This window comes from Lactuca serriola, chromosome 8 (genome assembly GCF_051521515.1).
Source record: "Lactuca serriola cultivar US96UC23 chromosome 8, Lser_US96UC23_V15, whole genome shotgun sequence".
NCBI lineage: Eukaryota > Viridiplantae > Streptophyta > Magnoliopsida > Asterales > Asteraceae > Lactuca > Lactuca serriola.
Window position 1 is genome coordinate 75,965,738 of NC_136415.1, and position 72,089 is coordinate 76,037,826.

A 72,089-nucleotide genomic window follows, 5' to 3' on the forward strand; every position below is an offset into this window, starting at 1 on the left:
AAAAATGATGATGTATATTGGTATGTACCTGTATTACTTCTGGAATATAACCTTTTCAGTGGGTCAATTCCAAGGTCATTATGCAGAAGAACAGATTTGGCAGTGCTTGATCTTTCAAGAAACATGTTAAGTGGGAAAATTCCCAACTGTATGGGGAATCTGCAGGGTTTGGCAATCATGAGTATAAGCTCAAATCAGCTCTCTGGTGTCATTCCTAGCTCAATTGCTCTTATCGCATCATTATTTTGGTTAAATTTGAACAAAAATAACTTTACTGGTGAAGTTCCTCCAGAATTAGGGAATCTACAAGGTTTGGAAGTCTTAGATTTGGGTGACAATAAATTATATGGAAATATACCCAATTGGATAGGGAAAAAACTTACATCTTTGGTAGTTTTGAGTTTACACAAAAACAACTTCACTGGTAGAATTCCTCCATCTCTTTGCAAAAGTTCAAATCTTCAAATTTTGGATCTTGCATACAACAACTTAACCGGAACCATCCCTCCGTGTGTAGGAAACTTAAATGGCATGGTTGTGAGTCACTCGATATATGAGCATTATCCAGAGTTCGATTCTGATAAGAATGTGATTCAGGTCATGAAAGGTGTTGATCTTGAATATACAACAACTTGGGATATGGTTTATAACATGGACCTTTCAAGCAATAAACTTGTGGGAGAAATACCGGTCGAGCTAACTGCACTTTCTATGTTGGTGGGTCTGAATCTGTCTAATAATCATCTGAGAGGGGGTATTCCAGACAGCATTGGAAAGATGATGAAGTTGGAAACTCTTGATTTCTCAAAAAACGAGTTGAGCGGGAGCATCCCTCCAAGCATGGCAGCTTTGACTTTTTTGAGCCATTTGAATTTGTCACACAACAACTTTTCGGGACAAATTCCAACAGGAAATCAACTGCAGACGCTTATTGATGATCCATCAATATATGCTGGGAACAAACATCTATGTGGACCTCCATTGCCAAACACTTGCTCAAATCATCAAGATTCAACAACAACAACAAGCAAGAAGAAACACAAAGCAGCTGATGAGAAGATGGAGGTATGGTTGTTTTATGTGGATATAATGAGTGGTTTTGGAACATGGTTTTGGGGTGTTATTGGAGTTCTGATGTTCAAGAAGCAGTGGAGACACAAACTTTTCATTTTTGCTGAGGAAACCATGGATAAGATATACGTTGCAGTTGTGGTAAGAGTTGCCAAGTTCAAGAGAGGAAGAGAATAGCTGCATAGATCATGTGGAATGCAAGTAGTTCTTGAATGCATGTTATCAGTGATAGTTTTGCTTTTGAGATATGCTTATTCTAATGTATTACTATTTGGATTTTGTATTTGTATGGCCTTTGTGATATCAGTGTTGTTTAGAGGTGCTAATTTACAAAAGTTCTTTTGGATTTGGTATTTATACATGATCAAGTTGTAGATTTAGATTACTATGTATTTGAGTTGTAGATTTTTTTTTCTTTTTAATTCTCGACCTTCTGCTGCTGCTCTCACTCCAAACATGCTGTTGTATCCCCCGGTTTTCATCTACATTGGTCCAAGTAAGTAAGAAACATGTAATTGACTCGTTATTTATTTCTTCATTTGTAAAATTTCTAGTTTTTTCATGTATAGAAAGAGGATGTTTGGGTGAAAGGTGGAGTTTTTTTTTTGTTGGATTTGGTATTTAGAGAGGACTATGGTCTAGTATGAATCTGCAATGGCAGTGATCTTGGTTGATTGTTTGATTATATTCTCATGAGTCTGCAAGTTATGAGATTAGATTAGGGTTAATCTCATATTTTTGTGTTTGTTTGTATGGTGTTCAGTCTAATTAAACAATCACTCTGATTGACATGAAGTTGTATTGTTGGTATTTGTTACAGAAAACTGTTGGTTTTGGATAGGATAGGATAGCTATGTTTTTCTCATCATCATTTATGTTATGTAATCCTCAACAAGGCATATCATCATTGACAATAGATGTAAAGAGGGTCATAAAGTCACTTCTGATACTATATTATTTCTAAGTTTATGATATTTTGTCAGTTTTTTTCATTTTGGATTTTTCTTGACCCATCCCCCTTTCTACTTATGTGTTTTAAGTTTTTCATATATTGTATCATGCGTAACCTTGTTCTTTACTTTATACATTTTGTTTCTTAATTTAGATCATTTTGAGTTCATCATCGCATGGCTCTTCATGATTGCTCCTCTCCTCCATTAAACCATGTTAATTACTGGTGAGTTTTGTTGTGTACTTTGAATTGCTTCAAGTGGATAAAATGTTTTGCTTGAACCATATAATTTGAAAACACATTGTCTAATATATAACACAGCCTGATTAAATAATAAACACAAACAAATAAATAAAATGAATGTTGCATTCAGTTAAAGGAGCCCAACGTTTAAGGTTTAATACAGTGTGAAAATATAATGATAGAACAAATATGTGAACTTTGGGGGCTACTTTATCGACTTCAAATTCATAGGTGAGGTCTACTGTGAAAGTAATTAGACTTCTTATGAATAGATTTGACTAGTTATCCTCAAAAAAGCATTTTTGTTCCAAAACAATAAAAGAATTTGTTGCAATTTTGGTGGTTATTTTGATGTTTTATAGCAATTTTGGTCATGTTCCAAGTAATGTTACCATCTTACCCTTCATCTAAAAATATTGTAAGTTTATATATATATATATATATATATATATATATATATATATATATATATATATATATATATATATATATATATATATTAAAATGCCCTTGAACATTCTTTTTATTAAATTTGTTTGCAGTTTTGGTTATATTTTTAATGGAACAATAAATTATTAAATTTGTCTATTGTATCAGGTGAAAATTACCAATTATGTTTGGAATCTGCATGAGATTAAGCTCAAATCAGCTCTCTAGTAGCGTTCCATGTTCAATTGCTCGTAATTCATTATTATATTGCTTAAATTATGAACAACAATAGCTTTATCGGTAAACTTCCTCGGGAATTAGGGAATCTACAAGTTTAGGAAGTCATAGATTTGGGTGACAATAAACTCGGTGGAAATATTCCCAAATGTATCTGGAAAAAACTTACATATTTGGTAGTTTTGAGGTTCCACAAAAACAACTTCACTGGTAGAATTCCTTGATCTCTTTGCAAAGATGGGATCTTGATTTCAATGTACAACGTCCAAAAGCTTACCTTGAACATGGGTGGGTAATAAATTCAATTTTGGATAATATTCTGTTCTTCCCTTTCTGAAGTAAATTCGTGATTTTTCTTCACGAAAATCATTTGATTTTGGAATAACTAACAAATTAGCAAATGGGTGCTGTTTTACAAGAAGCAATCGGTCATTACAAGGCCCTTATGACCCAATTAACATCATGAAGAACTAGGTAAGTATTGTATACTAATTCTTGTAAAAATAGCATGGTTGTTGTTTTGTGAATCCAACCATGAAGTTTGAAATTTTCCATTTTTCAATCAATAATTGGTACTATATTCATCTTTATGAAGGTGCTTCAACGCCGATGATTACATCTACTTCAAGGTCCTTGTGAGTTTTTATGTTCTTTCGATCTTTTACTCAGATTATACATAACCGGCATACTGGTGTTTATGGGTAATGGATTTTTAGGTTGATGTTAATATATATCATGTGTAAACCATAATATGCTCAATAATTTGCAATTATTGATGAAATAATCAAGAATCGACCCAAAATCATGCATTGATTGGTGATATTCTACAGCATGTTTAGCTATGGTCGTTAATTTTATAATTGACCCAAAATCATGCATTGATTGGCTTGATTCTTTGTTTTGCAGCTTCTCGATCTGTGTGTGAATGCTAACTCAGGTGATGCCTTCATTTGATCAACTTAGTGTGTTTAGCCTTAAAGAGAAATATTATATACTCCCTCTGTTTTAATGAAATTGTTTTAGGTTATGTATCTTTCATCTTATGACTTATATTTCATGTCACATTTGTTTTAAGGTTGCTAGAAGTTACATTTCTGGTATAAAGGGTGTCCCTGGTTGTACTTGCATACTTTGTTAGTCAGTATTAGATACATACCATATATAGGTTATGTTGTAATTTAGTTGCTACCTACAGTCAAAGTCAAACCATTCTTGTTCCATTCATATATGTTTTTTTACAATTAACTTTCATCACGTGCATTGTAGCAATTATTCTAATAAACGTTTATGGGTTGTGTTCTTTAATGCTTGCAGATCTCGAAGTGGTGGTTCGATGGACTCACAAAGTGGGAAACGAAAGGAAGAACAAACGAAGAGACCAATAAGGGTAACAAAGTGGGCGTGATAAACTCATTAGGACATTGCTTTATTTATATAAGAGAGACCAGTAACGATGTGTCCAATCTTGGGGACCAAGGGTTGACTGTGGACCAGAGTCAATTGCCACATAAGCTGTGACTAGGCAGCCACCTCATCGGTAAAAATACTACTTTGTTATGGAAACGTTTTATTACAGGTCAAGGGACCATTTCAACCGGTCAATTTATATGTCGTTCCCTTAATGTACAAAAAAGATTAATTGGGTGACCTTTTACAACAAACTTGACAAGTTCGTTAGGATAACATGACATTTTCCCTTTTCCTATTAACAAATCCACATGTTCGTGTATCTCATTTCCGACTTAGATATATCGAAATCATAATATCGGTATTTAAATTTATAATTTCGTGTATCATTTCAAGAGATTGTAAGTATTAGATTACACTTTGGATAAGTTTCAACGTGCTCCCAACCTGTTTGTTTCTTTGTCACTTTAGCCCAACCAATTTATCACTTTTATTTTAAAAAGTTTGTCATCTTATTATTATTATTATTATTATTATTATTTTTTGCATATGAAGGGAACCAAGTTGTGTTTTACCGCTAATTTATGTAACAAAGCCATTATAACCGGTTAGTTTGTTATTTGCCTTTTTTATTTGGCTAGAAAGTGTTGACATGTAGCTTGGTCATTCTAATTTCTTCCCATCTGTCAAACTTTCATCTACATATCAATCATATGGCGGTTGGTTTAGTGATAAACTGATAACAATTAAAAAGTCTTCCCATATGTGGAGATAAAGGCAAGAGAAAGGCGCGCACACACACACATACACATTGCTCAGTTTCATCCCCTGCCTCCCCATTACCAAAACTCTAGTGCATACAGAGAAGATCAATGGAGAAGTACTTAGGAAACGCGTACAGAGGAGACGCATGTGTTCATACACATCTCCTTCCTTTTCAATTTCAGTTATTTCTAACATTTTCCTCAATTTCTCGATGCCTTCCTTCGATTGTGTGTTTTGTCCGTTTAGTTTCTCATCGAACATAATCACTCTATTTCTATTTTAGGTATAAACAAATTGAGATTTTCTATTAGGGATTCTGATCATCAAATTTTACCGAATTTTTTTCGTTTCATGTTTTAGAGTCCCATGGAAATTTAACTTGAAGTTCGATATATAAAAAGAATCGCTTGATATAAATTATGTGTTCTTTCTGCTTGTCAATTTTCAAGATGAATTTGGGAATGGTTTCTGGTCGGTGGTCAGCCAGCTTCAGGAAAATTGATTATCATGTTCAGAACCGTCTGAGCTCCTCCCATGTGTGTTACTGGAAGGAGGTTAATGTTGTCCAAACACGGTGGCGATTGAGTTGAGTTACACACAACAGTGATAAACGACCCCTACAAAGAATCTGGTAACTCCACCCTATACTAGGCTTTTGTAATCGTAGAGGCGGTGGTTAGATCAGAGGGCGACATCGATGGGGGTTGTCGAAGATGATAACAAGGAGACATTGTTTTTTGAGAAGATTGATCACAAGCAAAGCAATTTCGAGTAGTTGATGATCTACAACGAGTATTTTGGTCTCATAGTGTGTGAGAACGGTTGTTGGCAGTGCAGCGGACATATCTGGTCATCAGAAGAGCAAAATAAAGTTCTTACATCGTCGGAACATTTGGTGTCAGCGTTGCTACCTGCAGTGGCAGCCAGGATACAAAGAATCATTGTGGTTCTCGTGTAAAGAACAATATGCAGAGGAGTAAGATGTTGGTGATTTTAGTTTGACCATGTCATTTTATGTAACTTGAATTATCATGTGAGCTAATGTAATGAAACTCGTTAGTTTTGGTAACCCAAAATCCTCATTAAAATCCGGATTACCCTAACTTCCTTCCAAAGGAATCCATAGCGGACCAACCCTAATGAAACCCTAATATCGTTTATTATATAAATGACTATTCTTTTCAGAAAAATGGGACGATCTTAAGCTCTCGTTTTCATCATACTTTCAAAAATCCTCTAGAATATTGGCTTACGATTTCTGCGCCTAGAATCGTAAGTGTCCACTATGATTATCCTAGGATAAATTTCTTGTAACCCAGACATAGGGTAGAAATATCAGTTCAGAAAGTGATATTACGATCCAAGTTGGTATCCAGATCTCCACCATAAACCCTAAATTTCCCAACATTCAAACTGATATTTACTATTCTTGGAGATGGGTGACTCAATCCGTGAGATAACCACTAAGTTTGCAAAGCTGGAGAAGTTCGAAGGCGTCGACTTCAGGAGCTGGAAGAAGAAGATGCACTTCATGTTGACAACTCTGAAAGCAGCATAGGTGCTGGTACTCCAAGACCAGCGGAGCCAGAGGAAGGTGTTGTTGAGACTATTGAAGAGATAAGAAGGAGATAGAAGTGGGACAACGATGACTACATCTGCAAAGGTCACATTCTTAACGGTATGTCTGAGGCTTTATTTGATATCCATAGTGAAGCCTTGTGTGCCACGGAGTTGTGGGGCACCCTTGAGTTGAAGTATATCACCGAGGATGCTTCTAGCAAGAAGTTTTTGGTCAGTAACTTTAACAATTATAAGATGGACGACTCAAGGTCTGTTACTGAACAATTCAATGAACTCCTTGGCATATACAATTACTTTAAACTGAACCATATGAATATGGATGAGTCCATTGTTGTGTCAACCATCATTGACAAACTGCATCCATCCTGGAAAGACTTCAAACACAAATTGAAACTGATGGGTTTATACAAACAATCCTATGTGTGCATGCAACCCTAGAATTGGATCTATGTTTTCACTATTAGTTATACAACTTTATGAACACAAAAATAAACCTGGCATGCTACTATTATTTTCAAAATCCATATAAAAGAATAGAATACATACCTTTTGTTGTTATATAGTAATAACAATTAGTTCCTCACTACTAGAAAAAAGGCCTTTTACGACGCTCATTGCGCGTCGTAAAACGCTCAGACGACGCGCAAATGCGTGTCAAGGAAGGCCATGTCATAAAGAGAGACGACGCGCATTTATGACGCGCAATGCGTATCATTAAAGCCACTATCAAGAAAGGTCATGTCATAAAGGAAGATGACACACATTTTTGCGTATCGTAAATTAAAATGTTTAAAAAAATATTTTTATATATTTATTAATTTTTAAATTAAATTTGCATTTAATATCTCATAATAGAAATAAAATACCATATACAAAAAATACAATCCATTGAATAAAATTTAATGTCATATAATTCTATTTCTTACAATATATAAATTTGCGTTAATCTAATCTACTATGTGTTTCATACAAAAAATTTATTTCATGCGGCTTCTTCCATTTCCTTTATTAGCAGCTTCCATCGTTGAAATGAAGAATGCAACACTTGCATTTGTAGCACCTTATCTCTTTCAGCTTGAACTTTATTTTCCTCTTAATACTCTAGAGCTATTCGCACCCTCTCCAATTCACTCTACATTACAGTATTATTAATATACTATTTATGTATGTGTATGAGTATGGAAAGTACATTGCTATTTCTACATTACAGTATTATTAATATACTAATTAATAATATGATTCCAAATTAATATATTAATCATATAATATATTAACAAATCATATTTATACCCCAATTTATTATTCTTAACAATAAACCAGCCTTTCTCCTCAACAAGCATCCTGTCTAGTCACCGGTGTGAAGGTAACCCAAAAGGACCATGCACCATCGGGTCAAGTACATACCAAAATAGTTATGGACTTAGACACTAATCCAACAGAAACATCAAAAGGAGGAACTGTCTTTGGTTCAACTTGCTAGTCACATTCGTATTGAAGAATCTCTTCGTACGAAGGAAAGTGACAAATCTGAAAAACCCAAAGGAAAAGTTGAGCCTGGATAGCCCTCGGTTCATATGGTTGAAAACAAACCAAGGAACCAGAACCATAAAGGACATGGCATACGTAAGTAGGAACATGTCCCAAGCAACTCCAACAAAAAGAGAAAGGATCTGGTTTGTTGGAGGTGCAATCAGGTTGGGCATTGCAAGCGTGATTGTCGTTTGAATTTGGGCAACAATGGTGCTGGAAACAATGGAGTCAATGGGAAAGTGAACGGGTCTTCGGCCCAAGTTAAAGGAGGCCAGTTTTTGACTAACTTTGATAATTCTAATCAAAATTATGTTTACTATGTTTCATTTATCCCTGAATCATTCTATGTGCAAGATGATGATGTTGCTTGGTGGATCGACTTCGGAGCAAAGAACCATGTATGCAAGGATAAACGAATATTTGAATCATTAACTCCGCTTGAAGATGGGTCGGTGCTGAAAATGGGAGACGATTCTTTTATACCTGTTTGTGGTTTAGGTGTCATGTGTCTTGAATTTACTTTTGGAAAGACAATTAAGTTATTTGATGTTTTGTTTGTTCCCAAGATTTGCAAGAATCTTGTTAGTTCTATTTGTTTGAATTCTGCTGATTTTAAACAAGTTATTGAGTCGGATAAGTTTGTTTTGTCTAAGGGTGGAATGTTTATTGGCTTTGGATATTTAAATAATAGAATGTTTCGTTTAAATCTTGTTGACAAATCATTACCTGTTCAAAATTTTGCATTTGTATCCTTTGTTTCTAATGTTGATAAATCTATGCTTTGGCATGTAAGATTAGGTCATGTCAACTTTAAAAGGATGCATGAGATGTCAAAAGATGGATTAATTCCAATCTTTGATATGGCAACTGATAAATGTAACACATGCATGCTTACAAAAGTGACAAAACATCCCTTTCATAGTGTCAATAGAAATTCAGCTGTTTTGGAACTTGTACGTAATGACCCGATTAAAAAAACTCCTGCTTATATTTCGAATCACTCACATTATACTTTTAACCAAATTTGTACCGAATTCCTCTTGAAGGTTACATGAAAAGATTAATCACATTCTTTATTTATTTTCATTTTAGTTGCCCATTTATTTGTTTTTCCTAAGATTCAACGATTACTTTTTAGTACATATTTTAGCTTGTGTTATTTGCCTAATACCAATGCAAATTATATTTAGTTTGGTGCTTAATATAATCAAATAAAAATCAGATTATTTATGTAATATCTGTTGGATTAAGGTGTCTAAGGTCCTAACTAAATTGGTGTAATGTTTATAAATAAAAGTAAGTCCTTTTTAGGTTGCCCTTGTTGGATTAAGTGTCTAATCCATAACTATAATTGGTCTATACTTGATTTGATAGTAACATGATCATTTTGGGTTGCCTTTACTCATGCAACTTGACATGATGATTTTTGGAGAGAAAAGTTAAATTTATTATTTGGAATAATTAATTTATTAATGTATTATGAAAATAATATATTAATTAGAAATCATATTATTAATTAGTAATTAATTAGAAATTAATCTGAGATTAATTTTGGGATTAAAGGAACTGATTAATAATGGAGGGGATGTTTTGCAAATCATTGATAGTTATGAAACTAGGCTATTGGACTCCTTATGATGGAGTGGACAAAAATTATAAGAGGCCCTATGAGATTTTCGTCCAAGGCCTCATATGAGGAGTCCATGAGGTGCTTAAGCCCTAAGCAGGAAATTAGGGTTTCCACCTGAAAACCCCAGTAACCAAAAGTATATAAGGAGTGTTTCTCTTGGATTTTCGGCCAACCTGACCCTTGGAAGAACCCTAGCCGAACTCTAAGTGAATCTCCTCCTCTCTCCTCTCATCCTCTTACATAGAGTGTTTGTGAGCCATTAGAGGTGCAACATTTGGGGCACTAAGCTTTCAAGAGTCAAGGATCTTCAAGATTGTCTTGTTATTACTACATAATAAGTAAGGTAATCTTCTAACCCTATTTTATACATGAATTCCGATTTGTATGCTAGTTTCTAGGGTTATTACTCTGGTATTCAATTTGCATGTGTCAATTAGTGAAAAACTTAGATCCAAAGCAATTATGGTTGCATGATCACATAAGATTGTAGATATACTCATAACCCATCAACCCCCATGATTAAGAAATTGCTTAGATTGTTTATTGGAGAGAGATAAACGATTTATTAATATACTAATTAGAAATAGTTATAATTAATTTGGATTTAATTATGGGTTAATTAGAATTAATTAAAGGTTAAAGGACTAAAGTTGTAATTGTTCAAAAGTTAAACAGAGAAGAGGTTCCAGAACCTTCATCCTATGGATGGTGTTGGAGACCCTAAAAGGGTTTCCGATGGCCTCCATTTAGATAATTAAGGAACTAGATAACTGTCTTATTTGAGATAATATTATTTTATATTCAAATAAGGGTTTCTAGATGTCTCATACTCAGCTATAAATAGCGTCTTATACTTTGGAATTTTCAATTACTCTATTCCTAGATACCAGATCCGAAAATTGATCCTCTCTTCCCTTTCTCCTCTCTCCTAATATTTTTAGGGTTCTTATGTTGTGGGAATGAATCATTAGAGGTTCGTACACAATTAAAGCTTGTTTTCAAATAGACTTTTGGATTGTTTTGTTGGAATCAAAGATTTTTTTTTTATTTTTTATTTTTTTATTTTTTTACGATAACAAATCAGAGATATGTAATTTTGTGAATTTAATTTTCGTAAGGGTTTAAAAGATTTGATGTTCAACAATATGTTGCTTCAATAGTGTTATGACATAGATCAAAGTAGGTTGCATGTACCCTTAACGCCTTGTTCATGATTTTTTTTTTGTAAATTCAATAAAGGAAAGAGAAGGAAAATTTTGAGAGAAAGGGAGGGGATGGAAAATATTCATTATTCTATGTTTCCGAGTTCAAAAGAAGTGTTTCCGAGTTCGAAGGAAATGAAAAAAATAATTTCTTCTCATTTCCACTTCTCTCTTTTAATGAAACTCGGGAACACCAATCTCTTTTATTTTCTTTTCATTTCCACTTATTTTCTTTTCTTTCTCTCGTTAAGTTGAACTCGGGAATGGGATGTAAAAGTATAACATCTAAACTGTTAGATTTAACAATGCAGGGACTACCGGTGTTAACAAAACCCTTCATAGGGATCACCCATGACAAAATGCGAATAGTAGGACCAAAATCGCTATTTTCGCAACACCATAGGGACCAAACATGTATTTTACTCTAAAATGAATTAAATATATATTAAATAACGGAAATATGACCAGATCTCGTATCAGATGAAAACGAGGAAGTTCGAGTAAAGCGAAAGACGAAAGACGGAGAATTCGTGAACTCAATCAGTGAATTGAAAATCATAGTATAGTCGATTTAAGCATATGACTTGTAATATTGAGGAGAAATCATTCTGGGTTGAACTGGGAGCCGATTTAGTCAAGGTATGTTGATTATATTTGTAAAGTTTGCTTAAGTTGTGTTAAATTAATGGTTGTAAGATGTTTAGTTGTTGGGATGTTAGCTAAATCAAGACATAGAACTAACTTAGAAGAAAGTTGAGTTGAGATTGTGTTTCCTGACCTAATTTTGTCAATTTCTCGATTAAAATGAGTAATGATGATTTGAGTGAATTAGGCAATGTTAAGTAATGAAATTGAGAATATATATATATATATATATATATATATATATATATATATATATATATATATATATATATATATATATATATATATATATATATATGCTAAAACTATAGGATGATGTCAAATTAAGTAAAAAGAATCAACTAAATGATGAGCAAGTTGTGTGGGGGCTGGAAATGTTAGTGTCATTTGCTCTGAGCAAGAGAAAGTTGCTCTTCTCAAGTTCAAACTTAGTGTTGATGATCATTATGGAATCCAGTGTGATGGTGTCACTGGAAATGTTCAACGCCTTCATCTCAAAGGAGATTACTTCTATGACTACTTAGTTGGTAAAAAGGTGAGCTCCTCTTTGGCAGAGTTGAGGCATCTCAAATACCTCGACTTGAGTGGGAATCGTTTTTTTTTTTTTTTTTTTTTTTTTTGAAGGAAGTCATATACCAGAGTTCATTGGATCCTTGAAACACCGGAGCTACCTCAATCTCTCTTATGCTGGTTTTGGTGGTATTATTCCTCCTCACATTGGAAATCTTTTCTAATTTAAAGGTTCTTGATCTCAGTTCAAACTATTATGAAAACTTTCTGAAGGCAGATGATATGGCGTGGGCCTTTAGCCTTTCGTCACTCCAGCTTCTCTACTTGAGTGCAGTGGATCTTAGTCGAGCACAGAACTGGGACATGGTGCTTCACATGATTCCCTCGTTAAAATACCTCCATCTTCGCTACAATTCTTGTAAAGGTCCACTCCCTGGCCTTTTTCAAAACATGACATCTCTAACTTTCCAAAGCTACTATAAGCGTGATCCCTTCTTTGTCAGAGCTGCATTTGTCTGGTTGTGGGCTTGATAAAACGCATCTATCTTCCCATCATCTTAATTTTAGTACACTTTCTAACATCCAACACCTAGATCTTAGCTGCAATCCACTTGGAGGCATATTTCCATCTGTATTGAGAAACATGAGTTTCCTAAGAGTCCTTGACCTTTCAGATTCCATGCTGAATTCATCGATTCCTTTTATGCTTATCCTAATACAATACTTTTTGTATTTTGAATTTGTATGACTTGTAATACGGGTGTTGTTTAGAGGTGCCAATTTACAAATCTATACTGAATTGGGTATTTAGACATGATCAAGTTGTAGATTATACTACTATGGAATGCAAGTAGTTCTCAATATATATATATATATATATATATATATATATATATATATATATATATATATATATATATGTTATCAGCTTTCATCTACATTTGTCCTAGTAAGTAAGAACCAGGTAATCTACTCATTATTTATTTCTTCATTTGTAAATTTTCTAGTTTTTCATGTATAGAAGGAAGATGTGTGGGTGAAAGGTGGAAATTTTTTGTTGGATTTGGTATTTGGATAAGATTATGGTCTGCTTGTATGAATATGCAATGGTAGTGGTCTTGTTTGATTATTTGGTTATGAGATTAGATTAAGATTAATCAGTATGTAAAATGTCATCCTTATTTTGTTTCTATGTATCTAGCTCATTTTCCTTGTAATTTTTCCATCTATCTGTAATTTCTGATTTTTAACATCATTGTAATATTTTACCTGTTTTTTTTGTCCTGCATACAAACAGGTGGGAGTTTGTGCATGAACAATTCTTACCAAAGAAGAGGTAGATTTTAGAACACTTAGTCGAATATATTTCCTCAAATATCGTTGGACATTTCCTTAGTGAAAACATACCATAACATATTGTATTGCTTGAGTTTTTTTATTTGCATCACCTATTTTTTTTTTTGGTTTGACCAAGATAGTTGTGTTATTACTAGTTATTTCCTCGGGTGTTCAAGCCCTTGATATGTATTTGAGCAATTTCTTGATGTTCCTTGTCAATTTGCACAGATATCAATGATGAATATTTGATTGAAAGCTTGTTTTATTAGAGAATGGACATTTAGTTTGTCAATGTACACAGACTTCATATCCTTTGTGTTGATTTCTTTTAGATTTTAGGGATGAGTCATCGAAGCATGCATGGTCTTTTGCTTAATAGAGTTATTGTTCATCTCTACAATCTTGCTTCCTTGTTTTCTTTAGAAGCATCTCATCATTTTGCTCAGTTTTCTCACCATGTATGGTACATATTCATCATCTTTTGAGGCATCAACCAAGTTACTTTTGAATGCTACCCTTCAATTATCCTTCTTCCTTGTAAGCAATTTCTATTCAAAATTTTACAGAGATAACTGCTTCTTCAATAGCACCGAATTTGTACTATCTGGTAAAGACCTACTGTCTCCTTTCAACAAACAGATCCATGGATAAATTTGTTGGTCCTTAATCTGATGTTCTATAACAATTTTGGACCTGTTCCAAGTAAAATTACAATCTTATCCCTTATCCAAAAATATTGTATGTTTTTATTGGAATGTCTTTGAGCATTCTTTTTGTTATAATTAAGTAGGTTATATTATAAAACAGAGCAACAAATTAAATTTGTCAATTCATATATCAGGTGAAAACGTTGCAAATAGGCATCTGGCGAATGTCAAAGATTTGGTGATAGCTTCAAGAATGCAAAATCCATTTTAATTGGAAAGGTAATTTCTTGCAAGATATTATTATTCTTTTTAAATCTGCTGACTAGTGGGCTTTCAAAAGTTCTACATGTTGTTAATTACTTACTTTACTGTAGGGTATACAAACATTTTAGCTATCCAAAACATTCTCATTTTGTAGGTTCTTTTTTTTATCATTATAGAGCATGAAAAAGCTCTTATGTATTCATTATCCAAAACATTCTCATTTTGTAGGTTCTTTCTTTAGTTTTGTTGGAACAAAAGCTACACACATGGGTGCCAAAACACAACACAAATCTGCTATCCTAAAGTGAAAAACGAAACAGGGAAAAAAAGAGGGTGTTTTGGACTCATTTTCTGTGTATTCCTCATACTAAAATAGATTAGAAAGAGAGCTATATATAGCCAAACAAACAAACGAAAAATACTACAAAACTTACAGGCATGTGCTTCCTATCAAAGTGGCAACTAAGCCCCCATTATTCTCCTTCATACTTGGTCAACATATGATCACATCAGCAACTAAATGAATCTGCCTAAAACCAACCCGTGACCCATCACTAAAACCCAATTAACCCGACTTGAACCATCAAAGATTAACCCAACAAGTTTTAGTTTTTTCTTGCAGGGTAACCCCTTTTTAAATTTATTATGTGTTTTGAGGGTTTTATATATAGATAACGACTAACCTTGCCCTTTACTTTATTCGATTTGTTTCTTTAGGTCATTGAAGATGCATCATATATTATCCTCCAAACCATGTTACAGGTCAGTTTTTTCTAACTCAAGTGGGTGAGTTTTTCTATGTGAATCTCATAATAGTTGAAAAACACAATATCTCGGATACACCACAGTACACTTTAATAAAATAATTAAATAAACCAAGTGTCGAAAAATAATGATAAAACATAAACTTTTGGGGGATCCTTTGTGGACTTTAAGAATCATATATATGTGAGGTCCACCATGAAACTATTTAGACCTATCATGTTACCATTGGCCTGCTAACCTATTCACAAGTTCGTGTATCATTTCCCACTTAAATATATTGAAATAATAATGTAGTTTTTTAAATTCACATGTTCCTGTATCATTCCTGACTTTAATACATAAAAATAACAATATAGGATTAAAATAATGTGATTCAGGAGATTGTAAGTATTAGATTACACTTTGAATAAGTTTTAAAATAAAATATATATATATATATATATATATATATATATATATATATTTTAGGTATTTCTGTAAATCATTAAATTTCAAAATCAAGTTTATAATCTTTAATTATGATAAGTCTTAAAACCATCATATATATTGTTTTTGTGGGCAAATGCATTTACGTGTGACATGGGGAATTGATTTAGCCAAAAATCACTTTCTTTGATTGAGAAAATTAAAAAAAAAAATAGCCCATGACCAAATCAATACAATTTTGTGGATACAAATCAACAATTGATTTCCATGTCTTGTTTTGGTCAAAGGAAAAGTAAATATAGATAGACTATAAGCATGCAGTCTTGTCTTGTGGAAACAAATTTTCAATTGACTTCCAAGTCTCCCATCACAATAACTTGTTTCATCACATCACATGCATGGGCAACTTAGTCATCATATTTGTAACTTGTAAATTTTTGGTTATAAGTTAGTTTTTTTTTTTTATTTTTTATTTTTATTTTCATATACACTCCACAAAATGCAATGTCAAGTCTTGTACCCTTCTCCAGCATACTGTTAGGAACAAGCTAAAAAATCAAAAATTAAAATACGTTTCCTTTCCTTGACACATTAACATTGTTACATCAAATAATACTAAAAACAACTTGTTCTGTTGTATCTAGGTTTTTAAATCGTTGAAACCAAAAATCATTTTTATAATATAGAACAATAATTTACAAAAATTTATAATCTATCTTTGATTTCTCAAAACTCCATCTTTACCTCCTAAAAATATAAAGCTAAACTAGTCTTGAACACGGGTGTTATAAAGGTCATGATTTCTGATCAATATACTTACACAACACTCATAGATGGGCTATCCAAAGCAAAAAGATTGGAAGATTCAAATATGGTTTTAGAAGATATGTATATTACTTTTTTTTGTGGCAGATTTTTGTGATGATTAGGAAATTTGTGAGGTAGTGCTGGTTGTGATCGTGGCAAAAAGAGCAATACGGTGGTGGTGTATGGCTACATGATGGGGATTTGGAGACCCTAAAAGCGTTTCAGGTAGCTTCTATTTAAATAATCAATGAACCAGATAACTGTCTTATTTGAAATAATATTATTTTATGTTCAAATCATGGTTTCTACATGTCTCCTACTCAACTATAAATAGAACCTTATACTTTGGAATTTTCAAGTACTCTTTTTTTAGATACTAGATCCAAAAATTGATCCTCTCTCGCCTCTCTCCTAATCTTTCTATGGTTCTTGTGTTGTGGGTGTGAACCATTAGAGGCTCGCACACAAATAGAGCTTGTTTTCAAAGATAATTCTAGATTGCTTTGTTGGAATCAAAGATTTGTTTACAATAACAAATAAAAGGTATGCAATTTTGTGAATTTTGCTTTCCATTAGGGTTTAGAAGATTTGATGTTCAATAATATGTTGCTTAAATAGTGTTATGACATAGATCAAAGTAGGTTGCACGTACCCTTAAGAATATAATGATTTTTCCGTATTATTACATGTAAAACCTATCAATATCTTATATAAGTTAACAATGACAAAAATATGATTAAAGTCACCAGATACATCCCTCGTTTGACATGGTCCTCAAACATAAGATTTCATGAATATAGCATATAATATCCTAAAAGGAAACCTATTATAACTTTTCAGATGGTAAAAGTAATATGATTATTTGTTACATGTTTTTTATTCATTTGGTGATGATATTACTAGCTTATTAAAAAAATCTATTATCACAATGTTTTTTCAATCTTATTCATACAACAAGGAACAATGCCCAAATTATTCATAAATAAATTTCATTAAAGTATATTTCTGGTATACCCGAAAATACCTAACCCGAATCATCAACCCGGATACCCGAACTATAAGACCCGAATTGTAAATAGTTTAGGTTTCGGTTCATATTATTTTATGAAAAAACTCGAATTACCCGAAGCTCGAAAATTACCCAATCAACAGACCTAATTAGCAGTAGTGATTAGTAGTAGATAATAAGCAATAAAGAAAAGATAAAACAAGGGAAAATTAGTCCTATGCTAAAAGCATAACATCTAAACGGTTAGATTTAACAATGCAGGGACCACAAGTGGTAACAAAACCCTCCATAGGGATCACCCATGACAAAAAGCGAATAGTAGGACCAAAAGCGCTATTTTGGCAAAACCATAGGGACCAAAAAAGTGTTTTACTCTAAAATGAATTATATATATATTAAATAACGGAAATATGACCAGATCTCGTATCAGATGAAAACGAGGAAGTTCGAGTAAAGCGAAAGACGGAAGAAGGAGAATTCATGAAGTAAATCTATGAATTGAAAATCATAGTACAGTCGTTTTAAGCATATGGCTTGTAATATTGAGGAGAAGTCATTCTGGGTTGAACTGGGTGCCGATTTAGTCGAGGTATGTTGATTACATTTGTAAAGTTTGCTTAAGTTGTGTTAAATTAATGGTTGTAAGATGTTTAGTTGTTGGGATGTATGCTAAATCAAGACATAGAACTAACTTAGAAGAAAGTTGAGTTGAGATTGTGTTTCCTGACCTAATTTTGTCAATTTCTCGATTAAAATGGGTAATGGTGATTTGAGTGAATTAGGCAATGTTAAGTAATGAAATTTGAGAATATTATATATATGCTAAAACTATGGGTTGATGTCAACTTAAGTAAAAAAGAATCAACTAAATGATGAGGTCACGTATTGTGTTGCAGGTTTTCCGTATCTCAGTTACTTGCTACAATATAATTTCTTCCTTTAATTTGATAACATCAAAAAGATTAGGGTCCCACACTGACACAAGCTCACCAGATCTTTCAATTGCCTCAGCTACTGCATAATTGCAGGTTCTTTTTCCCCAGCAAAAGTAACCTGATTTTTAAGCACCATATTTCTAACCCAAGCTCTCTTAAAATCCTTCTCCACTCCATTTATATTGATAGATAAGCACTCTAACATTGTTTCTTTTTCATTTATATTGGATTCAGAGAGTTTTGATCCCCAGACACTTCAAATACTCTTTCTTTTACTTTCCCTGAAAACATCTCCTGCTTACACTTTTTTCCTTTGAGGTTGTGAATGTTCTTCACTTTGCTTTCCTTATTTTATAAATGTAGTAATGCTTTGTTGACAATCACTTTCTTCGAACCAAACACCACCACACTATGTGCTCTGGACCAATGGGATCACCCTCAAAATTTACAAACTTTTCTGTTTGGACCAACTTTATCTTTTTTTCTCATAATTACCATTTTAACCTCTCTTAAGTATTGGAAACCGAGATAATATAACAGCTTCGTAGCAGAACAAGTGTTGATATAGAACCATAAAGTGCCACTATATATGTTATTATGCTCAAAAGCGAAAGGGATAAATGCAAGAAGTAGCAACCTACTTTCATTTATTTGTTTATACTTTATAGCATCCTACTTTCATTTCTTTCAAAGAAACATACCAATGTTTGGACCATCCCCATCTGCTGCTAACTGAAAGTGCTTAATTATGCTTTTTCTAGAGCCAATTAGACAGCTTATTTTAACTACTTTAAAAACAAGTAAGAAAACATCAAATCACTATATACAACATAATCAACCGTTCAATGTTGTATTCCTATAACACTATTAGTTACCAAAATATAAGCATATCTGGAAAGTAAGACAAGAGAATAAAAGAATGGCATCAATTAGTAGAAATGCTATATATAGTTATAATGTTTTGCTGGAGATGAGATTGAATTCAATACCTAGACAATGCCTCTGTAGTATGTACATTAAGTTTCAATTTGGTTTAAGAAAGGGAGGGCTTGAATTGAGATACACTTTCAGATGGATTAGTCTTTAGTGGAATGTCTTTGAGCATTCTTTTTGTTATAATTGGTGATAGCTTCAAGAATGCAAAATCCATTTTAATTGGGAAGGTAATTTCTTGCAAGATATATCATGGTTATTAATTTTTAAATATGCCGACCACTGGGCTTTGAAATTCTACATGTTAATTACTTTACTGTAGGTTATACACACATTTTAGCTATCCAAAACATTCTAATTTTGTAGGGTTTTTTTATCATTATATTTATGTTGGTCCAACCTACAGAACGTGAAAAAGCTTTTATGTATTCATTATCTCTTGTGTTATGATGCTTTCCTTGTTTCTGTAATTTTAGTTTTTCCCTTGGTCCAACCCTTTTGTATTATGTGTTTTGAGGGTATATATATATATATATATATATATATATATATATATATATATATATATATATATATATATATATATAATGACTAACCTTGCCCTTTACTTTATTTGATTTGTTTCTTTAGGTCATTGAAGATGCATCATTATATTCCAAACCATGTCACAGGTCATTTTTTTTTAACTCGAGTGGGTGAGTTTTTCTATGTGAACCTTGTAAAATTGAAAAACACCATGTCTTGTATACACCACACTTTAATAAAATAATCAAATAAACAAACTGAATGTTTCCTGTAATTTAGGGAACCCAAGTGTCAAGGATATAACATAAACTTTGGGGGCTACTTTGTGGACTTTAAGAATCATATGTGAGGTCTACCGTGAAACTATTTAGAACTATTATGTACTATTGGCCTGCTAACATGTTCACAAATTCGTGTATCATTTCCCACTTAAATATATTGAAATAATAATGTAGTTTTTTAAATTCACAAGTTCCTGTATCATTCCTGACTTTAATACATAAACATAACAATATAGTTTTAAAATAATGTGATTCAGGAGATTGTAAGTATTAGATTACACTTTGAATAAGTTTTAAAATAAAAAAATATATATATATTTTAGGTATTTCTGTAAATCATTAAATTTCAAAATCAAGTTTATAATCTTTAATTATGATAAGTCTTAAAACCATCATATATATTGTTTTTGTGGGCAAATGCATTTACGTGTGACATGGGGAATTGATTTAGCCAAAAATCACTTTCTTTGATTGAGAGAATTAAAAAGAAAAATAGCCCATGACCAAATCAATACAATTATGTGGATACAAATCAAACATTGACTTCCATGTCTTATTTTGGTCAATGGAAAAGTAAATATAAATAGACTATAAGCATGCAGTCTTGTCTTGTGGAAACAAATTTTCAATTGACTTCCAAGTCTCCCATCACAATAACTTGTTTCATCACATCACATGCATGGGCAACTTAGTCATCATATTTGTAACTTGTAAATTTTTGGTTATAAGTTAGTTTTTTTTTTTTTATTTTTTTTTTTTATTTTCATATACACTCCACAAAATGCAATGTCAAGTCTTGTACCCTTCTCCAGCATACTGTTAGGAACAAGCTAAAAAATCAAAAATTAAAATACGTTTCCTTTCCTTGACACATTAACATTGTTACATCAAATAATACTAAAAACAACTTGTTCTGTTGTATCTAGTTTTTTAAATCGTTGAAACCAAAAATCATTTTTATAATATAGAACAATAATTTACAAAAATTTATAATCTATCTTTGATTTCTCAAACACATAAATGCTTGTTTGTCAATATATATTGTGCTTTTTTCAATTCATAAATTGTTAAAGACTTGTGACCAAGTAATTACGTGTGCTATGGGGAATAAACTTGGACCAAAACCACTTATTTTGATTAACAGAAAATTAAAAGTGAACCTGGACCAAAAGAATACAAGTTTGTGGATACAAATTGTCCGTTGACTTCCATGTTGACTTCAAAGTCTTATGTATCATTTGCTTGTGAACAAATTCCCAAGTACATGTATCATTTCTGACTTAAATATATTAAAACAATAATATAGTTTTTAAATTCACAAGTTTGTGTATTTTAATTTATAAAAATAATAATATAGTTTTTTATAAATAATGTGATTCAAGAGATTGGAAGTATTAGCTCATGACCAAAAAAATACAATTTTGTGGATACAAATTAAACATTGATTTCCATGCCTATTTTGGGGAAAAGTAGATATAGACAAAGACCAAAAGCATGTGGATAAACTTGTTTCATCACATTTTCTAGAACACTTGAATACTGTAGTAATGAATGATATACTGCTTAGTTTGCAACTTATAATATTGTTGTGATGAATTAAAATTATTATTTTCATATAATAAAATAAGACAAATAAACAAACTGAATATTGCATGTAATTTAGGAGGCCAAGGTCTGATACCAGTATTTTCAAAAAATAATAATAAAACTAAATGAACTTTCTTATGTATCATAAAGTGTGAACATATTGATTAGTAATCTTAAACACTGTTTTTTTATTTAGACTTAATAATAATATCAAAATAATAACATGATTTCAAAATAATGTGATTTAGAAGCTTGTAAGCATTAGATTTCCACTCATTTGACATGCTCAACCCATCTAACAGTTTCATATTTAGTCACGGTTTTAAATTCCCAGCTTATAATTGTAACTATCACTTAAAAATATTTATAATGTATCTATGATTTATTGAAATGGAAATGCTTATTTGTCAAATACTGCATTTTATTCAATTCTAATTTGTTAAAAGATTGTGGTGAAATAGAATTGCATGTGCTGTGTGGAATAGTCTTGTCCCGTAAACCACTTTTAGTTATTGAGATAAAGAAAACTTGCATAAGCATATAAGTTTGTGGTTACAAATTTTTAGGGAAAATGACTTACGAGGGTAATTATCTTTATCGCTTTGTTTACATTTAGGTAACTTCTTTATTTTTGTACACATTTGACCATTTAACTTGTTATATGTGTTTACATATAGCAAGTTAAATGGTTAAATGTATACAAAAATAAAGAAATTACCTAAATGTAAACAAAGCGATTAAGATAATTATCCTCCTAAGTCATTTTCCCCAAAATTTTAATTGACTTCCAAGTCTTCCAATATTGCAACAAGTTATTCTTCATTAATTTATTCCTAAGTCATTTTCCCCAAATTTTTAATTGACTTCCAAGTCTTCCAATATTGCAACAAGTTATTCTTCATTAATTTATGGCTTTATAAATGTACTAGTTACTTCATCATAAGAACCCATCACTTCATCATCACAACTCATCTGCTTGCTTCAATTTTCTTCTAAACTAAAATTAAGTTAGGGTTGATAATGGGGAATTGGAGGGGTTTGGGTTTCCATCTCATTTTCGTATGTGTGTTTTTGTTTGCAGCCACATATTCTTGTTTGGGGGTTCGAAATGTTAGTGTCATTTGCTCTGAGCAAGAGCGAGTTGCTCTCCTCAAGTTCAAACAGAGTGTTGAAGATCCTTTTGGAATGTTGTCATCATGGGTTGGAAATGAGTGTTGCATGTGGGAACGAATCCAGTGTGATGGTGTCACTGGAAATGTTCAACGCCTTCATCTCAAAGCAGATGATTACTACTACATATATGGTAATAAGGTGAGCTCTTCTTTGGCAGAGTTGAGGCATCTCAAATACCTCGACTTGAGTCAGAATTATTTTCAAGGAAGTCGGATCCCTGAGTTCATTGGATCATTGAAACAGCTGACCTACCTCAATCTCTCTGATGCTGATTTTCAAGGTATTATTCCTCCTCACATTGGAAATCTTTCTAATTTAAAGGTTCTTGATCTTAGTTCAAATTATAATGAACTCAAGGCAGATGATATGGCATGGGCTTTTGGCCTTTCGTCACTGGAGCTTCTCAACTTGAGTTATGTGGATCTTAGTGGACCACAAAACTGGGACATGATGCTTCACATGATTCCCTCCTTAAAAGAGTTAAGTTTGTCACATTGTAGACTTTCCAATGTTAATCTTGGTCCTTTTCTTAATTCCAGTAGAATACTTCCTAATATAAAACACCTCGATCTTGGCTACAATTCTTTCAAAGGTCCACTCCCTGGCCTTCTTCAAAACATGACATCCCTAACATTCCTCAGTCTTTCTGGATTTAATCATAGTTTATTGGCATGGAACTTTCCAAAGCTACTAAGCATGATCCCTTCTTTGTCAGAGCTTCATTTGTCAGGTTGTGGGCTGGATAAGACGCATCTATCTTCTCCACATCTTAATTACAGTACACTTTCTAACATCCAGCACCTCGATCTTAGCAATAATCCACTTGGAGGTATATTTCCATCTGTATTGACAAACATGAGCTCCCTAGAAGTCCTTGACCTTTCAGATACCATGTTGAATTCATCTCTTCCTATTATGCCTAAACTTCTAGAGCTTCATCTTTCTGGTAACAAGTTTAAGCAGATTGAGGATGTTGGAATCTGGAGACAGTGCCACCTGAAACAATTGCGTGTGACAAATAATGTGTTCCGTATGGAAATGACTGACCCACCAAAAAACGCATCAGAATGCTCCCAATATTCTTTGGAGTTGCTGGAATTAAGTCGGAGTTTAAAAGGTAGAATTCCAGAAACACTTGGAGGACTGGCAAACTTAAGAGACCTTGATCTATCATACAACAAACTGACTGGTTTAATCCCTGAATCTGTAAGAGGATTAAGATTTTTACAAGTACTTGATCTATCTGAAAACCAGTTGACTGGTCCCATTCCAGAATTCCTTGGGAATCTTACCCAACTTGACCTTTCTTATAACCAATTGAATGGTTCAATTCCAGAATCCCTTGGAAAATTAGCAGCTTTAACAGATTTGGATCTAGGATCTAATTTCTTAGACGGGACTATTCCAGTTTCGATTGGGCAACTTGCCAAACTCCGTATTCTCTCTATCTCTAACAATTCTTTAGAAGGAGCGGTTACCGAAGCCCATTTTGCTAATCTTTCAGTGTTGAAGCTCTTGGAAATGAGTAAGCTGACATTCAATGTTTCACGTGGGTGGATACCTCCATTCCAGTTGATATATCTTAGTCTCAGCTCTTGTAATATCGGGAATGGATTTCCGCAGTGGCTTCGACATCAGAGGAAACTTCAATGGTTAGAGTTTTCCAATGCTACACTTTCGGGGCCGCTGCCCACATGGCTGCGGAAGATGCCCATCATTCCTTATTTAGATCTCTCTCACAACAAACTCAGCGGATCTTTGAAAAACCTTCCTAATGCAGGAAATGGTGATGCATATTGGCCTTCACCTGTATTACTTCTGGAATATAACCTTTTCAGTGGGTCAATTCCACGGTCATTATGCAGAAGAACAAATTTGGAAGTGCTTGATCTTTCAAGAAACATGTTAAGTGGGAAAATTCCCAACTGTGTGGGGAATCTGCAGGGTTTGACTGCCATGAGATTAAGCTCAAATCAGCTCTCTGGTGCCATTCCTAGTTCAATTGCTCTTATTTCATCATTACTTTGGTTAAATTTGAACAAAAATAACTTTACTGGTGAAGTTCCTCCAGAATTAGGGAATCTCCAAGGTTTGGGAGTCTTAGATTTGGGTGACAATAAATTATATGGAAATATACCCAATTGGATAGGGAAAAAACTTACATCTTTGGTAGTTTTGAGTTTACACAAAAACAACTTTACTGGTAGAATTCCTCCATCTCTTTGCAAAAGTTCAAATCTTCAAATTTTGGATCTTGCATACAACAACTTAACCGGAACCATCCCTCCGTGTGTAGGAAACTTAAATGGCATGGTTGTGAGTCACTCGATATCTGAGCATTTTTTAGATATCGATGATGATAAGAATGTGATTCAGGTCATGAAAGGTGTTGATCTTGAATATACAACAACTTGGGAAATAGTTTATAACATGGACCTTTCAAGCAATAAACTTGTGGGAGAAATACCTGTTGAGCTCACTGCACTTTCGATGTTGGTGGGTCTGAATCTGTCTAATAATCATCTGAGAGGGGGTATTCCAGACAGCATTGGAAAGATGATGAATTTGGAAACTCTTGATTTCTCAAAAAACGAGTTGAGCGGGAGGATCCCTTCAAGCATGGCGGCTTTGACTTTTTTGAGCCATTTGAATTTGTCACACAACAACTTGTCGGGTCAAATTCCAATAGGAAATCAACTGCAGACGCTTATTGATGATCCATCAATTTATGCTGGGAACAAACATCTATGTGGACCTCCATTGCAAAACACTTGCTCAAATCATCAAGATTCAACAACAACAACAAGCAAGAAGAAACACAAAGCAGCTGATGAGAAGATGGAGGTATGGTTGTTTTATGTGGATATAATGAGTGGTTTTGGAACAGGTTTTTGGGGTGTTATTGGAGTTCTGATGTTCAAGAAGCAGTGGAGACACAAACTTTTCATGTTTGCTGAGGAAACCATGGATAAGATATACGTTGCAGTTGTGGTAAGAGTTGCCAAGTTCAAGAGAGGAAGAGAATAGCTGTGTAGATCATGTGGAATGCAAGTAGTTCTTGAATGCATGTTATCAGTGATAGTTTTGCTTTTGAGATATGCTTATTCTAATGTATTACTATTTGGATTTTGTATTTGTATGGCCTTTGTGATATCAGTGTTGTTTAGAGGTGCTAATTTACAAAATTTCTTTTGGATTTGGTATTTATACATGATCAAGTTGTAGATTTAGATTACTATGTATTTGAGTTGTAGATTTTTTTTTTCTTTTTAATTCTCGACCTTCTGCTGCTGTTCTCACTCCCAACATGGTGTTGTATCCCCCGGTTTTCATCTACATTGGTCCAAGTAAGTAAGAAACATGTAATTGACTCATTATTTATTTTTTCATTTGTAAAATTTCTAGTTTTTTCATGTATAGAAAGAGGATGTTTGGGTGAAAGGTGGAGTTTTTTTTTTGTTGGATTTGGTTTTTAGATAAGACTATTGGTCTTGTATGAATCTGCAATGGCAGTGATCTTGGTTGATTGTTTGATTATATTCTCATGAGATTGCAAGTTATGAGATTAGATTAGGGTTAATCTCATATTTTTGTGTTTGTTTGTATGGTGTTCAGTCTATTCAGACAATCACTCTGACTAACATGAAGTTGTATTGTATGTATTTGTTGCATTAAACTGGTGGTCCATTTTACCCTTCCTGAAGAGTAAGATGGTTTTGGATAGGATTGGATATCTATGTTTTTCTCATCATCATCTATGTTATGTAATCCTCCACAAGGCATATCATCATTGACAATAGATGTAAAGAGGGTCATAAAGTCACTTCTGATACTATATTATTTCTAAGTTTATGATATTTTGTCAGTTTTTTTCATTTTGGATTTTTCTTGACCCATCCCCCTTTCTACTTATGTGTTTTAAGTTTTTTATATATTGTATCATGCGTAACCTTGTTCTTTACTTTATACATTTTGTTTCTTAATTTAGATCATTTTGAGTGCATCATCGCATGGCTCTTCATGATTGCTCCTCTCCTCCATTAAACCATGTTAATTACTGGTGAGTTTTGTTGTGTACTTTGAATTGCTTCAAGTGGATAAAATATTTTGCCTGAACCATATAATTTGAAAACACATTGTCTAATATATACCACAGCCTGATTAAATAATAAACACAAACAAATAAATAAAATGAATGTTGCATTCAGTTAAAGGAGCCCAATGTTTAAGGTTTAATACAGTGTGAAAAATAATAATAGAACAAATATGTGAACTTTGGGGGCTACTTTATCGACTTCAAATTCATATGTGAGGTCTACCGTGAAAGTAATTAGACTTCTTATGAATAGATTTGACTAGTTATCCTCAACAAAGCATTTTTGTTCCAAAACAATAAAAAAATTTGTTGCAATTTTGGTGGTTATTTTGATGTTTTACAGCAATTTTGGTCATGTTCCAAGTAAAGTTACCATCTTACCCTTTATCTAAAAATATTGTAAGTTTATATATATTAAAATGCCTTTGAACATTCTTTTTATTAAATTTGTTTGCAGTTTTGGTTATATTTTTAATGGAACAATAAATTATTGAATTTGTCTATTGTATCAGGTGAAAATTACCAATTGTGTTTGGAATCTGCCATGAGATTAAGCTCAAATCAGCTCTCTAGTATCATTCCATGTTCAATTGCTCATAATTCATTATTATATTTTGCTTAAACTAGGTGTGAGACCCGTGTATTACACGAGTTTATTAAAGATAAAAATTTAATATCAATATTTAATCATTAAATATTTTATAAAATAATACTTTTACATAACATAATATAATCTTTTGTAATATTTATAAAAGAAATCAAATATTCTTTAAAGCATTTATTAGACTTTATTATCAAATTAATAGAATCACTACTAGAAAAACAGCCTTTTACGACGCTCATTGCGCGTCGTAAAAGGCTCAGACGACGCGCAAATGCGCGTCAAGGAAGGCCATGTCATAAAGAGAGACGACACGCTTTTGCGCGTCGTCTATAGACGACGCGCATTTACGACGCTCATTTACGACGCGTGTTTACGACACGCAATGCGTATCAAGGAAGGCCCTGTCATAACGGAAGACGACACGCATTCACGTGTCATTACCTTACGACGCGCGTGTTAATGACACACACATTTTTGCGTATCATAATTTTAAATGTTTAAAAAAAACATTATTTATAGATTTACTTATTTTCAAATTAAATTTGTATTTAATGTTTCATAATAGAAAATAAAATATGATATACAAAAAATAGAATCCATTGCATAAATTTAATGTCATACAAAAAATAGAATCCATTGCATAAATTTAATGTCATACAAAAAATAGAATCCATAGAAAAAACCAATCAGTCCAACAACTATAGGTAAATTTCTAACTTCTAATGCAGTTCCACTTGGTTGATATTCAATTCCATCAACTACCCCTAGCCATAGCAAGCACAGAATCACAGTTGCCAATGTTACAACTCCAAAAGCTGCTCAATAAAACCTCTGGAATTAGTCCCTTTATCTCAGCCAAGGGTATAAAAAGAAAATTACTGAAGGATATAGAAATTAGAACCTGAAATATAAGAGAGTAAACTGAGGTTTCTCAGCCAAACTGTGGAAGCAATCCCTTCTCAGATCTTTAAATGCATCCTAATAGAATACAATAAAGTTACTATTCTAAGATTGCATCATTTACCTTAATCTATGACATTATTAATGTGAAAGAAAAACATTTTTGTTATAAAGAAAAGTCAAAAAGAATTTTTTTGTTGATAAATAACAGTCTATAGGAATAAAAGAGCATACTACACGGAAGGGTGTTGGTTCCTTTTATTGAACACCATGGGATTCACCACTTGTGCCCCAGTAGTGCAACCTGTTTTCACATTGGGAGTGAAACCAGGAAAAAAATCTGTAATCTTCTTATTTGTGACTGTTTTAGGGTTCTAAATCACAGATCTTTAGTTTACAGTCAGAATTAGCAAGAATGTTTTTGGGTTTTAAATCTCAATGAAACACATTTGCTGCACACATGACAAACAATCAAACACAAAAGTATGCGTATCTGATGCATATATTTGCACATTCATACAAGTATTTGTAGGTATCAGTCACAATACCACAAGAACATATATCTTATCAAAAGTATGGCCAATTGACGACATATCAACCACACAAAATTTATCAATCCTAAGGAATTTGAACAGAAATCAGATGAGAAGAAAAAATCTAGAAGAGATTGTTGAGAGAGTGTAAGAGGCAAAATTGTAAATTCTATTTTTCATGAGGCTGTGCAATTAAGCTTTTATCTTCATATCAAGTACAAAAAAAAAGTTAAAAAGATGTTATTTAGTGTGTTAAAGGAGTGTAAAAACACATATACCTCAACAAATGATAACCCTTCCAATATATTTGACTTGTATGGTCCAAAATACCCCTGACTTCTTATCACTTTACATATTTGGTTTCGAACAGATCTCCTAACATTACCAAAAACCAACTACCTTAGGCAACTTTCCACATCCTCTCCTAGCTTTTTCCTGCAAAAATAATAATTAGAGTTCATATAATAGAAATTTACAAGGAAAATGTTGAATACTTTATAACTTTATCAAGGAGTAAAAATTAATAAACAATAAAAGGACACAATTATGTTCTATCTTTTCATGTGCTTGAATACTTTAGACAGTCATTTATAATGGAGAAAAGAAGTTACCAACTCTTTCATGGTCTCCCAAATCAGAATAAAAATTAGCTGATATGGTCAAAACAAGACCCTTTCACTCTTATAAATATCCTTATAAATGTGAGAGTGTGTGACAGAAATGATAAGATAGTGATCACCTAAAACTCAAGACCCTTTCACTCTTCTATGGTCAAAACAAGAGCATGCAAGGACCTGATCATAGAGCAAAAAAGGTTGTTTTATTTGCCTATAAAGACTATGACTTGATCACCGATTATAAGTGTAAAAATAGAACATTAAAACTACAATAAAGTATTAAAGTACCTTGCCTTCAACCTCTCTAGGACTTTGATGGTTACAAGTTGTGAGGCCATGCAAGCATCGGGATTTACAAATACCAGACAGTTTCCACAGAAAGCATCACACGAAAGTGTATGTATGTATCTCTCACCTGTGACTTCTTTATGAACATGTGTCCTTTTTTAGTGTTGGACCAAATTCTTCGATGAGGTGTGTAGAAATAATTACTTGAACAGTGAATGCGGTATCCCAAAGTTGACTGCCATTGTAACCCTGTATTATATAACGAAAAATCATATATATATATATATATATATATATATATATATATATATACACTCTGATACTAATATGTGCACACAAAAGAATCATATTTAATGAAAGAAAGATGGGAAAGTGTCATCTTAAAACCTGCATTTCATTCCATATTCAGCAAACCAAAGATAATCATGTATCTTTGGGAGGTGTAGCTTGAAAGCCTCTGAGTTTGGATCTTCTGCCTAACAGCAGAGCATATTTAACACCTGAAGAAAAGGTTTTGGTTTAGACTATAGAAAGGGAAGGTTTCAGGAACTTTTCCATTTTCCAATATAAGGATTAGATAGATTATAATGGTATTGTTTACCTTGTTTACAAGCCCTATGCATATATAGCGAGTATTATCATCCTCATAATGGATGTGTTCCATGGCAGTGCTAAGAGCCTTCTCTCTCTACTTCTTCCTGGGCAATCTCATCAGTATAAGAGTAATAAAAAAAACTAAAAATATAATTTAAGAACTAACATTAACCCCCCATTGAAGTATGGCCTTTTCTGTTGGTGATCCAGAAACCTCAATTTCTTAGCCTCCCTATTAAACACCAACCATAATCAGGTATCATTTAATGATAATTATTATAAAAAAAAGATTTACTATATTTGAAAATACCTACCTCATGTAAAAAGACATTGCCAGTTGCATTTTGAGCTACGTACACTTCACTAATAAGATACATCATCTCTCCTTCTTCCTTAACTACCCTTTCAGCAGCCTCTTTACTAACAACCAAAACTATCCCAATTCCCATATTAAAAGTCCTCTTCATTTCACCATCTTCAACCCTTCTAGCCTAAAAAGGGGCAAAACTGGAAACATCATTAGAAAAAAACAAATAACCAACTTTTTATTAGTGCTATAATGAACTTCTAAGCTCAAAAGTATACCATTTGTGAATAGGATCACATAATTTACAGAAGAATGGTCTAAAAGAAGGAAAAAGACATTTACTCAGGGACTCAACAAGACAAACAAACAGTCTAAATTTAACAACAAGAATACGTAAGAGAAAACACAGACTACAATAAATAGTAAATGGAATTACTATGCAAAGTAAGTTTGCCCCAAATACAGAGGATCATTAATGAAAAATAAACCAAGATTTGAGAAGGTGAAGTGATTCTCTGTTTACCTGATTGAATTTTGGAGAAGATAAAGATGAACACAGATAACTAAGAGATAAGAGACCAGATGCAGTTTGTGCAGAAGTTTCCGAAGAGATAATTTCAACACGTGTTCTCATTAAGACTTTTAATTGGGATGAAATCCTTTGTTGATTCCATGGCAATAGGAAAAGGAAATGAAGATTTAATGGGTAGCAACATAGAGCCGACCAAGCAAAACCAAGCCATCCACAACTCTCAGATCAAGACGATGACAAACCTAGTGGGCGGTGGAGGCGCTGCTTAAGGCGACGACTTTGGGTGTCCACCGGAAGGGTTTTTTTACCGGCGGGAAGGGTTTTTGACCGACTTAGGGTGTCAACACGTGCACGCATAGAAACACGCTTCTTCCTTCCTTGTAGAATTCTTTATGGGATGTCACCATTAACATCTTCACAATTATGCTCCAGTGAGTCAACACCACTCCTTTGCTCAATCCGGTTGTACCGGAAGAATAAAGTATCGCGGTGTCATCGGATTGAGAAACGGAGGGAGACAGAGCAGCAAGGTTACACGATTTCTCTATCAAATCTGAGAAGTTTCCTAGATCAATTATCGATAGATTGAAGCCATTGACCTTAGAGAATGGTTGTTCAACCCTGATAATCAACTTAGGTTTTGAATCGCTGATTTGGTGGGAAAGTATAGGGGATTCGCGGTGGTAGCGATGGCGCCAATGGATGTAACGGTGAGAAAGGCAAGGCTACAGGGAAGAGGATGGATTTTAGGTTATAAAGAGAGAAAGGAAGACGAAGACCCTAGGCTTCTTTCTTGCTAATTGGAAGGGGGGGTTTAATTTTTCACATAGGCGGGGTTTTAATTTTTGGGGATTTCATTTCCCGCTCAAAACGTGTGTTTCATTAAAAAAATATAAAGCGACACACTTACATGACACCCATTTTATAATAGGTGTCCTCTGTATTTCTTTTTCTTTTTCTTTTCAGACACTAATTTCAGGGCACGTACAAATGCGTGTCCTCTATCCTTCAAATTTTATAAGAGATGACATTATTTTTTGGACGCACGCTTTTGCGTATCGTAAATCACTGCGTGTCATTGTTTGCGCGTCATTAAAGGTTGTTTTTCTAGTAGTGAATGATTATCTTTCCTTATATGAAATTTTATTTTAAAAAAATGAAAATTCCTAAAAAATGACAAGTGGAAAATAATAATTCTAAAACTCCCATATAATTACAAGTGGCAAAACTCTTGAGAATTTGACAAGTGGCAAAAAAACATTCATTTATTAGAGAGGATTATGAACAACAATAGCTTTATTGGTAAACTTCCTTGGGAATTAGGGAATCTACAAGTTTTGGAAGTCATAGATTTGGGTGACAATAAACTCGGTGGAAATATTCCCAAATGTATCGGGAAAAAACTTACATATTTGGTAGTTTTGAGGTTCAACAAAAACAACTTCACTGGTAGAATTCCTTGATCTCTTTGCAAAGATGGGATCTTGATTTCAATGTACAACGTCCAAAAGCTTACCTTGAACATGGGTGGGTAATAAATTCAATTATGGATAATATTATGTTCTTCCCTTTCTGAAGTAAATTCATGATTTTTCTTCACGAAAATCATTTGATTTTGGAATAACTAACAAATTAGCAAATGGGTGCTGTTTTACAAGAAGCAATCGGTCATTACAAGGCCCTTATGACCCAATTAACATCATGAAGAACTAGGTAAGTATTGTATACTAATTCTTGTAAAAAAAAGCATGGTGGTTGTTTTGTGAATCCAACCATGAAGTTTGAAAATTTCCATTTTTCAATCAATAATTGGTACTATATTCATCTTTATGAAGGTGCTTCAACGCCGATGATTACATCTACTTCAAGGTCCTTGCGAGTTTTTATGTTCTGTCGATCCTTTACTCAGATACATAAACCGACATACTGGTGTTTATCGGTAATGGATTTTTAGGTTGATGTTAATTGTATCATGTGTAAACCATAATATGCTCAATAACTTGCAATTATTGATGAAATAATCAAGAATTGACCCAAAATCATGCATTGATTGGTGATATTCTACACCACGTTTAGCTATGGTCGTTAATTTTATAATTGACCCAAAATCATGCATTGATTGGCTTGATTCTTTGTTTTGCAGCTTCTCGATATGTGTGTGAATGCTAACTCAGGTGATGCCTTCATTTGATAAACCTAGTGTGTTTAGTCTTAAAGAGAAACATTATATACTCACTCAGGTGATGCCTTCATTTCATCTTATGACTTATATTTCATCTCACATCTGTTTTAAGGTTGCTAGAAGTTACATTTCTGGTATAAAGGGTGTCCCTGGTTGTACTTGCATACTTTGTTAGTCAGTATTAGATACATACCATATATAGGTTATGTTGTAATTTAGTTGCTATCTACAGTCAAAGTCAAACCATTCTTGTTCCATTCATATATGTTTTTTTACAATTAAGTTTCATCACGTGCATTGTAGCAATTATTCTAATAAACATTTATGGGTTGTGTTCTTTAATGCTTGCAGATCTCGAAGTGGTGGTTCGATGGACTCACAAAGTGGGAAACGAAAGGAAGAACAAACGAAGAGACCAATAAGGGTAACAAAGTGGGCGTGATAAACTCATTAGGACATCGCTTTATTTATATAAGGGGGTGTCCAATCTTGGGGAACAAGGGTTGACTGTGGACTAGAGTCAATTGCCACATCAGCTGTGACTTGGCAGCCACCTCACCGTTTTTTTACTGATTTGTCATGGAAACTTTTTATTACAGGTCAAGGGACCATTTCAACCGGTCAATTTATATGTCGTTCCCTTAATGTACAAAAAAGATTAATTGGGTGACCTTTTAAAACAAACTTGACAAGTTCGTTAGGCTAACATGACATTTTCCCTTTTCCTATTAACAAATCCACAAGTCCGTGTATCTCATTTCCGACTTAGATATATTGAAATCATAATACCGATATTTAAATTTACAATTTCGTGTATCATTTCAAGAGATTGTAAGTATTAGATTACACTTTGGATAAGTTTCAACGTGCTCCCAACTTGTTTGTTTCATTGTCACTTTAGCCCAACCAATTTATCAGTTTTATTTTAAAATGTTTGTCATGTTATTATTTATTATTATTATTATTATTTTTTTGCATATGAAGGGAATCAACTTGTGTTTTACCGGTTAATTTATGTAACAAACCCATTATAACCGGTTAGGTTGGTTATTTGGCTTTTTTATTTGGCTAGAAAGTGTTGACATGTAGCTTCGTCATTCTAATGTCTTCCCATCTATCAAACTTTCATCTACATATCAATCATATGGCGGTTGGTTTAGTGATAAACGGATAACAATTATAAAGTCTTCCCATATGTGGAGATAAAGGCAAGAGAAAGGCGCACACATACACACACATACACATTGCTCAGTTTCATCCCCTGCCTCCCCCATTACCAAAACTCTAGTGCATACAGAGAAGATCAATGAAGAAGTACTTAGGAAACGCGTACATAGGAGACACATGTGTTCATACACATCTCTTTCCTTTTCAATTCAGTTATTTCTATCATTTTCCTCAATTTCTCGATGCCGTCTTTCGATTGTGTCTTTTGTCCGTTTAGTTTCTCATCGAACATAATCACTCTATTTCTATTTTAGGTATAAACAAATTGAGATTTTCTATTAGGGATTCTGATCATTAAATTTTACAGAAATGTTTTTCGTTCCATGTTTTAGAGTCCTATGGAAATTTAACTTGAAGTTCAATATATAAAAAGAATCGCTTGATATAAATTATGTGTTCTTTCTGCTCGTTAGTTTTCAGGATGAATTTTGGAATGGTTTCTGGTCAGTGGTCAGCCAACTTCGGGAAAATTGATTATCATGTTCAGAACCGTCAAAGCTCCTCCCATGTGTGGTACCTGAAGGAGGTCAATGTCACTACTAGAAAAACAGCCTTTCACGACGCTCATTGCGCATCGTAAAACGCTCAAACGACGCGCAAATGCGCGTCAAGGAAGGCCCTGTCATAACGAGAGACGACACGCTTTTGCGCGTCGTCTAGAGACGACGCGCATTTATGACACGCAATGCGTATCATTAAAGCCACTGTCAAGAAAGGCCATGTCATAAATTAAGATGACACACATTTTTGCGTATCGTAACTTTTATTTTTATTTTTTTTTAAAAAAAATATTTATAGATTTACGTAAATTTACTAATTTTCAAATTACATGACACATTTAATGTCTCATAATATAAAATAAAATCTCATACACAAAAAACAAAATAAATTGCACAAATTATAATATGTCATACAAATGATCATTCAAATGTTAAACAAAAATAATACATTGCTAACATGGGTTATGCATTCCTATAAAACTAACAACCCACTGTGACCTTAATCTAGATTGAGGTCGACTTGGATCAATGGCGACAATTGAACTGCAAGAAATATATAGATCAAATTGCTTAACAAGTGATAAGTAAACAAATCCATTAGGATTTAATCAATTTTACTTACTTTGATCTTAAAACTTCGGGAACTAGAAGACCAAATTGCTTAAAAAAATCAGCAAAAGCCTTGTTGGTAGGGTACCCTGTACAACTTATACAAATTGCTTCTAGAACCCCCTTCATGAAGAGTAAACAAAAGAAACTTTAAATATAATTCAGGAATCTTTATAAAAGTTCGAACATCATTATATGCAGTCTACTCACCCCACAACATAATTGATGAATGATGTTGACATTATCAAAGAGTAACATACCATTTCCTTTTGAAGATTCCCAGAGATCCCATCTCTCTAATATTGATGCCATCTCTCTAGCACCTGAGTCAAGGGGCATGTTGACTCTCCCCTGAAAATTAAAAAATATATATCAAAATTTTTAATACTCTTCACTCTAAATAATGTTAAACTGTTACCTTGTTTGATCTTTTGGATCGATTGCTTTCATAGGTGTGTCCAACAGCAACTGATATAACCTCTTCACTGTATGAGAAGGTGAAGAAGTGTCCATGTCATCTGATATACCAGATGAAGCTCTTGATAAGTAAACTTTACCACTCATATCCAAAAAACTTCTCAGGTCCATAAATATTACCTGATATGAATTGACTACTACTTTGAGGCTCGAAGGTTTGAATCTTCTGGTGCAAGTAGCTTAAACAATGCCAAAGCTTCCTCAAATTTTTTGGATGCTGTCAATTGTACAATCTGCATTTTGATACAAGATTTAGGCACTGATAAAATTACATAAATGGCCATTGCTCTTGTAAAATAATTGTAGCATAAGGCTTCTGAATAAGACGAGGCTCATTACTAATGTGCTCAATAAGGCTAGGCTCTAAATTCCTTAACTTCTCTGGAAGTTCACCATCAGGACCACATAGTGCATCCATGTTGTAATCATAGTTAAAAAGAAAGTTAATATGAACAAAAGTTACAGAACCATGTTTGATTTAATTTTTTTTTATTGAAAACAAAAGTTAATATGAACAATAACGCGAGGCTCTATTATACGACATGAACCATTAGGGTTAGTTGAATAGCTTCCTTTAGGGACTCCCCATAACACAGGATTATAACTTTTTATTGAAAAAAAAGAGTAAATTTTTAATTTTTAGAACAAATCAAATTTTTAGAATCAAGTATTCAAGAGCATGAATTAGAATTACCCCTAGTTGTATCCATCCTCATTTTGGATGGCTGTGATGTACTCCTGTTGCTCAGGTGAATCTGGTGGCAGAGATTTGAGCATCTCCATATCTAATCTTTTTCATTGCAATCCAAATCATAAAATCATACACTGTAAAATCTGAATAATAAGAAAGAAGGAAATGAAGAGTTTTTCTTACCTACAGACTTCCAAATTATGTGTGCGGCCAGCATCTGATAATTTTTTCAAATAAAGTACACCAGGCGAGTCCTTCAACACAATAACATATAAACTTTATAGCATTTTAAATGTTTAATAAAAAAGGATCACATATGTTTGAATTTTGAACATGGGTATGAATTAAAAAACATACCTGAGAAGTGAAGGCAAGATAACCTTTCTGGATCTACTGTAGAGTTGATAATGAAAGTAAGTTATACTTGAGCAGGTATGAAGGACAACGTGACATGTTGTACAATCAAACATTCAACCTGGATCAAGTTGCATTCGCTTCAGAAGGTATTAAAGATGCTCAGCAAACAGTATGTGTCACAATTATCAAGCATTTGCTACAAATAGGATCAAACAAAGAGCTGAAAGGATTGATGAAAAATGTGAAGATACAAGACATTGATGTTAGTATAAATATTATGAATCTCTTTCTTTTGATACTTTGTAATTACAGACCATTTAATCTTGTTTTTATGTTTAGAATTTGCAAGATGAAATGATGGACATGATGGATATAAGCAGTGAGATACAAGAATCTCTTGGTAGAAGTTTAGTGTGCCAGATGATATTGATGAAGATGATCTCATGGGTGGTAAGCACAAATTCATTATTATTATTTTTCTTTTTTTAAATGTTAACTTCACTTCATGGAAATGTTTCAGAACTTGATGCTTTAGAGGCAGACATGGGTCAAGAAACTGAAGGTGAAGGGGTACCTTCATATACTCAGCCTGATAATGAGCCCGATCTGAATGAAGAACTTAATATGCCTTTAGCTCCAAGTGTACATGCAGTGCCAGTGAAACCATCAATCAGATGACCTCATTACAAGATTCTAGAGTAAAATCACAACAAATTTCAAGAATTTTAGATACCCAAATTGCTAAAATTGAGAACTCTTATGTTTCACATATGCAATCTAACATCAGAAATGAAAAACAAGAAGTGCATTTAAATACTTCAAGAACAGATAGAAGAGAAGAAAAACAGGAAAGAATAAATTAGATGACCTTATTACAAGAATCTAGATTGAAATCGCAACAAACTTCAAGAATTTTAGATACCCAAATTGCTAAAACTGTGAACTCTTCTGTTTCTCATACATCTAACATCAGAAATGAAAAAAAAGAATTGGGTATATGATTTTTAACACTATTGATTCAAAAAAGTTTTACCTAGTCGAGCAGCATGCTTAAGCATCATCTGTGGTAATATCCCTTTTCTGCAAGGTTAGCTTCCAAATTTAACATCATTAATTAGTTAATTAATCAAAGGGTATTTTGGGAAAATCATAAAAAAGATAACCTTTTTTGGTTTTGTGTTACTAGGTTATGCATGATCCAAGCGGAATGAGTAGAGGTTCTGGTTTTAAATACTAGGAATAGGAATATCTTTTACAGGTTCTTGATCTTTGGGTAAAGGGGTTTTAGGAGGGCGACCTCGTCTTTTTATAGGTATGTCTTTTACAGGTTCAGTGAATGCAAGAACTACATCAGGATCTGGTCCCACTTCAAATTCTTCACGATTGTCTATTTCTGCCCTTAGTTCTGCAGAATCCAGGGCACCATAACATAAGATCTGCAAAATGATTAGCTTCCTACTTGCAGAAAGGGTATAATAGTCCTTTTCCAAGACACTCAAAAAATTCTCAATCTTAGTAACTTTAGGCAAAAGTGAATTGATGCAATTCCATGAAATTACACTTTGTATCCTTGCTACGACGTTAGTGGAGCGTGTGTGGTTAACCGGCACACTAAATGGGTTCTAAGCAAAGGTAGCGAATGGTGACTCGATGTTTGTCATAGTTCGGTAGAGCGTGTGTGGTTAACCGACACATTGAATATGTGACTGTAACATTGGGGGCATCATGTAAGTTTGCATGGTTATTCACACCCTATTTTGTGATCCTCAGCATCCCAATCACAAACCGAGGGGCATATTGAGATTTAAACATGCCATTGAAAAGTTCAATGAATCTCAAAGGATCTAGGAGTTTTCAATACATTTAAAACTTAATCTCTTTTTCGTTTTTCATGGTGGAAAATTAGTGAATCGTCATTCACTTACCTTTAAATGTTCTGCAATTTGGGTTACGACATCCCTCTCCCAAGTTGTAGGCTATTGTGTTTGGTCCTATCCTTAATATCTCATTGGTGTTTTATTAAGGACTCACTCAATCAACTAACTTGAATTTCTCCTATTTGTAGATGTCAAAGTCTGACAACTATGGTCATCCTGAATCCGTTGGAAAAAGTTTTCCACATAAAGATGATGTTCCACTATTGGATTGTGGAAATGGAAATCATGCTTCACTTCCTCCACCTCCTCCTATTGTTCTCCTTAACCCACAATTTCAAAGGTTTGAAAATTTCAAGCTCACTCAAGCCCTTTTGGTAAGTAAACATGAAGAAGGAAAGTCAGTGTGTGTGCACACACCTTAGAGATGAAGTCATACATTGATAGGTTAAGAATGTTGGGAGTCGTAGTCCGTGAGAAGCTGGTTGTTGTTGGGTTCTTCAATCGCTTCCTGACTCATATAGTGAGTTTGTAAGAGAGTACTATATGATAGACCATGACGTGATCCTCATCGATCTCGCCTATTTGCTTGTTGCTGATGAATCAGCAATGATTTGGCGCGCTAGAGAAGCAAAGTTGATTGGTGGATCTGCCTTCCAAACTTCCATGGATATATGCAATGGCAATGAAAGGCATGCCATGGTCGAAAAGTTTGATCATAAGAGAAAGGCAAAGTCTGAAGTAGTTCAATATGTTATTCCAAAAGAGTCAATTTGCTTTAGTGCCAAGAGAATGGGCATTGGAGACGAAGTTGCCCTATTTACCTGAGAGATCTAAGAGATGGGAGAGTCAAGACATTTGGCTCTGCTTCAGAATCGAAGAAAAGAAAGGAAGCTTAAAGGAAGAAGCGTGCTGAATCTGATCGTGAAGAAATGGATTTTGATCGCATGGATTCGAAGATTGGATTTTTTGAGCTGCTACTTTAGAGTTACGATAGATTGCTAAGAAATGTAATAGCATAGTTTTTCAATTGAGTTGTGCTGTAAGGACAAAATTTTCCGCAATAAAATAAAGATTTTGTTTTATTTATTTATCCTTGCAAAGACATATATGAAAAATTGATGTTTGTGTATTTCTATTATTAGCAATGTTGAAATGGATGCGATTCTTAGTTATGTTATTTATGATAGTGTCATAATTTTCAAAGTAAGGAAAGATTCTCGTCGCCCAAGTTTCAATTGGACAGAAACTTGGAATCATACAACCAGAATTGTGTGATGTATGGAAATCTTGGTACTTAGGTAATTAAGACTAATTCCTTGTTCACATAAGTATGTGAGTCAAGTGAAGGACTAAAGAAACTAATACACAATGTTGTGCACTAGTCAAGTCCACCATAAATAATAATAACATTATTCGTCATGATTTAATAAAGGTCTAGTAAATGTGGTTATACTTACAAGATTAAGTGTAATTCTGAATAATTGAAAAGTTTCAATGAATGACAAAACGAATGAGTAGAATCAATGAAGGCAGAAAGATAAAAAGTTTCTCCAAGAAGGGAGAGTACTTTTGTATCGAGTTTTTATGATCATCTTAATGATTAAGAGCCATATCATAATTGATCCTCTAAGGACATCTTAGTGCACTAGTATGGCTAAGAAGAGGAATTGGAAATTGTTAAAATGGTTAAATCAAAAGGATGAATCATGCTTCGTTCCAAAATCAAGTCTTAGAGTCATACTCCAAGAATGTGAATTGAGTGACACATTTTAAGAAGGTCTAACACACTTATCAAATGTAAAGTAGAAAAATTGTTTTTCTTGCTCTTACACATTTGAAATTGGTAAGTTGTGATGTCTTGGAGAAGACAAAGACCAACTAAGACCAACTGTGTGTAGTGGTTTGTCTTGATATAGACACACACTAATTCTTGAATATTTTTTTATCAAGAAATATTTCTTAATAAGAGAATCTAATATGTCAAGAGGTTAGTGGGAGTCTAAAAGATCTTGAAAAGTTTCAAGAACTAATCAAGAGTAAACTTGTTAAACACTAGCACACGACTTAAGGATTTTAACCTATCGTGTTGACGTATTCTTGTTTCTATGTCAATCCAGTTGAATTGATTATACATATGAGTTCTACGTGTTCTCAATAGGTTTCATAAGGGCAAACACCTTGTTCAATGAAAGTACATTGACTATCATAGGTGAGCTGCTAAATAACTTGGAAGCAATGGTGGGATCCTTGATGGCAAGAAATTAAGTATGAACAGGTTATGTCCATAAGAGTTTGGATTTGTCACAAACATTATCTTGTGACTATGGTTATGACAAATTCACATGGATAGGAACACATGCACCATAAAATCTAAGTGTCATAAGGTTTCTCTCCTTCATGAAAATGATTATGAGGAAACGCTTTCACTAAGAGAGATTTTAAGAGGATAACGATTATGTATGTTGAATTCTCAAATTCGATTATGATTACGAAATCCCTCTTCATAGTTCGAATTGTGAGATTTGGCAATTGGTCTGAACATTTGGGACTTAGTAATATAAGCTCAAATTAGTTTAGACACACATGTGAGCTGTCTGAGGAAAGGTGTATGAGTTTGAGAAGCTTAGATAAAGGATTATCGAAGCACATCGTATTGGAAATATGAACTTTGGAAGTCAATAAGTATTGTCTTCTAGAAGTCTAACTGTTTTCTGAATACATGTCAAAGCTAGTAGGAGCATAAATGTTATGCTGGAAAGGATATAATCATCATGTTAGTGGGAGCATGATTATTATTTTAAGTATTGCAAGTTGGCAATATTAATTATAGAAAAACAAAAGTTTCACTTTGCAAAGTTACACGGGTTGAAAAGTTGTTTTTGCTATAATTAAGGGAGAGAATGTTATACTTCTTTTTCCAATCTAAAAGCTTAGATCGAGAAATTTTAATTGAATTTAGTCAAGGATGTATTTATTAATTGCATTCTCAAAGTTCGATTATGATTACAGCATCCCTCTTCATAGTTCGAATTTTGAGAACACAACAACTAGAAATATTATGACAATATTATAATAAGAAACTGGTAATTATATACTACAAGAAAAAGACCCTTTTACGACGCGCAAAACACGACGCTCTTTGATCTATGTTACGCATTAGAGAGCGACATTAAAAAAGTGTCATCTCTTCAAAAATTTTAAGGATTTAGGTCGCGCATTACTGAGTGCCCTTAAATTAATGTCTCATGTAAAAATATTAAAAACACGGAAGGCACTTGTGCGTCGTCTGTGAATGTCATTTTATATATTTTTTTTAAGAAACGCGCGTCTCAGAGGGAAAATGAAATCCCCAAATTTTTTAAACCCCCACCTTCTTCTCCCTCGTCTCCACCCCTCATCCACATCCACTACCTCCAATCCTCATTTCCTCTTCTAGCCTCAAACTACGGCGATGCACCTTCTTTCTTGAAAAATGCTTCATTTACCACCATCGTCCGATTATGTGAACCCAAGGAATTGATGGAGACGAAAAAGATTATGGATCAATTGCTTCACATCATGTTTAAGGTTAAGGGTTTGAGATTTCTTCCAAATCGACCCTCACACTAAATGGTTCGATCTCCTCTCTTTTTACCTTGTTCCCTCTACTAATGCCTCCACCTTCTACCATCGATGTTGATCTTTGAATTAGCAACAAGAAGCCCTAGGGCCTCCGCCTTCACCCACCTCCAGCGCCTCCAACAAGAAGCCCTAGCTCCCCTGCCTTCACCCACGTTCTCACAGTCGATTGTAAATCGGTTTTGATGTTCTTCCAAGATTCATGGCTTACACATCTCTCAATTCTCTTTCTGTTGGTGGATCTGCTCTTTTTTGCTCTCGATCGAGGGTTTTTTGGCTTCAGGTCTCAGATTTCTTTTAGGCCTTCTTCAACTGTACTCATGCATAAATTCTTTGGTAAGGGTTTTTAATCGCTCTTTAATTTCGATTCTATGTTGTTTCCGTTAGTTAGTTTGCTTATTTTCTGTTCAATTTTCGTTATTTAGTTGTTTTATTAGGGTTTTTTTGGGCTTCAGGTCTCGAATTTCTTCTGTCACCATGTCGATGTGTACTTCCCCCCTCGATGGTGACACCTAATCAAGAAGCAATCGATACATTCATGAGCATCACTGGTTCATCTAAATCGGTTGCTATATAGAAACTCATGGTAATTACGCCAAATCTTCATCTAAATCGCATCACTGTTCATATAGCTTTTGTTTTCCTCTTCCTTCTTGATTAACTGTTATCGTTTATTTGATTTATTCTGGTACATATTAACAGTGTTAATTCATGCTTATATGTTATATTGAGCTTGATTTTGATATTATAATAGAATATAGGTGTTAGTTTTTTACTATTCCATAATTTTTTGTTTGATTCGAATAAACTAATTCCATACAGATGTAATTTTGATTTACTATGTTATCGTAGAAAGGGCTAGGGCTTGATTTCAAAATTAGTACTTATATACACAAAAGTGGTAGGGTTTTCTGTCATATCAAATCTACGAACATTACTTGTTATGAAGTTCAATCAAGGTAGCGATTTTTTGTTGGTACGTGTTTGTAAGTAACTTGTTTGGCATCAAAAAGGTCAACAAGTGAGATTATTTCAAAATGGTCTAATTTTGAATTTGCTTTCTTGATGATTTGTTGCTTTGAGTATTTTTGCTTCATGTTTTCTTGGATTTAATTTTGTAAATTTCAAAGTTTACTAAGATATTTTCTATCTATATTTCTGTCAGGAGCATGGTGGAGATCTTAATGTAGCTGTTAATGCACATTTCACAGAAGGAGATAGAAACATCTTACTTTCTTACATATATTTCACTGATGTTGTTATAGAAGACATACAACCTCCATTGCTGCCCCACCTGAGGATTTCATGGACATAGATGATCCAACTATTCCACCTCAGAGACGTCCTCTCTCCCTCTTTCCTTCTGCTAGAGATATCAACATGAACCTATTCTCTCTTCTTGATCCAAACTTCACAAGAAGTATGTTTGATAGTGGGCCAAGGTTCAGGGGTAGTGAACCATTTTTGTCTCATCCAAGAGAACTAAGACATATTCTAGTTGAGGTCGTGGGTGGGCCAAGTACATAATCAAATCATTCCGGACATGATCCATGAATTGAAGATGTCACAGAAACAACAACAGAAAATGTCCCAGAAACCCGTGCACATGAGATAGCTGGTAGGTATCATGTTACAGAGTATCTTATTGTCTTATTAATCTTTATTGTCTTCTCTTGCATCTAAAATTACCATTTTACCCTTGATTTTTGTTTTTTCTCAGAACTGGATTTGGGGAGGACAAGAATTTCCATGTAGTTTTAAATTATGTGATAGCTGGTAAGTATCATGTTACAGAGTATCTTGGTTCTGCTGCATTCAACAAAGCTATTCAAGCACATGATCTTCACACTGGAATGGATGTGTGTGTGAAAATAATAAAAAAACAACAAACTCTTTTAACCAGAGTCTTAATGAGATAAAGCTTCGAAAATATATCAACAAAAATGATCTCAGTGACAAATATCACCTTCTCATACTTTATGATTACTTTTACTACTGAGTAAGTCAAATTCATAACTTTTTTTATTAATTTGATTTTCCCTTTTTGTATTATTAACTTGTTTATAATAAATACTTTCAGGAGCATTTATTAATCGTTTATGAACTTCTCAAGGCAAACTTATTTGAAATGAAAACAAAATTTGAATGTTTTCTCTTAAAAACAGGACAAGTCTTTGCGTGTTCGTTATATAGTTGCTAATCAATTGTACGAACTATGTGAAGGTGTGGGCCCTGAACCCACCAAGTATGTTCAATTTTCAAATCCAAAACAGTTTCTTTTCTTTTTTATTTTTCTATTTTCATTTTTTAACATTTTCCATCTAAATTATAACAGGGGTGAGTTAGTTCCAGCATACGCTGAGGCTACTTTGTGATAATGAAGTTGAAGTACGTATTGCAACTGCTGAAAAAGTCACCCAATTTTGTCGTATTCTTTCCCCACAACTTGCAATTCAACATATTCTTTCATTTGTAAAGGTACAATCTTTAATAAAAAAAACATGGTATCTTACATTTATATTTCTTGTTTTTTTTTTTCGTTTTTTTTTCATTTTTTTTCAGGATACCAGGAGAGATTCTACTTCAATCCAGGTGACATTGGCTTCAAGGTCCGTTTTTTATACAATCATACCCATGTTTCATATTAAATCGGCACTTTGACTTTTCAATGTAAGGGTAAGATAGTCATTTAGTCTTTTGATAATTTATATTTTATTGTGTAGGTGTTCCAAACCAAGTTTGCTAAGATAAGCATGGGTATGAATTTCTCAATCCTTTTACCTAATTGCTCTCCTCCCAACACGTTAAAATTAATGAATTTTTTGATTTTTTTTTTGGCACTAACACTTGGATGATGCTTACTTTGACTTGCTGTTGGAGAGGGTAGTGGAGTGGGCTTGCTGAGTGCTGATTGTGTGTTTGATGGATGAATTGGTCCTGATTTGTGGCTGGATACTAAAGGTGATGAATGCCACAAATTATTCTCATTATTGTTTGTTTTTTTATGTTAGTGTTGCGAGAACATATGTATTTAGCTTTCAAGGAGATGACTACCTCATCTGTCGTGGGTCACGCTCCATATTACTGCTTGCAGTAGAAGCAGAAAACGGTGCTGATTTGTTTCTTTCTACTTAGTATTTCTTACTGGTTGTGAACAAGCCTCTCATCTCACATTTGAGTTTATAGGAATCAACAATCACTATGAAACTTCTAGTGTTTAGATTTCTTACTGGTTGTGAACATTTGTTTCTTCCCTTTCTACCCTTCACTTGCAGGTTGATGATTTGTCAAGAATGTTCAGACTATTTTCCAAAAAATACCCCATGGATTGGATCCTGTCTCTAGTATGTTTAAAAAGGTTTGTGATTTAGAAGCTTTGGAGGAAACGAGACTCAAGCAAAAGTAAACACACAGAGAATTGTTGGCACATAATAAGCTAGATAATGCAATTGTATATAAATGAGTTCATTTTTTATAACATTTACTCACTATTGGAATAATTATTTGTATTTGACATATTAGTGAAATGAATTATCTTTGTTATTTGTGGTATTTTATTTTGTATTATGAGATTTTTAATGTATTATTTAAATTGAAAATTAGTAAATCTATAAATAATATTTTTTTTAAACATTTAAGATTATGATACGCAAAAATGTGTGTCATCTTCATTTATGACATGGCCTTTCTTGACAGGGGCTTTCTTGATACGCATTGCGTGTCATTAACACGCGCGTCGTAAGGTTATGACACGCGAATGCGTGTCGTCTTCCTTTATGACAGGGCCTTCCTTGATACGCATTGCGCGTCGTAAATGCACGTCGTAAATGCGCGTCGTAAATGAGCGTCGTAAATGCACGTCGTCTATAGACGACGCGCAAAAGCGCGTCATCCCTCTTTATGACAGGGCCTTCCTTGACGCGCATTTGCGCGTCGTCTGAGCCTTTTACGACGCGCAATTTTCCAAATGAATTGTATTCCATACGCTTCGGGTATAGGATCGATTGCATATGCTGTAATATTTGACCGTTCTAAAATTTTCCAAATGCCTAGGGCATTTAGAGGGAAAAAGGGAATAGAACCGGTTTTGACTAAAATAATTAAACAACAGTCAAGGACAATCTAAGGTTCGCCAAAGATTGGTCGCTTGTGGACAATTGGAAGTATAGTCATGGATGGACCATATTGACATTATTATGAATAGATAAGATTCTATTTAGAATAAGTTGTCATATTGCAAATATGGAAATGTTTCCGTATTCGAAGTTGGATATCGAGAATCAATGTCTAGATTAGAAACTTTTATGCAAGAAGGATGTTCAGAGGAATGTACTTTGAATGTGAGACTTCATGACTATGAAATTGTCTTGTAACAATATCCAATATAGCACTTTGTAATTTCATTGGCAAAGTCTTGGTGACTTTGGCACTGTGATATTACGAAAGGACCGTTGCATAAAATGTTAGAATCTAACATATTCTAGTAGCGGCGAGAATTTTGTATTCTTACACTAATGGATTAGGAATTGTGAAATAAGCATCATTGGAAATGTGTTAATTTGATCTATTTCACAAAATAAGGACCATAGGTAAACATAGTGTGCATGCTAAGAGCAAAGGACAATTGTTGTTATAATTCAAGTAAGAAGTTGATTACCTGAAACAAAAAATAATGAGTAATCAATATGGTGATTAAATAAAATGTTTTATTTATACTCAAAGGTTTGGGACCATATAAGATTAGTATTATTTTTGTGTTTCACTTTGCATGTTTTGACTTCTCGGATAATAAGATTATTCAAATCCTCCACAGTCGCTTATACTTTGGAAGTAGGTATGAATGAAGACTGTTATGAACCCGTCTGTAGATTGTCTAAAGTGTTTAGACATAGCACAAGTTTGCTGCAGATTTCATGAGTGCTGCTATAAGATTAGAGTATTGGATCAAACCCACGCTCACTAGGAACGCTTCATGGATTTTATAACGAGTGATTGGTGAGACGATAATATCTTATATTCTTGAAACCGAGATGTGTAAGTTGTATCTTGTGAGTTGGTTACACATTGATAATATGTAAACGCACCAGTAACTTGGTGTTATAAAACGTATTGTTGTGTGTGATTCGGTGAGTGAGTACAAGTGAGCATTGAGTCGAAGTTTATCCGTTCCTTTTACCCAAAGTGGGATAAAAATCATATATGTGGGCCCCTTGATGATTTAGTGATGACACCTTAAGTGCTTGGCCAAGCCGGGACTAAGTTGATGTGTTCAATTGTAGTCCGTTGTCAGTCGTCATAAATCGGAAATCGGGAAACAACACGTGAATAGAGAGTATCATTAAAATTCATGTCTCAGTTCATACGATATCTAGAATGGAGGAATAAATGATCCTTTATCTAAAGGACAAGTTGCTGATAAGATCAAAGTTCGACAACGTCTTTGAGAGCTACGATTACTAATCGAATTGTACTTACATTATAGTTACTAGACTTATCCAAGTGGGAGAATGTTGGATTAGTGTCTAAGCCCGTAACTATATTTGGTATGTACTTGACCCGGTTGTGCATGGTCCTTTTGGGTTGCCTTCACCAAAGCAACTTGATAGCTAGGATGATTTATGGAGAAAAAGGATTAATTATGATTTATTAATATATTATATGAATAATATATTAAAGGAGAAATCATATTATTTAATTTTATATTAGTCAAGAATTAATTAAGAATTAGTTTTGCGACTAAAAGACATTAATTAAACTTAGGGGACTAAAATTGTAATTATAAGATAGTTGCAATTGGGCGATGGATCACCTTGGAACATAGGTTGGGCGAATTCTAAGGGAAGCCCATAAGGAATTCATACAAGGGTGTTCTAAAGGGAGTCCATGGGCTAGAACGTTTTTGGTGAACTCTTTTGTTAGAACCCAAAAACGTGGTGAACTCTTTTGGAAGAACCCTAGGACGTTTTTGGTGATCCTCCTCTTTCTCATAAGTCATTCTCTTGCTCTTGGTGTTTGTAAACCATTAGAGGAGTGACATTTGTGACAATAAGCTCCAATGAAAGAAGATTGAAGAGATTCAAGCCATTCTATAAGAGGTAATCATCTAGATCTGTTCATATATGTCAATTTCGGAATTAGTATGCTAGATCAAGGGTTTATAAGTCTTGGATGAATTGCATGTACAATAGAGAAACCTAGATCCAAGCTTTAGGGTTTGCATGAGCACATAGGATGTTCTTTTGTATAAACCCATCATCATGTACTTCTGGTTCTAAGGGGAAGAGCTCGGGATGACTACATCGCACACACTATTGGGATTCTGTTATGATGTTTTACTATGATTTATGACAATTTGATACATTGGTTTATTTCAAATGTTTGGATGATATGGAAATTTACTATTTTATCTAATATTAAATTGAGAACTTTTGGGACCATATTTTTAGATGTTACAATATTGGTGTGGTATATTGGTATTCCAGTCCGATGACTGAGTGGGTTGGTTGTAATCCATCCTGATGGTTATGGATCCAAGGGTATTCGAGTCCGATGACTGAGTAGACCCGTTGTATATTAGCATTCCAATCCGATGACTGATTAGGTCGGGGGTAATCTAGCCCGATGGCTGTGGACCCGAGGGTATTCCAGTCATCGGATTGAGTGGACCTGTGGTATACTGGTATTCCAGTCCGATGAATGAGTGGACTTGTTGTATATTGGAATTCTAGTCCGATGACTGATTGAGCCAGGGGTAATCCAACCCGATGGTTGTGGACCCTTGGGTATTCCAGTCCGATGACTAATTGGACCCAACATTCTTGTTTGTATATGTGTAACAACCCGAAGTTGTTCAACACCGAAAACCGTTCTACCCGAAAAATTCGCCGTTTATCAAATTCGTTCCGTTTTCGTTTTGGGTTAAGTTATTTAAACTTATATGTTTATTATAATCTGATGAGTGTCCAAACCCATTAGGAACTCATGAAATTAGCCCAAAAATATTTATTTCAGAAATTTTAGAAATATCCTCGCCGGGTTACGGAAACTTAATCGGGTGCGACCTAAAACCCCGTTTAATGCTGGTATCGGGTAGAATTCCACCATGTCCAAGTTTTGAGACCGATATAAACATGTTTAAACATTCATTTGAAGATTTTTCTTCCTCTCTCTACTCTCTCTCTAACCTCTCTCCTAAATCTAAGGTCAAGGGTCCAAAACTCAATTTTAAGGCCTCAAATCTCTAAGGTACCTTCCTAAACTCATTGTGTATCATATTGGACCTTTAAATTCGAGATTTATTCATGATTTAGAGGCTTATATATGAGTTTATGGCCCAGGATGGTGCTTAGGCCGTAAACCCATATTTAAAGGGTTTTTAAGCCCTAAAACCCTTCCAAACCACAACTAGACTTTAGATATGGCTAAATGACTTCATGGAATGGACTTAGAACACTTTACACATGAATTTTGGGGGATTTGTATGAGTTTACAGCCAAGTCATGAGCTTGGGCCGTAAACTCCTCAATCATGGGTGTAAACTCATTTTCAAGGTGTTAGAAAGCCATCCAACACCACCAAAAGCCTTGGAATAAATCATAGGACCAACCAAAAATAGTTTAAGGGCTTTAAACATAACAAAACCTCTCATATGAGAGTTTACGGCCATAGAACATGCTCCAAGGCCGTAAACTCCTAAAAACATGTCATATTATGCCCAAAAATCATTTCAAGGCTTGTAGGAATTTTTAGAATCACATGTGATTAACTTTGGAACCTTAAAAACACATATTCAAAGGAGTATGAGAGTTTACGGCCATAGGCTCCATGCCAAGGCCGTAAACTCCCTTAAGTATTGTCATTTGATGTTTTAAATTAATTCCAAGCCTTAGGAAAAATTATTCCAAGCATTCCCAAGTGATATTAGCCATTTGTGACCCATTAAGCACCATAAACCACCCCACCATGAGTTTACAGCCGTAAACTCATGGGGAATGGGTGTTATAGACCAAAAACTCTTGTATGAGTTTACTCTTGGGGAGTAAACTCAAATTCCAAGTCCCTAGTGCCATTACACGTCCGTAGATGTCACCCGGGTCCCTCCAAACACTTGTAATGGGGTGTTTCCGCGACTAAAAGTGTTTGTCCCTAACAATTAAATAATCTAAGTCCTAATTAGATACAAATGTGAATTTTTGCATTATACTTAGGAACCTCGTGCGTTTGCAAGCCCCGAACCAACGTTTAGCATCCTAAATCGTCACGTTTCTCGTCCGATGAGTTCATACCCCTACGCTCTTTCCGTGTTTTTCAATGTTTTCAGGGGGGAATACAAGCAAACTATAACTGTTTTCGAATTATAATATTGATATGTTTCAAATAATATCTGGCAAACTTATAAACACTTTTACTCCTTATGTATTATGCTGAGCATAAGGGATGATTTATCAACTACAACTAAAATGGATTTTAGTTAAGAAAATAACCAAACTAATCAAATTATTATGAGAATAATTTGGGGTTCTTTAGTTCTCGTTTATCATGTATAGATATGTATATAAAGTTATTAGATAAACTATGTCTGATTCAGTTTATCTCTGTATCATTTGAATGTATTGTCAGATAGCTTCATTGTATGTATCTATATTCACTGTATTATGTTTCATAATCTTTTATATGTTTGATATCGTATGAGAACCCTGTGAATAGTTTAGTACTAGTTTGTGAGTTAGTCACTACCCTTTATGGATGATCAGTAAATCCTCCTCGGAAGTGTAACCAGAGTCTCCTGGAGGGAGAGCGAGGAATTTGTGAATAGATCTATTCGGGACTGACAATCCCACACCTTAACTGCTAGCTACAGTTAGGCGGGCACGCCTGGGGTGACAAATTCTGGATATCGTCCGACGTCTGACAAGCGTCAAGGAGGTCTCGTTGTCGTATCAGCATGGTTACCCGACTCACAATATGTATTAATATAATCTTATTCACGGTATCGCTTTGGGTTTGGTTTTGACTTTGATTCAATTTCATATCTACTTTCTATCTATAGTTTCCATATCTAGTACGGGATGGTAGTCCCATGGTTTTCAGTTTATTGAACTTGTATCTAGTGCGGGATGTTATTCCTATGGTTTTCAGTATGTATATATCTTATATCTAGTACGGGATGATAGTCCCATGATTTCAAGCTATATCTAGTACGGGATGATAATCCCATGGTTCTGAATCTATAACTAGTCCGGGATGGTAGTCCCATGATATTCAATCTATATTTTCATGTATATCAAACTATCTTGTATCTAGTTCGGGATGTTAGTCCCAAGGTTTTCAAACTACTTTCTATCTACAGTTCGTGTATATTAAAGTATTTCATATCTAATTCGGGATAGTAATCCCATGATTTTCAATATATAGTTTTGTGTATTAAACTATACTCTGTGTTATTCAATCAATCTTGTATTTAGGAAAATATGGGATTTTCCTGGGGTTAACATATAACGCGTAATTGAACTGTAATGAAGGATAACTAAACTGTTTAACATAAAAAATATGGGATTTTCTTGGATAACAGACCTTTTCGGAAAACTAAAGGAAATTGGTACATTTTTAGAAAACAAACATCTTATGAACTCACCAGCTTTATGCTGATTTTCAAATCGCTTGTATTCTCAGGTCCAAGTTAGACAGGTACCCGGCGATACCTTTTGGTGAAGACGGAGTGCTCAGAAGACTCGTCTCAACTTTTGTTTATATGATATATGTATAAAACTTGTACAATTTACTTTTGAAACAAATGTAAAACTTTCAAATATATGTAATGTAATGGTTGTTTACTGTGATTATTATGTACATTGGATTTGATTCTCAACGTGGAGTCAACCCCGGAAATGTTTCCGCCTTTGGTTTTCGGGGTGTGATAATATGATATCAGAGCCCTTGTTTATAGTGAACGGAGTATACCAAACCTTACATGGTATAAAACTATAAACACTAAAGGGCCTCAGTGCTCTGAACTAAAAGTATCCTTCAAACTATAAGTATTTTCAAAAGAATACAAGTATACCGAACCGTCGAGATCCGTAACTACAAGTAGAACAAAACATAAGTAAATGGGTGTTGTACGCTACGGTTAAACCTAGGCAGTTATGTAGTCGTGTCTAGGATCAATATTGCCTGTCCAACTATATTCATTCGAGACACGGCCAACATGTGCTTGGGAGTGACTGTGGTACGCAGCATGCCTAAAACTTACCTAATATCCCAAACAACGAGTCGTCGCTGCAGCGAACCATGAAATACTATGGGAGTATTTCTCGAGCCAATCCTTGGTAGAAAGTTCTCGTATATGCGTTGTTCCTTGATCATTCCTCTAGCGATAAAATGTTCTGTCTTGATAACTCCTTCCTGCTTTATCGCTTTGTATGATGTTATATCTGTCTTGATGAGATATCCTCTGTTCCTTGTCTCTTGATTCAATTTAGAGGACTTATGACCCTCTCTTTCCTGATCTTTTTAGATCAAGATGCCTCCAAGAAAGAGACCCAGCTCAAAAAACAACAGCAACCCTCCTTCGCCACCACCTCCTCCTCAATTTGATCTTGCATCGCTTCAGACAGTTCTGACTGCTGCAATGGTAGCAGCCATGTCACAAATGAACCCTGGTAACTCAGGAGGTGGTCCCCAGCCCCAAAACCCAGAAGATAGCCAGGGACACCAAAAAGGGGGTTCCTATAAAGACTTCATGAATGCGAAGCCCACATCCTTTGATGGCACTGGAGGTGTCATTTCCCTCACCCGATGGTTCGAGAAAATCGAATCAATCTTTGAAATATGTGCCTGTTCGGAGTCTGACAAAGTAAAGTTTGCCGCCTGCACCTTCCTTGACAAAGCCCTGACTTGGTGGAACGGCCGAGTCAAATCCTTGACTCTACCTGTAGCAAATGCTATGGGTTGGGAAGCTATGAAGGAACTTCTGCTTGCAGAGTATTGCCCTCGGGGCGAAATACAAAAGCTAGAACACGAACTCTGGAACTTAAAGATGAAGGGTTTCGACATAGCCTCTTATACTTCAAGATTCGATGATCTGGCGTTACTCTGTCCGGGAATGGTTACCCCGGAGAGTAAAAAGATTGAGAGGTTCGTCTGGGGGTTGACCCAGCCAACCAAAGGGAATGTCTTAGCTGCAAAGCCAGACACCTATGACAGCGCTAAATGTCTTGCGAAAATTCTGATCGATCACGAAGACAACTCTGATGAGGAGGCTACCACCCCCGAGCCAGTCACCAGTGGAGGCGGAAGCAAAAATAAATTCTGGAACAAGCGGAAGGCCCAGAGTACGCAAGGGTTTTCTAAGAAACAGCAAACAGTAGCAGTCCATGCTGCTACTGCCCCTGTTGCTGTTTCAGCTGGCGGGTCCACGGCCCAAACTCCTACCAGTGGATACACCGGTACCCTTCCTTGGTGCAGTAAGTGCAACTACCATCACCGTATTCCTGGTCCATGTCGCGAAAGAATCTGTGACAACTGTGGCAATAAGGGCCACCTTGCTCGAACCTGCAGAAAACCAGCCAAATCGACAAACCAATCATCTGGAGCGGGAATCAGTCCGGCCTGCTACAATTGTGGCGAAGTAGGGCACTTCAAAAGGAATTGCCCCAAAGCAGCTACAACCACTGATCCCTCTGTCGCTGCAGGTATACTCCTCTTTGACAATTTTTATACCTGCAACTCTTTTCAATATTAGAACAAAAAAAAAGGGAAACCTGTTACCCATCCATTCGAACATTTTCTAAGCTCAATCCTTCATTTGTAATCGAAATGCGCACCATCGAGATAACTAACCAGTGAGATAGAGAACACTAACTTCGTACCTATAGATTGTATCCTCAGTGCGGAGGATTATTCTGTTCCATTTGATTTAAATGGGGGAAACTCTTCACGAAATACTTTGATGCTATGTTTGACATGAAATGACCGAGTCCCATTCATGTTGTTATCCTTGGTTTCGAAAGGGTCACTCGTCTAGATCTTTTCCTCGACCCGGTTCTCGTGATCTTCGGCATCAAACCTTCGTATCATTCCATGCCTTAAAGCTCAAAAGTTTTTCCCGATATGAATTACCACGCATCCCTCGTTTCTGTGATCATCGAGAAATGGGAAGTTAACAGCTGTTTCCTCTAAATGTCTTTCCCGAAGGATTCCCGAGAATTTCTTCCGAACGTCTAGCTTAGTCCCACATCAGGCCTTTCGAGATCTTCATAGAAATCGATTCTGCAATCTTCAAATTTCGGATGCCCTTAGAGCTTGGTAACATCTATCCGGTACATCACGTCTCGAATCCTTAGAAGTACCTACCCGACGAAACCCTAGTGATTTCCTTTGAGGAAAACGAAGTCGTCCAGGGTTGAAACTTTCATGAGAAAATCAATCGAGATCATAGATTGAGAGAGAGTCAATGTACGAAACAAAGACACGTCCCGATAGTGAGAGTTCGCTGGAATGCCCAGCGGAGACCCGATCCCACTTGAGAACGTGAAGATTCGAGGTGACAAATCCATTCGTATGTCATTCCAATTCATGATCTATATCTTATTCTTTGAATTTCGGGACGAAATTCCCTCTAACGGGGGGATAATGTAACAACCCGAAGTTGTTCAACACCGAAAACCGTTCTACCCGAAAAATTCGCCGTTTATCAAATTCGTTTTGGGTTAAGTTATTTAAACTTATATGTTTATTATAATCTAATGAGTGTCCAAACCCCTTAGGAACTCATGAAATTAGCCCAAAAATATTTATTTCAGAAATTTTAGAAATATCCTCGCCGGGTTACGGAAACTTAATCGGGTGCGACCTAAAACCCCGTTTAATGCCGGTATCGGGTAGAATTCCACCATGTCCAAGTTTTGAGACCTATATAAACATGTTTAAACATTCATTTGAAGCTTTTTCTTCCTCTCTCTACTCTCTCTCTAACCTCTCTCCTAAATCTAAGTTCAAGGGTCCAAAACTCAATTTTAAGGTCTCAAATCTCTAAGGTACCTTCCTAAACTCATTGTGTATCATATTGGACCTTTAAATTCGAGATTTATTCATGATTTAGAGGCTTATATATGAGTTTATGGCCCAGGATGGTGCTTAGGCCGTAAACCCATATTTAAAGGGTTTTTAAGCCCTAAAACCCTTCCAAACCACAACTAGACTTTAGATATGGCTAAATGACTTCATGGAATGGACTTAGAACACTTTAGACATGAATTTTGGGGGATTTGTATGAGTTTACGGCCAAGTCATGAGCTTGGGCCGTAAACTCCTCAATCATGGGTGTAAACTCATTTTCAAGGTGTTAGAAAGCCATCCAACACCACCAAAAGCCTTGGAATAAATCATAGGACCAACCAAAAATAGTTTAAGGGCTTTAAACATAACAAAACCTCTCATATGATAGTTTACGGCCATAGAACATGCTCCAAGGCCGTAAACTCCTAAAAACATGTCATATTATGCCCAAAAATCATTTCAAGGCTTGTAGGAATTTTTAGAATCACATGTGATTAACTTTGGAACCTTAAAAACACATATTCAAAGGAGTATGAGAGTTTACGGCCATAGGCTCCATGCCAAGGCCGTAAACTCCCTTAAGTATTGTCATTTGATGTTTTAAATTAATTCCAAGCCTTAGGAAAAATTATTCCAAGCATTCCCAAGTGATATTAGCCATTTGTGACCCATTAAGCACCATAAACCACCCCACCATGAGTTTACGGCCGTAAACTCATGGGGAATGGGTGTTATAGACCAAAAACTCTTGTATGAGTTTACTCTTGGGGAGTAAACTCAAATTCCAAGTCCCTAGTGCCATTACACGTCCGTAGATGTCACCCGGGTCCCTCCAAACACTTGTAATGGGGTGTTTCCGCGACTAAAAGTGTTTGTCCCTAACAATTAAATAATCTAAGTCCTAATTAGATACAAATGTGAATTTTTGCATTATACTTAGGAACCTCGTGCGTTTGCAAGCCCCGAACCAACGTTTAGCATCCTAAATCGTCACGTTTCTCGTCCGATGAGTTCATACCCCTACGCTCTTTCCGTGTTTTTCAATGTTTTCAGGGGGGAATACAAGCAAACTATAACTGTTTTCGAATTATAATATTGATATGTTTCAAATAATATCTGGCAAACTTATAAACACTTTTACTCCTTATGTATTATGCTGAGCATAAGGGATGATTTATCAACTACAACTAAAATGGATTTTAGTTAAGAAAATAACCAAACTAATCAAATTATTATGAGAATAATTTGGGGTTCTTTAGTTCTCGTTTATCATGTATAGATATGTATATAAAGTTATTAGATAAACTATGTCTGATTCAGTTTATCTCTGTATCATTTGAATGTATTGCCAGATAGCTTCATTGTATGTATCTATATTCACTGTATTATGTTTCATAATCTTTTATATGTTTGATATCGTATGAGAACCCTGTGAATAGTTTAGTACTAGTTTGTGAGTTAGTCACTACCCTTTATGGATGATCAGTAAATCCTCCTCGGAAGTGTAACCAGAGTCTCCTGGAGGGAGAGCGAGGAATTTGTGAATAGATCTATTCGGGACTGACAATCCCACACCTTAACTGCTAGCTACAGTTAGGCGGGCACGCCTGGGGTGACAAATTCTGGATATCGTCCGACGTCTGACAAGCGTCAAGGAGGTCTCGTTGTCGTATCAGCATGGTTACCCGACTCACAATATGTATTAATATAATCTTATTCACGGTATCGCTTTGGGTTTGGTTTTGACTTTGATTCAATTTCATATCTACTTTCTATCTATAGTTTCCATATCTAGTACGGGATGGTAGTCCCATGGTTTTCAGTTTATTGAACTTGTATCTAGTGCGGGATGTTATTCCTATGGTTTTCAGTATGTATATATCTTATATCTAGTACGGGATGATAGTCCCATGATTTCAAGCTATATCTAGTACGGGATGATAATCCCATGGTTCTGAATTTATAACTAGTCCGGGATGGTAGTCCCATGATATTCAATCTATATTTTCATGTATATCAAACTATCTTGTATCTAGTTCGGGATGTTAGTCCCAAGGTTTTCAAACTACTTTCTATCTACAGTTCGTGTATATTAAAGTATTTCATATCTAATTCGGGATAGTAATCCCATGATTTTCAATATATAGTTTTGTGTATTAAACTATACTCTGTGTTATTCAATCAATCTTGTATTTAGGAAAATATGGGATTTTCCTGGGGTTAACATATAACGCGTAATTGAACTGTAATGAAGGATAACTAAACTGTTTAACATAAAAATATGGGATTTTCTTGGATAACAGACCTTTTCGGAAAACTAAAGGAAATTGGTACATTTTTAGAAAACAAACATCTTATGAACTCACCAGCTTTATGCTGATTTTCAAACCGCTTGTATTCTCAGGTCCAAGTTAGACAGGTACCCGGCGATACCTTTTGGTGAAGACGGAGTGCTCAGAAGACTCGTCTCAACTTTTTTTTATATGATATATGTATAAAACTTGTACAATTTACTTTTGAAACAAATGTAAAACTTTCAAATATATGTAATGTAATGGTTGTTTACTGTGATTATTATGTACATTGGATTTGATTCTCAACGTGGAGTCAACCCCGGAAATGTTTCCGCCTTTGGTTTTCGGGGTGTGATAATATGATATCAGAGCCCTTGTTTATAGTGAACGGAGTATACCAAACCTTACATGGTATAAAACTATAAACACTAAAGGGCCTCAGTGCTCTGAACTAAAAGTATCCTTCAAACTATAAGTATTTTCAAAAGAATACAAGTATACCGAACCGTCGAGATCCGTAACTACAAGTAGAACAAAACATAAGTAAATGGGTGTTGTACGCTACGGTTAAACCTAGGCAGTTATGTAGTCGTGTCTAGGATCAATATTGCCTGTCCAACTATATTCATTCGAGACACGGCCAACATGTGCTTGGGAGTGACTGTGGTACGCAGCATGCCTAAAACTTACCTAATATCCCAAACAACGAGTCGTCGCTGCAGCGAACCATGAAATACTATGGGAGTATTTCTCGAGCCAATCCTTGGTAGAAAGTTCTCGTATATGCGTTGTTCCTTGATCATTCCTCTAGCGATAAAATGTTCTGTCTTGATAACTCCTTCCTGCTTTATCGCTTTGTATGATGTTATATCTGTCTTGATGAGATATCCTCTGTTCCTTGTCTCTTGATTCAATTTAGAGGACTTATGACCCTCTCTTTCCTGATCTTTTTAGATCAAGATGCCTCCAAGAAAGAGACCCAGCTCAAAGAACAACAGCAACCCTCCTTCGCCACCACCTCCTCCTCAATTTGATCTTGCATCGCTTCAGACAGTTCTGACTGCTGCAATGGTAGCAGCCATGTCACAAATGAACCCTGGTAACTCAGGAGGTGGTCCCCAGCCCCAAAACCCAGAAGATAGCCAGGGACACCAAAAAGGGGGTTCCTATAAAGACTTCATGAATGCGAAGCCCACATCCTTTGATGGCACTGGAGGTGTCATTTCCCTCACCCGATGGTTCGAGAAAATCGAATCAATCTTTGAAATATGTGCCTGTTCGGAGTCTGACAAAGTAAAGTTTGCCGCCTGCACCTTCCTTGACAAAGCCCTGACTTGGTGGAACGGCCGAGTCAAATCCTTGACTCTACCTGTAGCAAATGCTATGGGTTGGGAAGCTATGAAGGAACTTCTGCTTGCAGAGTATTGCCCTCGGGGCGAAATACAAAAGCTAGAACACGAACTCTGGAACTTAAAGATGAAGGGTTTCGACATAGCCTCTTATACTTCAAGATTCGATGATCTGGCGTTACTCTGTCCGGGAATGGTTACCCCGGAGAGTAAAAAGATTGAGAGGTTCGTCTGGGGGTTGACCCAGCCAACCAAAGGGAATGTCTTAGCTGCAAAGCCAGACACCTATGACAGCGCTAAATGTCTTGCGAAAATTCTGATCGATCACGAAGACAACTCTGATGAGGAGGCTACCACCCCCGAGCCAGTCACCAGTGGAGGCGGAAGCAAAAATAAATTCTGGAACAAGCGGAAGGCCCAGAGTACGCAAGGGTTTTCTAAGAAACAGCAAACAGTAGCAGTCCATGCTGCTACTGCCCCTGTTGCTGTTTCAGCTGGCGGGTCCACGGCCCAAACTCCTACCAGTGGATACACCGGTACCCTTCCTTGGTGCAGTAAGTGCAACTACCATCACCGTATTCCTGGTCCATGTCGCGAAAGAATCTGTGACAACTGTGGCAATAAGGGCCACCTTGCTCGAACCTGCAGAAAACCAGCCAAATCGACAAACCAATCATCTGGAGCGGGAATCAGTCCGGCCTGCTACAATTGTGGCGAAGTAGGGCACTTCAAAAGGAATTGCCCCAAAGCAGCTACAACCACTGATCCCTCTGTCGCTGCAGGTATACTCCTCTTTGACAATTTTTATACCTGCAACTCTTTTCAATATTAGAACAAAAAAAAAGGGAAACCTGTTACCCATCCATTCGAACATTTTCTAAGCTCAATCCTTCATTTGTAATCGAAATGCGCACCATCGAGATAACTAACCAGTGAGATAGAGAACACTAACTTCGTACCTATAGATTGTATCCTCAGTGCGGAGGATTATTCTGTTCCATTCGATTTAAATGGGGGAAACTCTTCACGAAATACTTTGATGCTATGTTTGACATGAAATGACCGAGTCCCATTCATGTTGTTATCCTTGGTTTCGAAAGGGTCACTCGTCTAGATCTTTTCCTCGACCCGGTTCTCGTGATCTTCGGCATCAAACCTTCGTATCATTCCATGCCTTAAAGCTCAAAAGTTTTTCCCGATATGAATTACCACGCATCCCTCGTTTCTGTGATCATCGAGAAATGGGAAGTTAACAGCTGTTTCCTCTAAATGTCTTTCCCGAAGGATTCCCGAGAATTTCTTCCGAACGTCTAGCTTAGTCCCACATCAGGCCTTTCGAGATCTTCATAGAAATCGATTCTGCAATCTTCAAATTTCGGATGCCCTTAGAGCTTGGTAACATCTATCCGGTACATCACGTCTCGAATCCTTAGAAGTACCTACCCGACGAAACCCTAGTGATTTCCTTTGAGGAAAACGAAGTCGTCCAGGGTTGAAACTTTCATGAGAAAATCAATCGAGATCATAGATTGAGAGAGAGTCAATGTACGAAACAAAGACACGTCCCGATAGTGAGAGTTCGCTGGAATGCCCAGCGGAGACCCGATCCCACTTGAGAACGTGAAGATTCGAGGTGACAAATCCATTCGTATGTCATTCCAATTCATGATCTATATCTTATTCTTTGAATTTCGGGACGAAATTCCCTCTAACGGGGGGATAATGTAACAACCCGAAGTTGTTCAACACCGAAAACCGTTCTACCCGAAAAATTCGCCGTTTATCAAATTCGTTTTGGGTTAAGTTATTTAAACTTATATGTTTATTATAATCTAATGAGTGTCCAAACCCCTTAGGAACTCATGAAATTAGCCCAAAAATATTTATTTCAGAAATTTTAGAAATATCCTCGCCGGGTTACGGAAACTTAATCGGGTGCGACCTAAAACCCCGTTTAATGCCGGTATCGGGTAGAATTCCACCATGTCCAAGTTTTGAGACCTATATAAACATGTTTAAACATTCATTTGAAGCTTTTTCTTCCTCTCTCTACTCTCTCTCTAACCTCTCTCCTAAATCTAAGTTCAAGGGTCCAAAACTCAATTTTAAGGTCTCAAATCTCTAAGGTACCTTCCTAAACTCATTGTGTATCATATTGGACCTTTAAATTCGAGATTTATTCATGATTTAGAGGCTTATATATGAGTTTATGGCCCAGGATGGTGCTTAGGCCGTAAACCCATATTTAAAGGGTTTTTAAGCCCTAAAACCCTTCCAAACCACAACTAGACTTTAGATATGGCTAAATGACTTCATGGAATGGACTTAGAACACTTTAGACATGAATTTTGGGGGATTTGTATGAGTTTACGGCCAAGTCATGAGCTTGGGCCGTAAACTCCTCAATCATGGGTGTAAACTCATTTTCAAGGTGTTAGAAAGCCATCCAACACCACCAAAAGCCTTGGAATAAATCATAGGACCAACCAAAAATAGTTTAAGGGCTTTAAACATAACAAAACCTCTCATATGAGAGTTTACGGCCATAGAACATGCTCCAAGGCCGTAAACTCCTAAAAACATGTCATATTATGCCCAAAAATCATTTCAAGGCTTGTAGGAATTTTTAGAATCACATGTGATTAACTTTGGAACCTTAAAAACACATATTCAAAGGAGTATGAGAGTTTACGGCCATAGGCTCCATGCCAAGGCCGTAAACTCCCTTAAGTATTGTCATTTGATGTTTTAAATTAATTCCAAGCCTTAGGAAAAATTATTCCAAGCATTCCCAAGTGATATTAGCCATTTGTGACCCATTAAGCACCATAAACCACCCCACCATGAGTTTACGGCCGTAAACTCATGGGGAATGGGTGTTATAGACCAAAAACTCTTGTATGAGTTTACTCTTGGGGAGTAAACTCAAATTCCAAGTCCCTAGTGCCATTACACGTCCGTAGATGTCACCCGGGTCCCTCCAAACACTTGTAATGGGGTGTTTCCGCGACTAAAAGTGTTTGTCCCTAACAATTAAATAATCTAAGTCCTAATTAGATACAAATGTGAATTTTTGCATTATACTTAGGAACCTCGTGCGTTTGCAAGCCCCGAACCAACGTTTAGCATCCTAAATCGTCACGTTTCTCGTCCGATGAGTTCATACCCCTACGCTCTTTCCGTGTTTTTCAATGTTTTCAGGGGGGAATACAAGCAAACTATAACTGTTTTCGAATTATAATATTGATATGTTTCAAATAATATCTGGCAAACTTATAAACACTTTTACTCCTTATGTATTATGCTGAGCATAAGGGATGATTTATCAACTACAACTAAAATGGATTTTAGTTAAGAAAATAACCAAACTAATCAAATTATTATGAGAATAATTTGGGGTTCTTTAGTTCTCGTTTATCATGTATAGATATGTATATAAAGTTATTAGATAAACTATGTCTGATTCAGTTTATCTCTGTATCATTTGAATGTATTGTCAGATAGCTTCATTGTATGTATCTATATTCACTGTATTATGTTTCATAATCTTTTATATGTTTGATATCGTATGAGAACCCTGTGAATAGTTTAGTACTAGTTTGTGAGTTAGTCACTACCCTTTATGGATGATCAGTAAATCCTCCTCGGAAGTGTAACCAGAGTCTCCTGGAGGGAGAGCGAGGAATTTGTGAATAGATCTATTCGGGACTGACAATCCCACACCTTAACTGCTAGCTACAGTTAGGCGGGCACGCCTGGGGTGACAAATTCTGGATATCGTCCGACGTCTGACAAGCGTCAAGGAGGTCTCGTTGTCGTATCAGCATGGTTACCCGACTCACAATATGTATTAATATAATCTTATTCATGGTATCGCTTTGGGTTTGGTTTTGACTTTGATTCAATTTCATATCTACTTTCTATCTATAGTTTCCATATCTAGTACGGGATGGTAGTCCCATGGTTTTCAGTTTATTGAACTTGTATCTAGTGCGGGATGTTATTCCTATGGTTTTCAGTATGTATATATCTTATATCTAGTACGGGATGATAGTCCCATGATTTCAAGCTATATCTAGTACGGGATGATAATCCCATGGTTCTGAATTTATAACTAGTCCGGGATGGTAGTCCCATGATATTCAATCTATATTTTCATGTATATCAAACTATCTTGTATCTAGTTCGGGATGTTAGTCCCAAGGTTTTCAAACTACTTTCTATCTACAGTTCGTGTATATTAAAGTATTTCATATCTAATTCGGGATAGTAATCCCATGATTTTCAATATATAGTTTTGTGTATTAAACTATACTCTGTGTTATTCAATCAATCTTGTATTTAGGAAAATATGAGATTTTCCTGGGGTTAACATATAACGCGTAATTGAACTGTAATGAAGGATAACTAAACTGTTTAACATAAAAAAATATGGGATTTTCTTGGATAACAGACCTTTTCGGAAAACTAAAGGAAATTGGTACATTTTCAGAAAACAAACATCTTATGAACTCACCAGCTTTATGCTGATTTTCAAACCACTTGTATTCTCAGGTCCAAGTTAGACAGGTACCCGGCGATATCTTTTGGTGAAGACGGAGTGCTCAGAAGACTCGTCTCAACTTTTGTTTATATGATATATGTATAAAACTTGTACAATTTACTTTTGAAACAAATGTAAAACTTTCAAATATATGTAATGTAATGGTTGTTTACTGTGATTACTATGTACATTGGATTTGATTCTCAACGTGGAGTCAACCCCGGAAATGTTTCCGCCTTTGGTTTTCGGGGTGTGACAATATGATATGTTTATTGTGTGCTGGTACTTTGGGGGAACTCAGTAAGCGTTGGCTTACAATTTTAGTTTTGTTTCAGGTACTTAAGAGGATTGTGGCAAGGCGAAGACATGACCTTAGACATCCTGATTTTTATGTTGTTTATCTTGGGAGACTCTGTTTTTTGAATAATGTTTAAAAACAATGGTTATGTAAACATTTCATTTAGTAAATGGGTTGTTTTGAAAAGTTTAAATTCGTTGTGATTTTTGAGATGTTACATTTGTGTAGGACACTTAAATGGCATGGTTGTGATCCATTTAATGCTTGAGCATCATCTAGATATCGTTTATGATAAGATTGTGATTCAGGTCATAAAATGTGTTGATCTCAAATATACAACAACTTGGAGAATGGTTTATAACATGGACCTTTCAAGCAATAAACTTAAGGGAGAAATATTGGTCGAGCTAACTACACTTTCTACGTTGGTAGGTTTGAATTTGTCTAATAATCATCTGAGTGGGGGTATACTAGACAACATTGGAAACATGACACAGTTATTTTCTCTTGGTTTCTCAAAAAACAAGTTGAACGGGAGGATCCCTTCGATCATGGCATCTTTGAACTTTTTAAGCCATTTGAATTTGTCAAACAACATGTCAGGACAAATTCTGATAGGAAATCAACTGCAGACACTTACCGGTCCATCAATATATGTTGGGAACAAACATCTATGTGGACCTCCATTGCCAAACAGTTGCTCAAATCATCAAGATCCAACAACAACAAGCAAGAAGAAACACAAAGTAGCTAAGCAAACCAAAGTATGGTTGCTTTATGTGGACATAATGAGTGGTTTTGCAACAGGGTTTTTTGTGACATTCAAGTTTTTGTAAGTTTCTCTTTTAGCCCCTAATGCAAATTTCTTTCAAAATTAGTCCCTTGGTTAGTACATGGGGTGTACTCAATGGGTACACTTAGCGTACTAGCCATAAAAGTGGTCGTGGGACTTAACCACGTACGCAGGGCGTACGTAAGGCTGAGACAAACCATAATATTTAGGGTTTTCACCCTATTTAAACCTCATTATAGCCTCATTTGGAAATGTTAACCGGCCTACACCTCTCCTTGTCCTAGAAAACGAAACCCTTGAGTGTTTTGGTGAGTTTTTAGTTTGACAAAGAGATTTTGGTGTCTTAAGGTGAAGAAGAAGAAGAAGAGGAGCACTTGAGCAGATTGTTTGAGCTTGTGGATCCAGGATCACCTCCACATTGGAAGCTTTTTGAGGTAAATTTAAACATTATAAGAACCTTTTGTCCTAAATTAAATACAAATGTAGCTAAAAATACTAAGATAATGCAAAAAATATATATATATGAGTAAATATAGCAATATCATCCATGTGTATCACGAATTAATCCAAAGCCTATCCCATACACATGTACCTACTACATCTTTCCTTTTACATTGACCATTCTCCACATGAGTTCTTGAAAGTATTGCAATATACATGTATGTACCTAATGCATCTTTTCTTGTACGTTTCCATTATTGTTTAAGACCTCCGATATAACACAATCACCGGGATACTCTTCTAGAATTTCAAGATTGATGGCCCTGCAATGAGCTTCTACCAACCTTTGGCTGGTCCAATGGTCACTATATCTGCATGACAATACTTTTTAATATTTCCGATCATAACGAATGGATCAACGTCCCCAGTCACCGTCATTTCCTTTTCATTCATGTCAAAAGCTATGGACTCAATCCCTGTATATATTTCAAAACAAAGTTTAGTCGAACATATGGTACTCAAGTGAAAATACAGGAAAAACAAAACAAACATAATATTAACCTGAAAGGCTGGAAACTGCCTTCATAACCTTCAGTTTTTCTTTATGATCGTGTACATCCACTTTGACAACAACTTTCTGCAATGGAATACAAATTAATTACAACCAACCATGAAAGTTAAACTCGAGAATGAATTTAAACGAGGCTAAAACGAGTAAGTTTGGTTTTATTTTGGGAACATGGTTTTAGGCTTTCTTCTGCAGATAGAGACAACATGTTCTCATCTGTAATAGATAGGTTCAGAAGCAATTCTATTTACCTCTCCTAATTTTTTACTTCAGTTTTTGGACCATAGGTATATGATCCCACAAGTCAACAAGTTTTTTTTTTTATGAAATCTCCAATTGAATATGTAGAGAATTAATTCACAAAAGTATTATATGTTGGAATGTTATGTGACAAAAGTCTTTTTCTTTTTGAAGTATTTATGCAGTTTCTGTAAAAAAATCAATTTTCAGAAAAACAATTTAATAATTTTTATAATTATCTGAATTCATTGTCATTAAATTATAAATGAAGCAGATAACTACTTATATTATGAAAGTAGGGCAATTTTGTCATTTACCATAAATAAATGTCAAATCCTTTGAAAGATTTACAAACCAGATCCAAATGAATGGACTTCAGTTCTATTCCAAATCCTGAGGGTGTCCAAGAAAACTAACCAAACCAAAAACCAAGTAATCAAAAATAAAAAAAAATAAAATAAAATAAAAACGTATTTATTTGGAAAAACCGGCGGTTGGTAAGATTTGGAACCTCTAATGTGTTTGGTTGGTTGGATTTGAAAGATCCTACCAACCAAACACAAATCCTTCATCCTTCCGGTACCAAATCACTTGACAAGTTCTGAATCCCGCAACACAAACACCGCTTAAGAAGTTAAATGATGGTGGAAGAAACTGCTAATAGGAAATAAGCCTTAAAAAAAAAAAAAAAAAAAAAAAAAAAAAAAAAAAAAAAACACTACAATAGTAGGCAAAGCAGCAGGGAAATGGAGGCAATTCCATAATGGTCAAATATAAGGGAATACTGAGAAAACCAAAAACTTGTGAACATCTCACTACATTATTGAGACTAAAGTGATTCCTCTACCATTTACCTAATCATAATGGTAGAATCAAGGGATTAGTGGGAAACAATGGAAATGTCATTTTGTAGACTTCAGTTTTCACTTTTCAAAAAAGTACATGTTACCGCTGATTAATAAATGAGAACATGCAAAAGAATAAGTTTCCTACAGACCTGTAGGTAGTAGTAAGGCCGCCATAAGATCTCGACAGAAGACTTTGAATCATGTGGTCGGATTGTAAATGTGTTTGAACCATCTTCATTTTCCTTGTCCCAAAATAATTCTGAGCAATCTGTTGTGTGTCTCAGTGAACATATCCTACGATTGACACACATCCAACATATTCAGGATCTGCTGGTGCTTCACTAGACCCCTGCCAAGGCGCAGATAGAGTATCTTCATCTACCTCCTGCCTGATGATTATATTTATACGTGGATGTCTTGCTTTGGTAACGATGCATATTACGAACCCACAAAAGTCTTTGTACCAATCATATGGAAGACGCCGTGTAAATGTTGTCCCCCTAAACAGCCTACCTACAAACCCCCTTGGAATCATCTGATGATCAAGCGTGACACTGATAAAGTGATCTTCAAGAGCATGTCCTTGCCATGGAAAACACATTCAATTATTCTTCTTTATGGGTTTTATATGAAGAGTGAAATTCCAAAAACATAAAGATAAAGCAAACCTGGAGCATGGAGTGTAGTAATATGTTACAAACAAGTGGACCAAGATTGTTCGGCCCCCAAAGTGAAACCTTCCACAACCATATACAGTTTGAAGTATCTCCAAAGCTTTCAAGTGAGCTACAACCATCCGCTATAACAACAGCTATACTTGATGGCAGATCTGACAATTCTACAAGGCCTGTGCACCATGACACATCCACCATTTGAGCCGAGGAAGTCGCCAGCGACTAAAACTTAATCGTGAAAACTTATTTCCTTTTAGATTGAGTTCTTCCAAGTTGGGAAACTCCCAAACAGCAGAGTCAATGTCTTCATCTCCCAGACTGCAGTACCGGAGATTTAACTTTCTTAAGCCTCTGGCAAAAAACCGTAACTCTGTATTGTTGTTGCGAGGTAAACAAGGCTCCTCTAAACAACATTCTTCTACATCAACCAGGTCCTCTGCTGGGTTTTTAATTTCTGTGTCACCACCACATGTCCAACAAGTAACAACAAAGTTTGAAGAATACTTTTTGTAGGATGCAACTTCTTTCCCACTAATATTCGAATGAAGATGCAGTAGACCGCTCCTTTTGTGTTGGATCCCCAAGAGCTTAAAAAGTTTGGGGCAATCTGATAATGAAAGGGTCTCGAGTTTCTTTAGTCGCTTAATGGGTGGAAATATCTTAAGAGCGGAACAAAATTCTACAGATAGGAAAACAAGCCTTTCCAACTGTCCAATTGATGGCTGAATCTTTTTTAAACGCCGGCATCCACGAAGAATGACTCTTTCAAGATTTGGAATTTCACCAAAATCTGGTGTCATGATTAGGTTATTCAATCTAACAAGTTCCAAGATTTTCAGATTTGGCAGATTCTGTTGCATAAAAGTGCAAACAAGTCAGTATATCTAGGTAATAAGAATTTAAAGTAAAATTCAAAATTATATACACGTGAAACAAGTCAAAACATATGAATTATATATTAGAAAAAAAAGTATAATATTTGCAAAGTTTGGAATTCAGGCGGTCCCCCATTAAAAATACATAAAGCTGGGACTAAACCATTCGACCAGCTATTTATTTGGTTTCACCGGAAAATCAAAGAACAACGTAATCCAAATAACCAGTTTTAACAAATGAACTGGACACGTTATTTAGTTGACCTGAATCGTGAACACCTCTAACTTGAAGAAGGGAGATTCCTATTTGACATGATGTGGATTTTTTTAAACAACCCTTTATATGACAGGTCTTTTTGGTCGTGTTTATCAGCACCACAAATATGTTGGTGATTTGTATTACCAATGCGTATTTAAGTGTAATTGATTAATTAGTTGACCAAATACAATCTTGATGAACATTAAACAAGTAAGGGAGGTGCGGAATGCACACTTGTTTGAGTTTGTTCAAGATTCAAAGTACATTGTCATTTAGGGGCGAAGCACTAAATGAACGGGAGTCCGGGGGCAGCGCCCCTGGTAGCGGGGTCCAAGCCCCTGTCTGGGGTCAAGCTGGAAATTTTTTATTTGGGTGCACGAGGAACAAATGTCCAAGTACCATTCTTGAGTAGTGTTGCATATTCATCAGCGATGGCTTGTTGCCAATGAGGTTGTTTAACAGCAGCCGAGAAGGTCTTTGGTTCCTGTTCAGATGTAGTGGTTGTGTGAAAAGCCGCTGGATCAAATCGGGTCGTTTGTTTTGGATTCTATCGGAGCATAGTTGCTCTAACTCGGGTTGCAAAGGTGTCGGTTGGGGCATCGGTAGTTGGCAATGATGACAGATTCATAGCCTGACCAGTTCTGGTCTGTCTGCTGCGAGCATATGTGAAACGAAGGGGAGGAGCAGCAGCAGTCGGTGTCACTAGAGAAGGAGGTAATGTAGTAGCTGGTGGTGTTTGTGGTGAGGAAGTTAATGTAGTAGCTGGTGGTGTTTGTGGTGAGTCATCGTCAATAGTGGGAAGTGGGTAGGTGGAGATATAAGGGTCAGATGTGGAGGGTGTAGGCTTTATAGTGACAGGTATCAAAAAGGGAAAGTGGTTTTCGTGAAAACGAACATGACAAGAGATGTAAATTTTGTCTGTGGTTGGATCAAAACACCGGTGTTACCCATGACGAGAGGAGCTATACTCAAGAAAGACACAAGGGGTGGAGCGAAAATCCATCTTATGACTTATGTTGGTTATAAGGCCGAAGATGCAGAAAGCATTGACACCCGAAAATCTTTAAAAAAAGAAAAATCAGAGGGTTGTGAAAAGATGGACTCAAAGGATGAGGTATTAGAGGTGGTTCGAGATGGCATTCGATTGATAAGATAAACTGCAATGTCAAATGCAAAACCCGATTGAGCGAGAAGGGTCAGGCCAGTTTCAACATGTCGATGGCGTCGCTCAACCAGGCCGTTTTGTTCACTTGTATGAGCGCAAGACAACCAATGAATGATGCAAAGAGAGCTAAAAACTAAAGAAGTTTTCGAAACTCACCCTCCCCCCCACCCCCCAAGTCAGTTTGAACCGACTTAAGCTTGGTTGAAAACTGACGTTGAACAACTGCAACAAATTGTTTGAAAATCTCAAAAACATCAGATTTGCGTTTAAAAGGGAAGATTCACATAAAGCGGTAAAAGTCATCAACAAACAACAAGAAATATTTGTGACCGTCACAAGAGGTCACAGGTGCCGAACCCCAGACATCACACACGATAAGATCTAAAATATGTTTGCGATTAAAATTGGAAGAAGATAAATGAAGCTTGCAAGATTTCCCAATATGACATGAATTACAAAAAGCATCAGACATTTTATGAGAAACAGGAAGACAATACATAGAACACATAAAATTGAAAAGTTGTGAATGGGGGTGCCCCATCCGTTGATACCAAATGTCAGAAGGGGCTTTAAAAGTAGTGAGCGCAACTTTGGGAAGACTCTGAAGAGACGAAAGACGGATAGAGTAAAGACCATGAGGGTAGTTTTGGTAGTATTGTCCTTCACAACAAAAAAAAAAGTGAAACTCAAAGAAAACATCATTGTCAAGACAAAATTGTTGAACTAAAAGAAGATTCTTTTGATCGTTGGAACATGAAGAATATTGTATAATGAAAAGGTTTTAGAAGGTGAATAAAAACGAGTAGATCCAATATGTAAAATAGATAAACCTGTACCATTGCCGACATCAAGAGAATCCTCCCCAAAGTAAGGAGTGTGACTGTCAAGAGAGGACAGATCATGAGAGACATGATTGTTAGAGCCCATATCACGAAGCCATGTAGTGGTTTGAGAGTAATTTTCAGCAAAGTTAGCAGTTGGTTGTTGATGAAGACGAATGGTGATGGGGTCACGGTTAGGACATTGAGAGGGAATATGTCCAATTCCACAACGGTTGCATGCAACATAGACCGTGTTTTTGTGTAGAAGCCCAAGAGAATTGGTTATGAGTTCCTCCTGATGATTGAGAATAGCTACCGCTACCACAAAGATTGTTTGAGCCGCAACCTCGAGAAGATGAAGACCAGTTGGCGTCAAATGATTGAGGTGATGTGGAAGGGGCTGGTTGAAGTTGAAGACCCAATTGTGACACGAGTTGTTGAAGAGCTTGTAACGTATCAGGTGCAGATGAAGATGCAGTAGTGGAGCGGGTTTTCGCTGTGGTGGCAAAAGCTTGAACCGGTGTTACAGTGGGCATATTTTTCTTGACCATGAAGTCATGGTCAGCGAGGAGTCCATTCAATTCTTGGAAAGAGGTGGGAACTTGCCGAGTAAGAAGGGTGGTAGGGTAGGAGTGGGACATGGAATAGGCTCGTTATAGAGAGAGCCAAAGATCCTTTGTTGTCGTTCCTTGTGCATGAAGATAAGATGCTTCAGAGATGGTAGATAACAGGAGCGTGTGCACATAGGCATCATTGGCCAGCCATGCAACGTAAGACGGGTTCGATATGGGTTTAGTAGCGACTTTGTCTGTGGCCGGTAGGGTAGGAGTGGGACATGGAATAGTGTCATCAACATAATGAAAACGACTGTTGCTAAATACAAAAGGCTGGATCATTGTTTTCCAGAAACCATAATTGTTAGGAGAGAGGGTAAAAGGAAACTTATGAGAGTTATGTGAGG

General features: G+C 35.4%; 3 protein-coding genes and 1 pseudogene across 16 annotated transcripts in view; 3 read left to right on the forward strand and 1 right to left on the reverse strand.

Annotated features, from left to right (window-relative positions):
* Positions 1 to 1,354, forward strand: part of LOC145068769 (receptor-like protein EIX1) — a 7,365-nt gene extending 6,011 nt beyond the window's left edge. For both annotated transcript variants that reach the window (XM_079015767.1, XM_079015766.1), the window contains one exon: positions 1 to 1,354. This exon is cut by the window's left edge. In XM_079015767.1, the coding sequence (XP_078871893.1) occupies positions 1 to 1,248 (1,248 nt within the window). In that variant the 3' untranslated portion in view covers positions 1,249 to 1,354.
* Positions 1,355 to 11,494: 10,140 nt separating this feature from the next.
* Positions 11,495 to 26,122, forward strand: LOC145066479 (uncharacterized). Of its 13 annotated transcripts, XM_079013745.1 has the most exons (9): positions 11,498 to 11,686; positions 13,500 to 13,538; positions 14,382 to 14,466; positions 14,680 to 15,074; positions 15,169 to 15,213; positions 16,555 to 16,674; positions 17,889 to 18,047; positions 19,957 to 20,021; positions 22,801 to 26,122. In XM_079013745.1, exons 8-9 carry the CDS (start codon positions 19,967 to 19,969, stop codon positions 25,917 to 25,919), a joined length of 3,174 nt encoding a protein of 1,057 aa, XP_078869871.1. In that variant the 5' UTR covers positions 11,498 to 11,686; positions 13,500 to 13,538; positions 14,382 to 14,466; positions 14,680 to 15,074; positions 15,169 to 15,213; positions 16,555 to 16,674; positions 17,889 to 18,047; positions 19,957 to 19,966; the 3' UTR covers positions 25,920 to 26,122. The 13 variants fall into 13 exon arrangements, 8 of the variants coding, with proteins under 8 accessions (XP_078869871.1, XP_078869872.1, XP_078869870.1 ...); XM_079013746.1 differs by lacking the exon at positions 14,680 to 15,074 and having other exon boundaries at positions 17,877 to 18,047; XM_079013744.1 differs by lacking the exon at positions 14,680 to 15,074 and having other exon boundaries at positions 11,499 to 11,686.
* Positions 26,123 to 29,134: 3,012 nt separating this feature from the next.
* LOC145067058 (vacuolar protein sorting-associated protein 60.2-like) lies at positions 29,135 to 38,084 on the forward strand (annotated as a pseudogene).
* A 27,649-nt stretch (positions 38,085 to 65,733) lies between these two features.
* Positions 65,734 to 72,089, reverse strand: part of LOC145066385 (disease resistance protein Roq1-like) — a 9,561-nt gene continuing 3,205 nt past the window's right edge. The window contains exons 3-6 of the mRNA XM_079013615.1: positions 68,003 to 68,859; positions 67,484 to 67,916; positions 66,240 to 66,315; positions 65,734 to 66,154 (exon numbers count right to left, since the gene is read on the reverse strand). Coding sequence (XP_078869741.1) covers positions 68,173 to 68,859 — 687 coding nt within the window. The 3' untranslated portion in view covers positions 65,734 to 66,154; positions 66,240 to 66,315; positions 67,484 to 67,916; positions 68,003 to 68,172. The remainder of the gene's footprint in view (positions 66,155 to 66,239; positions 66,316 to 67,483; positions 67,917 to 68,002; positions 68,860 to 72,089) is intronic.

Bases quoted from the DNA above. Each gene is read 5' to 3' on its own strand.
- LOC145066479 (XM_079013745.1), top strand. From the start codon at position 19,967: ATGCATCATTATATTCCAAACCATGTCACAGGTCATTTTTTTTTAACT. The intron at 20,022-22,800 runs GTGAGTTTTTCT...TTTTGTTTGCAG, and splicing joins TTTTTTTTTAACTCGAGTGG to CCACATATTCTTGTTTGGGG.